The sequence below is a fragment of the Nycticebus coucang genome, chromosome 14 (assembly GCF_027406575.1).
Source record: "Nycticebus coucang isolate mNycCou1 chromosome 14, mNycCou1.pri, whole genome shotgun sequence".
NCBI classification, from domain to species: Eukaryota; Metazoa; Chordata; class Mammalia; order Primates; family Lorisidae; genus Nycticebus; species Nycticebus coucang.
Genome location: NC_069793.1, coordinates 63,766,521 through 63,838,609, shown reverse-complemented (window position 1 = coordinate 63,838,609; position 72,089 = coordinate 63,766,521). Strand labels below are relative to the sequence as shown.

At 40.7% G+C, this 72,089-nt stretch overlaps 3 protein-coding genes across 3 annotated transcripts; 2 read left to right on the top strand and 1 right to left on the bottom strand.

Annotated features, from left to right (window-relative positions):
• Nucleotides 1-34,748: 34,748 nt before the first annotated feature.
• LOC128564515 (olfactory receptor 52I1-like) lies at nt 34,749-35,838 on the top strand. Its single transcript, XM_053559971.1, has one exon. It carries the CDS (start codon nt 34,810-34,812, stop codon nt 35,836-35,838), a length of 1,029 nt encoding a protein of 342 aa, XP_053415946.1. The 5' UTR covers nt 34,749-34,809.
• A 17,434-nt stretch (nt 35,839-53,272) lies between these two features.
• Nucleotides 53,273-54,358, top strand: LOC128564514 (olfactory receptor 52I1-like). The gene has a single exon (XM_053559970.1). It carries the CDS (start codon nt 53,330-53,332, stop codon nt 54,356-54,358), a length of 1,029 nt encoding a protein of 342 aa, XP_053415945.1. The 5' UTR covers nt 53,273-53,329.
• Nucleotides 54,359-58,186: 3,828 nt separating this feature from the next.
• On the bottom strand, nt 58,187-65,126 carry LOC128565373 (E3 ubiquitin-protein ligase TRIM68-like). The gene is made up of 3 exons (XM_053561777.1): nt 65,074-65,126; nt 62,037-62,519; nt 58,187-60,313 (listed from the first exon to the last, which is right to left on the bottom strand). The coding sequence occupies exons 2-3, from the start codon at nt 62,460-62,462 to the stop codon at nt 60,233-60,235; spliced, it is 507 nt and encodes a 168-aa protein (XP_053417752.1). The 5' UTR covers nt 62,463-62,519; nt 65,074-65,126; the 3' UTR covers nt 58,187-60,232.
• Between the last annotated feature and the right edge of the window lie 6,963 nt (nt 65,127-72,089).

Here is a 72,089-nt window from a genome sequence, read left to right as displayed (position 1 = left end):
CATTTGATAAAATCCAGCATCCTTTTCTAATTAGAACACTGAAGAGTATAGGCATAGGTGGCACATTTCTAAAACTGATTGAAGCTATCTATGACAAACCCACATCCCATATTTTACTGAATGGAGTAAAACTGAAAGCTTTTCCTCTTAGAACTGGAACCAGACAAGGTTGTCCTCTGTCACCTTTACTATTCAATGTAGTGCTGGAAGTTCTAGCCAATACAATTAGGCAAAACAAGGAAATAAAGGGAATCCAAATGGGAGCAGAGGAGGTCAAACTCTCCCTCTTTGCTGACGACATGATCTTATACTTAGAGAACCCCAAAGACTCAACCACAAGACCCCTAGAAGTCATCAAAAAATACAGTAATGTTTCAGGATATAAAATCAATGTCCACAAGTCAGTAGCCTTTGTGTACACCAATAACAGTCAAGATGAGAAGCTAATTAAGGACACAACTCCCTTGACCATAGTTTCAAAGAAAATGAAATACCTAGGAATATACCTAATGAAGGAGGTGAAGGACCTGTTTAAAGAAAACTATGAAATCCTCAGAAAGGAAATAGCAGAGGATATTAACGAATGGAAGACCATACCATGCTCATGGATGGGAAGAATCAACATTGTTAAAATGTCTATACTTCCCAAAGCAATCTACCTATTGAATGCCATTCCTATCAAAATACCAACATCGTACTTTCAAGAGTTGGAAAAAATTATTCTGTGTTTTGTGTGGAACCGGAAAATACCCCGTATAGCTAAGGCAGTTGTCTGTAAGAAAAACAAAGCTGGGGGCATCAGCATACCAGATTTAGTCTGTACTACAAAGCCATAGTGCTCAAGACAGCATGGTACTGGCACAAAAACAGAGACATAGACATTTGGAATCGAATTGAAAACCACGAAATGAAACTAACATCTTCCAACCACCTAATCTTTGATAAACCAAACAAGAACATACCTTGGGGGAAAGACTCCCTATTCAGTAAACGGTGTTGGGAGAACTGGATGTCTACATGTAAGAGACTGAAACTGGACCCACACCTTTCCCCACTCAAAAAAATTGATTCAAGATGGATAAAGGACTTAAATTTAAGGCATGAAACAGTAAAAATCCTCAAAGAAAGCATAGGAAAAACACTGGAAGATATTGGCCTGGGGAAAGACTCATGAAGAAGACTGCCATGGCAATTGCAACAACAACAAAAATGAACAAATGGGACTTCATTAAACTGAAAAGCTTCTGTACAGCTAAGGAGATAATAACCAAAGCAGAGACAACCTACACAATGGGAAAGGATATTTGCATATTTTCAATCAGACTTAAGCTTGATAACTAGGATCTATAGAGAACTCAAATTAATCCACATGGAAAAAGCCAACAATCCCCTATATCAATGGGCAAGAGACATGAATAGAACCTTCTCTAAAGATGACAGATGAATGGCTAACAAACACATGAAAAAATGTTCATCATCTCTATATATTAGAGAAATGCAAATCAAAACAACCCTGAGATATCATCTAACCCCAGTGAGAATGGCCTACATCACAAAATCTCAAAACTGCAGATGCTGGCGTGGATGTGGAGAGAAGGGAATACTTTTACACTGCTGGTGGGACTGCAAACTAGTACAACCTTTTTGGAAGGAAGTCTGGAGAAACCTCAAAGCACTCAAGCTAGACCTCCCATTTGATCCTGCAATCCCATTACTGGGCATCGACCCAGAAGGAAAAAAATCCTTTTATCATAAGGACACTTGTACTAGACTGTTTATTGCAGCTCAATTTACAATCGCCAAAATGTGGAAACAGCCTAAATGCCCACCAACCCAGGAATGGATTAACAAGCTGTGGTATATGTACACCATGTAATACTATTCAGCCATTAAAGAAATGGAGACTTTACATCCTTCGTATTAACCTGGATGGAAGTGGAAGACATTATTCTTAGTAAAGCATCACAAGAATGGAGAAGCCTGAATCCTATGTACTCAATTTTGATATGAGGACAATTAATGACGATTAAGGTTATGGGGGGAGGAAAAGCAGAAAGATTGACGGCGGGAGGGGGTGGGGCTTTGGTGTGTGTCACGCTTTATGGGGGCAAGACATGATTGCAAGAGGGACTTTACCTAACAATTGTTATGAGTGTAACCTGGCTTATTGTACCCTCAATGTATCCCCCCCACCAAATAAAAAAAGAAAAAAAGAAGAAAAATATTTCCCTTTCTTGGTGAACTTATTTTATATATGCCGAGAGACTGAAGAAAACCAGAATATGTCACCTTGAAATATGGTTTTGGACAAAGTGACAATTTGGGGGAATGTTTGGCAAGCCCTTGAGAACACTGATACTAAAAACCTAGACACTGTGGCTTCCCTGTAAGAGTGGGGGCATAGGCAGCAAGGCAAGTGGTTCTCAGCTCATGCTGGAAAATGGGTGGCCAGTTCACAACAGGTCCTCTAGCTCTAAGATGCAGCTGGTGATCATTGTATTCCCACAAATGTATAGTCAGAATAAACCTGTTTACCCAGAATCTTGTCTTGTGAGCCAAGTGGGAAAGCCAAGTAGAAGCCTTTGGAACCTCCATGTTTCTGAACAAGACAGTAGAAAAAGTATCATGTATTAGAGGAAATGGAAGTGACACTTAGAATGACCAAGAACACAGAGGTGGTGGTCCCAGCATATCTCCATGTAACTCACCATTATGGCACCTAGAATGCCTGGAGAGAGACTGCATCAAGTCTGACCAAGTGTTCACTTCACTTGGTCTGTTCTGCCAGATGTAGTCCCTCTGCTAGATAAGCATCAGCTACATGGTGTGTAGCCATTAGTCTGGCAGATGTTATTTTTCTACAACCTCAGGAAAGGGACTTGAGCAGTTCTTGTCCACATTAAGGGAACATGTTATATGTTTATAGTTTTCTTTAGTGCTTAACTCACTTTGTCACAATATAGTATGAAGACCTGGAGTAATGCTAGGACAATGTTCTAAAGGAAATATTTTGTGACCTACAATATGTCAGTGGCAGTAGCCACAAGTGGCTATTAAAACACTTGATGTTGCATGTTGGTGACTTAAGGCTCATGATGCCAGAGAGTAAACACTAAGTACCTAGGTTTTGTTCACAGATGGATCTACTTGGGGTGCAAGCCAAAAAATGGGTGGCTGATGCACAACTCCATTCAAGGGCTTTTTTTTTTTTTTAAAGACAGACTCACTCACCATTGCCCTGAACTAGAGTGCCCTGGCTTCAGTCAGCCTATCTCACAGCAACTGCAAACTCCTTGGCTCAAGTGAACCTTCTGCCTTAGCCTCCCAAGTAACTGGGACTACACGTGCAGCACAACGTCCTGCTAATTATACCCCCATTTAAGAGACAGGGGTCTTCCTCAGGCTGGTCTGAGCTCAAAGGATCTACCCATCTCAGCTTCCCAGAGTGCTAAGATTATAGGCATGAGCCACTATGCCTCACATACGAGTATTCTTGAATAGCAATGAAGAGATGTCCTCCCAGCGGGCCTTAGTTCAAGCAGCATATGAGGTTGTTCATGTGAGCAGAGTCCTCCAGCTTGTGGACTTCTCTACTTCTATGAAATAATTACATATAATACTAATAGGCATTGCTAAGACTGCTGGTCAGTGGCCTTAAGGAGAAAAACTGAAGATATAACAAGCTGGTATGGAGCAGAGGCATATGGCCATGGGTGGGAGCAGAGCAACATATGCCCTTATAGTGCATGTTAGTACCCAGCAGAACACATCTGCCAGGAAAGAAGCACTAGAGTAAGTAGATACCATCTGAAGATAATAGCAATGTTTATCATTTAGCAGTTTTGAAATAGTCACTTCACCCCATAAAAAGTGGCCAGAAGGGGTAAGAGAACTACTTTTACTGTTGTGCTCATAAGGCCTGGGTTACTGGGGGTCTCTAGAAGACTCAGAGACCCACAGGGGTAAGAAATGCCCCATGTATATGAAAGACATGGCCCAATATGTGGTTCTGTCTAAATGAAAACCTACCATATTGACCAGAAAGAACCGATAAAGTCTAATCATATGGAAGATAGTCTTGCATTGTTCTCACAGAGCTGAAATCCAGGAAGTGGACTCCATAGCAAACATTCAGGAAGAGTAAGGACTAGAAAAATCCATGATTAAAAGAAAGCTTAGAGTTTCAGGAAAACTCATGAAAAGGCACAGGCTATGGAAATTCAAGCCATTGTTCAAGGAAACATCTTGGCTTCTTTGACTTCTGCTCATCTTGGTAGGTGTAAAGCTCTCAGGACACCTAACCTTGAGATCAGATTCGGAAGCTGCCTGCTGGAACTCATCCCCTTCAACTCAAGAACTCTGGAGGGGAGGATGCGGGGTGGGGGGGAAATCAGGTTTTGATGTCTTAAGTAGTGATGTGTCATGAAGAATATTACTTTCTATTTGCTGAGGAAATGTGAGACCTGTCAGTTGGCAGAACCCACATGAATGGGATTTGTGGCCTGATAAAAGAACCTCAGAATTCTTGCCTCTTCCACCATCTAAAGATACCAACTGTGGGCAAAAAGTCGCCTTCTATGAGCCAGAAATCAGGCCTTCAGACATGAAATCTGCTTTAATTTTAAACTTTCTGCCCTCCAGAACTGAGAAAAATGAACTGTCGTTTACAAGTTAGCCAGTGTGATATTGTTATGACAGTTTGAACACTACGATACGGGTCCATATGCCCACTATTACTGAAACACTGGGATTGTTTTCTGGTTTCCAACCCTCTCTCACCTTGTGAGTTCAGCTGTGAAGAGGTTCACCCACTGAGTTCAAGTACCCATAGTAGGACAGAGTCTTCCCAACAGTTATCCCTGTCCTGGAGCTTTATCCAACAGAGGCTTCTGCAATAAGAACACTGCCCCGGAAGTAGCTCAGTCCAAGCCTGAGAAGACACTGCTATCATTTCAGATATAGTCTCTACATGACAGAGAGTGAGTTCCCACAGTGCCTTTAGGCAGAAGCATAGGAACGGACAAGATTAGAATCGAATGACAGATGACCCAACTACTGGCAGAGGCAAGTCAGTGTCTTCTAGGGAGATAGGGCTATGAGGCAAATAGATCAGGGCACATCCTAAGGATGCTTATGTACTTATGTAATTCCAGGTTAGACGATAGCTCTGATCATTTGGATTAGAGTTTAGGATATCCTCAAATTATTCCCAGAAATATTATAATATGATCACTGAGTGTGCCCATTAAGAACAATGGCAACTTCTAAAGAACTGGAAGGTTTAAGCAAGTGAAAAATTGCCCCTGCTTTCCGGGATGAGATTCCAGAAGAGAATCTTCCTGGGATCAGACATCCTTCCTTAGGCCTATGCTGAATGGGCAGCCTCACTTCTCTAGGGTTCTCAGAGGGAACATGGAAAACAGGAGCCTGGAGACTTCTGTCGAGGCTTGAAGGAACTGACAGTTGGAGTAGTTTTGCCAGAGCTTAGTTTTCCTTTCATCGCTTCTCAGCTGCAGGTGCATTTTCTTTTTCTTTTTTTTTTTGTAGAGACAGAGTCTCACTGTACCGCCCTCGGGTAGAGTGCCGTGGTGTCACACGGCTCACAGCAACCTCTAACTCTTGGGCTTACGCGATTCTCTTGCCTCAGCCTCCCGAGCAGCTGGGACTACAGGTGTGCGCCACAATGCCTGGCTATTTTTCTGTTGTAGTTTGGCTGGGGCTGGGTCCGAACCCGCCACCCTCGGCATATGGGGCCGGCGCCCTACTCATTGAGCCACAGGCACCCCCCTGCAGGTGCATTTTCAAAGTTTGTCCTCCCCATCAAAGGTGCTTCTGCCTCATCTCCAGGATGTGAACATTGCTGGCCTTACTCCTCCCCTAGTGAGGCCAAGTGCCATTTCATTGGGCAGTAAAACTAATACTCTATTGTGATATGGTTGCTTGTGCTTGTTCAACTGTTAAAGACATCAGAAGGGAGGAAGTTGTTTGCTTGGGAGGGCTGATAACATCTGTTTCCACCTGTACATACAAGAGGAACTTTATATACACAGATATAACCTATCTGGGCAACTCTCTTGTTTAGTTATTTGACTGCACCGGGTTCTTTCAGTCTATGGGCACAGTGAACTTCTAGCTGCTTTGCTCCATTGTCATGTGGCAGGAAACCCAGTAAGAGTCAAGGCACAACCTGAAACTAAGCAGCTCATTTGTACAAGGACATCTAATCTTACTGGGTCAGTCATAAGTGATTAGAGACAACTGTCAACTTCTGTATTTAGTGACATTGGTTTTGGAATTTACTGGAAGATAGGCTTGTGAAAGTGTATTCTGAAAGTGAGTTTCTGGGTATAGCTCAGCCCTCAAACATTCAGAAAAGTTACACATATGCTGCAAGGGAAAAAGAACTCAAGTTGCTGGATCAGTTGTAAACATTAGATCAAGAGACCAGCTAAATACATAGTTAGGCTCTGTAACCACTTCATTCTTGATTCATTCATCCTATGAATTGTCACCTAATTGATTACATCTGCATCATTGTCTAAGATTTTGTTAGGTGGGCTGGCAGGCACTTCCACTTTGCCCCTGTTTGGGTCTGGCTTCCAGGGTAGAGGATTCTTGGGCATACAGGCTGTTTAATTTATATGTTTTTATTTTGGGTTAATATGAAGGTACGTGATTAGGTTACATAACTTGCATTTGAAAGGTGAAAGCCAAAGTGCAACTTGTAGTTGTGTCCTTTACCCAGTGTGGCATGTACACCTACATTGCATCCCATAGGTGGGAACTTACTGAGCCCCCTTCTTCACTCCCCTCCTTGAATTTGTATTTCTCTTGTGAGCCTTTAAATTGATCTACTAGTTTCAGATTAATATTGAGTACATGGGATACTTGCTTTTCTATGGAGTTACTTTGAGAATGGTCTCCAAAATCCATCCAGGTAAATGCAAAAGATGCAAAGTTCACATTTTTTTTTTTTTTTTCCCATTGATTGGAATGGCTTTTGATTGGCTGGTTCTTTGTATACCTGGTCACGAGCCCTTTGATTCCTAACATGTGACGATCTCCCCCATCCTGAAGGTTGTCTATTTGCTTTGTGTCCTTAGCAGCACAGAAGCTTTTTAAGTTGATCAGGTCCCATTTGTTTTTGTTGCTGCAGTTTGCCCATGAGGTCTGCATGAATTCTTTCCTAAGGCCATACCATTAAGAGTTTTTCCCTACACTTCTGTCTAGGGTTTATCATTTCATGTCTGAGACTTAAATCTTTTATCCAAGGTGAGTTAATTTCTGTAAGAGGTGAGGGCTAAGTTTGTCTTTTACGTGCAGCTTACTGGTTCTCCCTGGCACCACGATGACTGCACTATTGCATCCAGAAACTCCAAGGGACAAGGTGGCTGTCAGATGTTCCTTGACTCCAATCCTAACTCCACTCAGGGCTGCTGAATTATCTCAAAGATGGTTAGCATCATCTGAACTGATGACAGGGTCTAGGTTATTCCTCATCATTGGTCTGAGTCCTGCCTTGTTTGTTTTCACTCCCTTGAGGCATGTTCTGCTCAAGTTTTTGGGAACTGGTTGATACAGGATTTGCCCACTCAGGACTTGACAGGGATTCCCCCATTCTCTATGCCCAGGTGAGCCTAGAAATCCGACCCCCACCCCATTTCCAGGCACAAACAGGCTGCCTTTTATTTATTTATTTTTTTTGAGTCAGTCTCACTTTGCTGCCCCCAGTAGAGTGCCATGGCATCACTCTTCACAGCAATTTACAACTCTTGGGCTCAAGCGATTCTCTTGTCTGAGCCTCCCAAGTAGCTGGGACTACAGGTGTCCACCACAATGCCAGTTGTTTCTACAGACCACTTCTCCCTCTGGATCAGGCAATCTACCTGCCTCAGCCTCCTGGAGTACTAGGATTACAGGTGTGAGCCTCAGCACCCAGCCCAATCTGCCTGCCTTTTATAGGCCACACCCTCCGGGCTCTAACAAGATCATGAACAAAGCGGCCTGAATGGTTTTGGGTGGTTCCAACTTGAGGAGGGAACAACACCCTAATTCCTTCCTGAGGCAAAACCAGCAAAGACCTAATAGTATAAATGCTTCTAGACAAAGAACCCTTGTGGGAGACTTGCAACTTGGGTCTTCTTTGCCAGAAGCTCTGGTGCCTTTTATTCCTTCTATATTCCTTTCTGTCTAATAAAATCCTATCTTACCACTGTTCTGTGGTTGATGGGTTCATTTTTCAGATCCCTGAAACCAAGGACCTACTGAAGAAAGAAATTTCAGTAACAAAGAGAGATGAAAGAATGGATTGTGTTCTGTGCAGTGTAGTCAATAACTAGAAGTTAGTCCTTACTGCACGCCTCTCTGTGGAAAAGCTTTGAATGTAGCACTTAAGTGCTCCAAGTCAAGACTGCCCTATTCCCAGGGGATCACTTTCTATTTAGAGTTACTCAAGGGTTTCATGAACACCTACATAAGATACCCAAACCCTGAAGCCCCAGGTGGAGGCTTAGGATCCTCAGTGACAATGCAACAAGGGGAAATGAGGATGCAGTTACTGTGTCATGCCCTCTTGCCAGAGCAACAGTTATCCCTGCTCTGACCTGGACAAACCAAGAAGCATGAGTGTAAGATTGCATGCTTAATTAAGCCCAGCTCAGGAGTCATTATGCAGAACCGTTAGGACTCCCAGGTGGTCTAAAAAGTCTTCATCTGAAGATGCAGATTGGGGAGTAAGTCTGAACCACCAACCTTCAGTTCCTCTGGGATAAATAATGTCAAACAGGGCCACAGCAATGTCATTAGTAAGGTAGGAAGACCTCCACTGGTATTTAGTGTTTTTTTGAGGCACAGTTTCACTTTGTCACTCTCTGTAAAGTGCTGTGACATCATAGCTCACAGAACCTCAAACTCTTGGACTCAGGGGACTCTCTTGCCTCAGCCTTCTGGAGTAGCTGGGACTAAAGGTGCCTGTTGGGCCTTCTCGCGTGGGCAAGGCCTACTTGAGGCCTAAAGGCACTTTCTAAGCCTGAGTTGAGTTGGTGCTGTCCGCACACTTCCTCATAGGAGTGACTCAGCAAGACTGGATCTGAAACAGCCTCTGCCTGGATACAGGTGACAAGGTTAGATTTTATTGGCTTGAAGCCTGTCACCTCATTTTCAGTACCCCCTCCTTCCTGCTTCTGCCTTTTGCCCCCTAGCCAAAGTGTGTAAATATTGCAGCGTGTTACAATAAAGGTGAGATCCTGCTTCAACAGCCTCCCTGCTCTGTGTGGTTTTCTTTGAGCCACCGACACTCGCCATCCTGCTCAGCCCCTGAGACAATGTCGGGCTGGCCCCGATCCTCCCTCAACTGCAACTGCCAGAGGACCCAGCAGGTGCCCAGCACAATGCCTGGCTATTTCTAGAAATGAGCAAGGTCTTGCTCTTGTTTGGGCTGGTCTCAACCCTGTGAGCTCAGGCAATCCACCCACCTCGGCCTCCCACAGTGCAAAGATTACAGGCATGGGCCACTTTGTCTGGCCCTGTGTTTAGTGCTATATCTAGATACCAGCTGCTGAAATACCTGACAGGTCAGGTAGCACCTCTTACCTCCCAAGGCATGTTCCCTTCCCCCTAAGCACATGTTTGAGGCCATAGATACCAGGGGCAACCTCCCATCCTTCTTTCTTGGTTTCCCCTATTCATCTTTCCTACTGAAAACTTATGTGAGTCAGTGTCTTACTACCTTCTACCAACAAGTGGCAGTTGCCACTTTTTACCATACTAGTTGGCATTGGTATTGGGTAGTTGGTCTTGTGTATGGCATCCTCATCTAAAGGCTCTACAAACATTTTAGGATGTTTGGTATCAGGAGTCATAATCTGAAACAAGACTTCTACACAGGGCCAATTTAAGCTCTCCAAGGGCAGGCAGCCACAGGTGAGGGTGTCTAACCTTAACAGTTTCATAAGTGATGAAAGGCACCTGTGAAGGGTTGTATTAGCGACAGATGAGCCCTCAGGCAGACGGAACACCCTGAGGAAGGTGCTTTGAAATCCTTTTAAGGAACCAAGTGATTTTGATAAGAACATTTAGATTTGACTTGTGAAGAACCTCAATGCATTTCACAGCTTCTTCTAGCCTGTATTAGAATTCTTATACTCCTTTATAGGTATGTGAGGTTGAAGAATGTCTAGGATCAGTGTCATAATCCTAGTGGTTCAATTCTATCCCTCAGTCAATATACATAGGGGTCTTCTTGCTGGAAATGAACATTATGAATACCTCAACTGTCTAGACTAGGAAGAAAGCAAAGATCCATATCAGAAAGTGAGTTCTGATAAACGAGTATCACATGTATTCAATACTAGTTTGAAACTAGGAGGTTATCAGACCCACATAAGATACCAAATGCAGGAAGAGGGAGAGGAGTTCAGGAGATTCATACCCAATGCATGGATATATAGCACCCTCCTTGGCTGTAGGGCACGAGCCTGACTAACCTTTCATGTGTAAGGTATATAAGCTAATGGTTTGTACCCTATTAATTTGAAATAGGGAAGTGAGTTCTGAAGTAGAAGTTTTTGGAGACATTTTCTTGCCCTCAATAAAGTGCTGTGGTGTCCTATAGATCACAGCAGACTCAAACTTTTGGGCTCAAATGATTCTCTTGCTTCAGCCTCAAATAGTTGGACAATAGGCATCTAAAACAATGCCTGGCTAGTTTTTAGAGAGGTCTCACTCTTGTTCAGGTTGGTCTGGAATTTGCGATCTTAAGCAATCGACCTCCCTTGGCTTACCAGAGTTCTAGTCTTACAGGCATGAGCCACTACACCTGGGCCCCTGAGGTAGCACTCTTGACTGCAAGAACTTCTGTCAGTTACATGCAGCATGGAAAGGAACTTTGAGTCTAGGGTCTCAAGAAAGTTATTGTTTGGAGTTTCAAAGGTAAAGGCTGCATTAATTCTAGTGTAGAATTTCATGCCCATAAGATAGCAAAAAAAAAAAAAAAAAAAAAAAATCAGACCAAGCCACAATCAGGAGTAATCTCAAGGGGTGAAATGGGGGCCTAAAGAAAATGCACGATTAACAAACACATACACTTCTGTGAGGGGAAAAAAAGAAAACCCCACAAACTTGAAAGGCCAAGAAAAGAGGAAACAATGGAGAATGGCCATTAGGGATAACATTCCATCCCCTGCTGAAGGTCATCCCTTAGTCTTGGGGTCTCCCAAATTTCAGAAATACAAGTGGAATCAGAACCTAAGTGAACACTGAAGGGTCTTCCAGGTTTTAAGCCACCAGAAAGAAGCTGATGAAGAGGAAGATGGAATCAGGAAAGTTAAATAGACTTTGTTATGAAGAAGTCTTGTTTGGAAAAAAAGTACTATGGAGTAAAATGGACATTGAGTCCTTCCTGAGAGAACACTCTCATCGCTTTGGGACAGAAGGTAGTTGAAGACAAGGGGACGTGAGTTATGTAAGTGGTTTTCCCCTGATGGGGGATGTCAACTTAGGATACAGAATAGCGAAGCTAGTTCTTAGAGGTTATACTTCAGTTAGAGTGAAGCATGAGCCAGCCAGGAGTCCTTGTAGCCTTCTGTTGTGAGGGGCACTTGATGTATGAACTAGAAACCTCCTTCCTAGTGAAAGCAAGGTTAATATTCCTATTTCAGCCCCTTAGTAAAAGCTGTCTATAGGAACTATTACCATGCAGGGGTCCTCAAACTGTGGCCTGCGAGCCACATGAGGCGGTGTGATTATATTTGTTCCCGTTTTGTTCTTTTGCTTCAAAATAAGATATGTGCAGTGTGTATAGGAATTTGTTCATATATATTTTTTTTAAACTATAGTCTGGCCCTCCAATGGTCTGAAGGACAGTGAATTGGCCCCCTGTTTAAAAAGTTTGAGGATGCCTGAGGGTTTTCCTGGAGCCCCCCCAATAACTAAGGGAAGGAAGTGAGGGCAGGAGGAATGAACTTCACCTGAAATAAGTTCTTAATATTTGGTCAGCTCAAAGCATTGTTCTCAGTATAGTACTGAGTTTTACTTTTTCATTGGTAAGAAGAAAGAATGTTGAGTTTCTTGGGTAAGTCCTGACTTTCAGGGCATTTATATGTCTATAAGAGAGGAGAAAGGAAACAAATCGAGGGGTCTTATTCATTGGGCCTGCCTTTCTCACAGCCAAGCAGCAGGGAATTCCTTCTCCCAGAGGAGGCAGAAACAGAAAAGGAGAGAAAAAGAAAAGTCACCCAGACATGCCGCCCAGCCTCTACCCAGACTCCAGGAGCCCACCTCCCCATTGCTTCAGGCTTCAGTTAGCGGCTCGTAAAACGTCCAGGCTCTTGAAGTCTGACTTAAGTAGAAAGTGAGAGAGCGTGATTGGTCAGAGTTGAGGCCTGGGTTGGCTGCAGCCCATTAAACCAGAGCCCATTAAACCAGAAGCAAAATGGCATTTGAGGATGGTGCTGATTATTAAAATTGGGAAACCACTGAGTTCACCTATAACTATAGCACAATAATTCACCTTCCAATGTTTATAATCAGGATTCACAAGAAAAAATGGTGCAAATGCCAGAAATACACTCAAATATTACATTTAATAGTAAACAAAATGAACTGTGTAAACTGTGAAATATACACCACTGCAAATGACAAACAGTTCCTTCCTTAAACGGTATAAAGAAAGACTCAAGTCATATCACTTTCTGTGTGAGCAGAAACCAGTGATGACTGACTCCCTTGTGTTGTCTCTCCCTACTGATGCTAACCTAACCCTCTCTCTAGAACCATGTGCAAGACAAGACAGTGTAATTAGTGGTACTCAGTCACTGCAGGGTCAGAGATGTCTCCCTAGTTGGCTGCATGTGATAATCAAAGCCCTCTTGTCATACTTACAGAATTTTTCTTCTCAATCTGTCTTTGCTCTCAGCTTTGAGCTTGGGAAAATGCGTAAAATCTCTAATGATGAAAACTGGAGGGTAATTATTTTTTCCCCTTGATAAAACCATCTTAGTAGAAGAGTGCTTGTGATGCCAGGAGAATATGAATCTTCCCTCTAGCAGCTATAGCAGCAGCATCACTTAAGATGTGACAGAAACACAAATTCTTGGGTTCCACCAAAGACCTGAATCATACACTTACAGGATGAGGCTCAGCAGTCTGTGTTTAACAACTCTCCTTGTGATTCTAATACATGCTAAAGATGGCAAACCACTGCTCTGTGCCAATTAAGTCAGAATCTTTGGGGTTGTGCTGCTTTTGTAATTGTCAGGTATTGCTTTTGTAAAGCTTTGGGTAATTTGTGCAGTCAGATTGGTAACCACTGATTCATAGATTCGGTTATCATCTCTGTGCAAAGTGAAAGTGATACTAACATCTTTAATCTAGACCTCCTTTATCACCCTCAGGCCAATATAGCCCAGAGTCAATATTTATGGATAACTAATTACTATGCAGTGTAATTAGGTGCTAAATGATAATTACAATTACCAGCTCATTTAATCCCTCTGAGGTAGCAGTTTTCATATTCCTTTTATAGATAAAGAACTGAGGAATTTAAACATTAAAGAACTTGCTTGCCTGGAATAAGTATTGGAATATTTAGAGGTAAAGTATCCTGTGTGTATCATGTGCATGGATAGTGTCTTATACAAAGTATTTTACACATGCACATACACATATACTCATGTATATATCCATGTGTATATTTAAAACAAATATGGCAAATTTAATCATTTAATCTAGGTGGTGGGTATACAGGTACTTAGTATGTACTACTTCAGTTTTTCTGCATAACACTTTTCATAGAGTTGAAAACATTTTCCTGTCAACTTTGTTTTCATGCTTGTTTGTCTGAGCATGAATGACACTATCTTTAGAAATAGGTATGATTGAAGTCAATTTGTAAGGAAATCTGATAACATGACACTGTTATCCTATCCTTGAAGCCTTGTGCTTTATATATAGGTTCCAAACAAAATTCTTCACTAGGTTTTGGACAGACCCATGTATGCTGGCCAGGGGATAATATATTGTAGGAAGTATTAACCCTCTGTGTTAGTTATCTACTGCTTCATAACAGATTATCCTGTTTAAGTTTAGTGGCTTAAAAACAAACATATTAGGTTAGTTTCTGTGATCAGAAATCTGGTCATGGCTGAATTGTACACCTCCAGCCCAGGGTCCCAGACAAAGCTGTGATTAAGTGTTTCCCAGGGTTGCAGTCATCTCAAGGCCCAAATGAGGTGTGACCAACCTCCAAACTCACTCACATGGCTGGAGGGATGTTCATTGGAGAAATCAGTTCCTTGTTACAGAGCTTCTCACAACATGTAACTATGTCTTGATTCTCTAAGACAGAAGGCTTTCAGAGGGAGAAAGTAAGAAAGGGTGAGAAAGAGGGAAATCATAGACATTTTATGTAATCTCATCAAAGAAATGACATCCCATTCTTTTTACACATTCTATTTGTTAGAAAGAAGTCACTAAGTCCTACCCACCCTCCAGGGGAAATAATTATACAAAGACAAGAGGGAGGGATCATGGTGGGCTACACAGAATCTGCCAACAACACGGTCCTAGTTCTCCCTCCTACCTAAACCCTAATACTATGATCAGATCTTGCACCAGCTCAGAATGAAGACCAATGTTAGTTGCTAGTGAACTTTTCTTAGCTCTCAGAAAGTGTCTTTCAATCTAGCAAAATAAGAAGAAAAGAGAAGCATATTGGCCTAGCATGGTAAGGACTCTGCTACTTTCCAGGACAACTTAGACACACAGTCTTTCAGGTCCTCATTTCCAGCCTGCCAGCTTATGATTACAGTTGAGAGTCTACTTCCTACGGCCATTCTGCTAGCAACTGTTTTAAGTTGGACTCCAAGACACAGACTCTGAGACCTTTTTATGCAGAAAATTTATTATTATTTTTTTTTTCATTGTTGAGGATTCATTGAGGGTACAATAAGCCAGATTACACTAATTGCATTTGTTAGGTAAAGTCCCTTTTGCAATCGTGTCTTGCCCCCAAAAGGTGTAGCACACACCAAGGCCCCACCCCCCTCCCTCCTTCCCTCTCTCTGCTCTTCCTATCCCCACCCCCATCCTTCTTTCTCTCTCTGCTCTCCCCTTCCCCCACCCCCACCGTGACCTTAATTGTCATTAACTGTACTCATATCAAAATTGAGTACATAGGATTCAGGCTTCTCCATTCTTGTGATGCTTTACTAAGAATAACGTCTTCCACTTCCATCCAGGTTAATACGAAGAATGTAAAGTCTCCATTTGTTTTAATGGCTGAATAGTATTCCATGGTATACATATACCACAGCTTGTTAATCCATTCCTGGGTTGGTGGGCATTTAGGCTGTTTCCACATTTTGGCGATTGTAAATTGAACTGCAATAAACAGTCTAGTACAAGTGTCCTTATGATAAAAGGATTTTTTTCCTTCTGGGTAGGTGCCCAGTAATGGGATTGCAGGATCAAATGGAAGGTCTAGCGTGAGTGCTTTGAGGTTTCTCCATACTTCTTTCCAGAAAGGTTGTACTAGTTTGCAGTCCCACCAGCAGTGTAAAAGTGTTCTCTTCTCTCCACATGCACACCAGCATCTGCAGTTTTGAGATTTTGTGATGTGGGCCATTCTCTTTTTTTTTTTTTTTGTAGAGACAGAGTTTCACTTTATTGCCCTCGGTAGAGTGTCGTGGCATCACACAGCTCACAGCAACCTCCAACTCCTGGGCTTAGGCGATTCTCCTGCCTCAGCCTCCCGAGTAGCTGGGACTACAGGCGCCCACCACAACGCCCGGCTATTTTTTTGTTGCAGTTTGGCTGGGGCTGGGTTTGAACCCACCACCCTTCGGCATATGGGGCCGGCGCCCTGCTCACTGAGCCACAGGCACCGCCCTGATGTGGGCCATTCTCACTGGGGTTAGATGGTATCTCAGGGTGGTTTTGATTTGCATTTCTCTAATAGATAGGGATGATGAACATTTTTTCATATGTTTGTTAGCCATTCGTCTGTTAGCCATGAATAGAGAAGGTTCTATTCATGTCTCTTGCCCATTGATATATGGGATTGTTGGCTTTTTTCATGTGGATTAATTTGAGTTCTCTATAGATCCTAGTTATCAAGCTTTTGTCTGATTGAAAATATGCAAATATCCTTTCCCATTGTGTAGGTTGTCTATTTGCTTTGGTTGTTGTCTCCTTAGCTGTACAGAAGCTTTTCAGTTTAATGAAGTCCCATTTGTTTATTTTTGTTGTTGTTGCAATTGCCATGGCAGTCTTCTTCATGAGTCTTTCCCCAGGCCAATATCTTCCAGTGTTTCTCCTATGCTTTCTTTGAGGATTTTTATTGTTTCATGCCTTAAATTTAAGTCCTTTTCCATTTTGAATGAATTTTTGTGAGGGGGGAAAGCTGTGGGTCCAGTTTCAGTCTTTTACATGTGGATATCTAGTTCTCCCAACACCATTTATTGAATAGGGAGTCTTTCCCCCAAGGTATGTTCTTGTTTGGTTTATCAAAGATTAGGTGGTTGTAAGATGTTAGTTTCATTTCCTGGTTTTCTGTTCGATTCCAAGTGTCTATGTCTCTATTTTTGTGCCAGTACCATGCTGTCTTGACCACTATTCAAGGTCAAGACAGCATGGTACTGGCACAAAAAGACACTATTCAAGTCTTTGTAGTAGTAGTGTAGTGTAGTGTAGTCAAGACATTATTCAAGGCTTTGTAGTACAGCCTAAAATCTGGTATGGTGATGCCTCCAGCTTTATTTTTATTACTAAGAACTGCCTTAGCTATATGAGGTTTTTTCTGGTTCCATACAAATTGCAGAATCATTTTTTCCAAATCTTGAAAGTACGATGTTGGTATTTTAATAGGAATGGCATTGAATAGGTAGATTGCTTTGGGAAGTATAGACATTTTAACAATGTTGATTCTTCTATCCATGAGCATGGTATGTTCTTCCATTTGTTAATATCCTCTGCTGTTTCCTTTCTGAGGATTTCATAATTTTCTTTATAGAGGTCCTTCACCTCCTTCATTAGGTATATTCCTAGGTATTTCATTTTTTTTTTTTTTTTGTAGAGACAGAGTCTCACTTTATTGCCCTCAGTAGAGTGCCATGGCATCACACAGCTCACAGCAACCTCCAGCTCCCAGGCTTAAGCCATTCTCTTGCCTCAGCCTCCTGAGTAGCTGGGACTACAGGCACCCGCCACAATGCCCAACTATTTTTTGGTTGCAGTTCAGCCGGGTCGGGTTTGAACCCGCCACCCTCGGTATATGGGGCCAGCGCCTTACCGACTGAGCCACAGGCGCCGCCCGGTATTCATTTTCTTTTAAACTATGGTGAAGAGAGTTGTGTTCATGCAGAAAATTTATTAGCATATATGCTTAGGAACAACATCCCAACATGTGTGAAGGAAGCAGTACTGTGCATAGGGAGGTGAGTTAAAATGTTGTTTAATCAAAATTCCCAGATGATCCTGGAATTCAGGAATTGGAATTGTCCTACACACTTGTCCTGACTTGAGCAAGGCAGTCAGGCCTTTAAACTCTGCACCAACCAGTCACTAGATAGGGTCATTACACTTGGAGGGTTCCTTATTCAGGGTAATACAGCTCCCTCCCTATGGCTGAAGGTAATTCCTGGAAAGGAACATAGGGATGAGCCCTTAGCAGCAAACACTGCCAGGTTATGAGTGAATGAGTGTCTCAACCCTGAAGCAAGATCTGTGTGGTGCTATGCAGGCTACTATGCAGGGGGGAGTTCATAACTGATTAGCTTTCTGAGAGGACTTGCATGTGGGCAAAGAGAATAAATACTTGAACTTTTCCTGGCTATTGAATGTACTCTCTCATTGTTTCTTTCATGCTTATTGTCAGTTTCTTTTCGTTAAGAAATTTTGAAACAAATATGTATAATAAAGTGGAATATAATTTAAAAATATTATCAGGGCTAAAAATAAACAAAAATCAATGATATACAGGCTAAACAGACATAAAATATAGTCAATTTCTTAATTTTGATTTTTTTTTATTTAGGCATGAAATTGTAAACACAAAACTATTAGAACTAAGATATGAGAAACATAAATTTGGAAAATAATTGAATTAACACTTAAAACACTTAAAATGTGTTTGTATTTGTTGGTCAATTTTCTAGAAATGGAAACCTTGGGGAAGGGTGCATGTAGGGAACTGAAAGTAAGAAATTATCTTGGCAGAAGGCCAAGATGTGCCTTAATCTGAACCCCAAACTCAAGAGACTCATTATGTGGATTCAATTCTAAGGAGAATTATTCTGCTATCTGGAAAGTTCTGCTTCATGTTCTATAATAAAGAGTTACTTTTGTGAAGAAGTAACTAGAATCTTCTAGAATTTTTTTTATCAGGTGATTATGGCTGGCTCTTGATGGCATAAAATGAAATTCTTCCCTTGGAAACTATGACAGTGTTCTAGAGAAAATTAGCCAAAGAACGAAGGGCTGCAGTATTGAAATGGGATTTGTGTATCAATACTTGTATGCATACATGTCTGCACACACAAAACACCTACAAACACAAGCCTAACACTTGCCTTTATGCCTAGGTGGTATATCCAAACAAAGCTTTGGCCCATGAATCATAGATTTTGTCACTACATCCTACCAGCTTAACTTCTGAGGTTGCAATGTCTAAGATCCATTCACTTACTGACTAAATCATCTCTTCCTTTCATGCTATACTTTCTTGAGCTGGTCAATGCATGCTGTAGGTTATGCAGATAACTTTAGGTTAGTGGTAGATTTCTGTTATAAAAGGACTTAAAGTTGATCCAAAAGGTTACAGTCAAGAGTTACTCAATATAGAACTATTTATGCCACAATATCAGCTAATGTTTCTGCCTCTAAATTCCTTTTTCAGTTTTTTTTTTTTTTTTTTTTTTCTGGCTGGGGTCGGGTTTAAACCTGCCACCTCCGGTATATGGGGCCAGTGCCCTACTCCTTTGAGCCATAGGCACTGCCCTCTGCCTCTAAATTCTTTTTATTGGTCCTCTTTGATGTTTAATGACATACCCTTGATGCCAGCAGCAGTAATTTTAAAAGAAGAGACTTCTTAAATGTTAATATGTGCACATCACCTGGGAGGTGCTCTTAAAATGGACTGATTAAAGGGGTCTGGAGTAGAAAACAAACTGTTGCATATTAAGAAACTCCAAGGTGATACTTACATTACTTGTCTGAAGATGGTACTTTGAGAAGAAGGAGTTTAAAAGACCCTGATAATTTCCTAAACTCAGCTGAAATCTTACCTTAAACAACTACATAGAATATTCCACTTATAATTTATATCATTTTGATTAATAACATATCAATAAATATTTATTAAGCAGTTAACTTTTTGCCAGACAATATGGTAAAATTTGCACATGTACTAATTTCTTTTCTTTTCTTTCTTTCTTTTTTTTTTAGGTAGGACCTCAGTCTTGACCAACTTTATTTAAGTAAGCAATTAAATCAAATGTCAAAAAATTTAAAAAGTTTAATTTGATAAATTCAAACATCTTATAGATAATATTTTCATTTTTACATTTCTGAAAGGTGTCCTCTGAGCCTATTGCAAAGATAAAGATTAATAAGTCAGCAAATATCACTATTATTACCCACCACAGCAGTGATAATGTATTTTATCTTTTTTTTTTTTTTTGGTTTGTTTTTTCCTTCTGAAGGTTTTATAATACATTGCTATCATTAACCAGTCTTTTCTTTTTTTTTTTTTTTTATTAAATCATAGCTGTGTACATTAATGCGATCATGGGGCACCATACACTGGTTTTATAGACCGTTTGACACATTTTCATCACACTGGTTAAAATAGTCTTCCTGGCATTTTCTTAGTAAATGTAGACTATAAATGTCTTAACACAATAACTAAGTTTCACATATACCCTTGTAAGATGCACCGCAGGTGTAATCCCACCAATCAACCTCCCTCCGCCTATCCTCCGCCCTCCCTCTCCTCCCTCTCCTCCTCTCCATATTCTTAGGTTATAACTGGATTATAGCTTTCGTATAAAAGCCATAAATTAGTTTCATAGTAGGGCTGAGTACATTGGATACTTTTTCTTCCATTGAGATACTTTACTAAGAAGAATATGTTCCAGCTCCATCCATGTAAACATGAAAGAGGTAAAGTCTCCATATTTCTTTAAGGCTACATAATATTCCACAATTTATTTATTTATTTTATTTTTTATTTTTTTATTTTTGTAGAGACAGAGTCTCATTCTATCGCCCTGGGTAAGGTGCCATGGCATCATACAGCTCACAGCAACCTCCAACTCCTGGGCTGAAGCGATTCTCCTGCCTCAGCCTCCCGAGTAGCTGGGACTACAGGCGCCCGCCACAACGCCCGGCCATTTTTTGGTTTGCAGTTCAGCTGGGGCCGGGTTTGAACCCGCCACCCTCGGTATATGGGGCCGGTGCCCTACCGACTGAGCCACAGGCGCCGCCCCAATATTCCACAATTTATTAATCCATTCATGAATCTATGGGCACTTGGGCTTTTTCCATGACTTAGCAATTATGAATTGGGCTGCAATAAACATTCTGGTACAAATATCTTTGTTACAATGTGATTTTTGGTCTTCTGGGTATATACCTAGTAGAGGAATTATAGGATTGAATGGCAGATCTATTTTTAGATCTCTAAGTATTCTCCAAACATCTTTCCAAAAGGAATGTATTAATTTGCATTCCCACCAGCAGTGTAGAAGTGTTCCCTTTTCTCCACATCCATGCCAACATCTCTGGTCTTGGGATTTTGTGATATGGGCTAATCTTACTGGAGTTAGATGATATCTCAAAGAAGTTTTGATTTGCATTTCTCTGATAATTAAGGATGATAAGCATTTTTTCATATGTCTGTAGGCCATGTGCATATCTTCTTCAGAGAAGTTTCTCTTCAAGTCCTTTGCCCAGCCTGCGATGGGATCACTTGTTCTTTTCTTGCTTATACGTTTGAGTTCTCTGTGGATTCTGGTTATTAAACCTTTGTCGGAGACATAAACTGCAAATATCTTCTCCCATTCTGAGGGTTGTCTGTTTGCTTTACTTACTGTGTTCTTGGCTGTGCAGAAGCTTTTTAGTTTGATCAGGTCCCAGTAGTGTACCATGCTGTATTGATCACTATCGATTTATAGTATAGTCTGAGGTCTGGTAGCATGATTCCTCCTGCTTTGTTTTTGTTTCTTTTTTTTTTTTATTTCTGAGTAATGTCTTGGCTATTCGAGGCTTTTTCTGATTCCATATAAAATGAAGTATTATTTTTTACAGATCTTTAAAATATGACAGTGGAGCTTTAATAGGGATTGCATTAAAATTGGATATTGCTTTGGGTAGTATGGACATTTTAACAATGTTGATTCTTCCCAGCCATGAGCATGGTGTGTTTTTCCATTTGTTAACATTTTCAGCTATTTCTTTTCTTAGAGTTTCATAGTTCTCTTTATAGAGATCTTTCACGTCCTTTGTTAGATAAACTCCCAAATATTTCATCTTCTTTGGCACTACTGTGAATGAGACAGAGTCCTTAACTGTTTTTTTAGCTTGACTATTGTTGGTATATATAAAGGCTACCGATTTATGAATGTTGATTTTGTAACCTGAGATGCTGCTGTATTCCTTGATCACTTCTAAGAGTTTTGTAGTAGAATCCCTGGTGCTTTCCAGATACACAATCATATCATCTGTGAAGAGTGAAAGTTTGATCTCTTCTAATCCTATATGTATACCCTTGATCGCCTTTTCTTCCCTAATTGTGATGGCTAAAACTTCCATTACAATGTTAAAGAGCAGTGGAGACAATGGGCAGCCTTGTCTGGTTCCTGATCTGAGTGGAAATGATTTCAGTTTAACTCCATTCAATACGATATTGGCTGTGAGTTTGCTGTGGATGGCCTCTATCAGTTTAAGCAATGTCCCTTCTATACCAATTTTCTTAAGCATTCTGATCATGAAGGGATGCTGGATATTATCAAAAGCTTTTTCTGCATCGATTGAGAGAATCATATGGTCTTTGTTTTTTAATTTGTTTATGTGCTGAATTATACTTATAGATTTATGTATATTGAACCAGCCTTGAGACTCTGGGATAAAACCAACATGGTCATGATATATAATTTGTTTGATGTGTTGCTGGATTCTGTTTGTTAGGATCTTGTTGAATATTTTTGCATCTATATTCATTAGTGATATTGGTCTATATTTTTCTTTTCTTGTTGGGTCTTTTCCTGGTTTGGGGTTCAGGGTGAAGTTTGCTTCATAGAACATGTTGGGTAGTCTTCCTTCTTTTTCTGTATTTTGGAATAGGTTGAGTAATATAGGTACTAGTTCTTCTTTAAAGGTTTGGTAGAATTCTGACGTGAAGCCATCTGGTCCTGGGCTTTTCTTTTCAGAAAGATTTCGTATGGTTGATGCTATTTCAGTACTTGATATTGGCCTGTTCAACATTTCCACTTGATTCTGGCTAAGTCTTGGAAGGTGACATGCTTCCAGGTATTGGTCGATTTCCTTCAGATTTTCATATTTCTGAGACTAAAGTTTCTTGTAATATTCATTAAGGATTTTTTGAATTTCTGAGGAGTTTGTTGTTATTTTGTCACTGTCGTTTCTGATTGATGAGATTAGAGATTTTACTCTTTTTTTCCTGATTAGGTTAGCCAAAGGTTTATCTATTTTATTGACCTTTTCAAAAACCATCTTTTGGATTTATTGATCTGTTGTATTATTCGTTTGTTTTCAATTTCATTTAATTCTGCTCTAATTTTTGTGATTTCTTTTCTTCTACTGGGTTTGGAGTTGGAATGTTCTTCCTTTTCCAGTTGCTTGAGATGTCTCATTAAGTTGTTAATTTCCCTCTTTCTGTTCTCTCAAGGAAGGCTTGCAGTGCTATAAATTTCCCTCTTAGGACTGCCTTTGCAGTATCCCAGAGGTTCTGGTAATTCGTGTCTTGATTGTTGTTTTGTTCCAAAAATATGCTTTTTTCTGGTTACCATTGGCCTGAAATATGGATGACCATCCTTTCACTCTGAATCTATATGTATCTTTTAAGGTAAGATATGACTCTTCTATGCAGCACATATTTGGCCTGAGTTTTTGTGTCCAGTCATCAAACCTGTGTCTCTTTAGAGGACATTTTAAGCCGTTCACATTAATGGAGAATATTGATAAGTCTGTTAAAATTTTGGGTATCGCGTTTTTCAAAAGTCCAGTGGACATTTTAATCCTTTTGCCACTGTAGAAGTTGGAGTTTGATCAAAAGTTTCTGAGTGAGTTTACTTTTGTGGTAGAGGATTGGACTGGTCATTATGGAAGACAGGTCTGAGAATATACTGAAGAGCTGGTTTGGTTATGGCAAATTTCTTAAACATGTGAATATCATTAAAGTATTTAATTTCTCCGTCATAAATGAAACTCAGTTTAGCTGTATACATTATCTGGGGTTGAAAGTTATTTTGTTTTAGGAGATTAAAAGTTGATGACCACCCTCTTCTGTCTTTAAAAGTTTCAGCAGAGAGATTTGCAGTTATTCTAATATTCTTCCCTTTGTAGGTAATGGATTTCTTATGTCTGCCTGCTTTCAGAATTTTTTCCTTCATATTAACTTTAGTGAAATTAATTATGATATGCCTGGGGGATGTCTTATTGGGGTTGAGTCATGCTGGGGTTCTGAAGCTATCTGCTATCTGAATTTCAGGTTCTCTAGGCATGTCTGGAAAATTCTCTTTCATAATTTCATGCAGAAGGGCCTCTGCACCCAGTAAGGCCACTTCATCTGTTTCAGGAATTCCTATGAGTCGGATATTTGCCTTCTTCAAGTTATCCCAGAGGTCTCTGAGAGAGTGATCCATTTTGCTCTCCATTTCTCTTCCTCTTTGAGAGTTTGGGAATGTTCAAAGGCTTTATCTTCAATGTCAGAGATCCTTTCTTCTGCTTGTTCCATTTTGTTGCTAAGGGATTCTACTGTATTTTTCATATCTTTGAGGGCTGCAAATTCTTGCTTCAGTGTGTCTAAGTCTTTGGTGGTTTTGTCTTTAAATTCATTAAATTCTTGAGACAGCTTTTGAATTTCTCCACGAATTCCTAGTTTCATTTTGTTAATCTTGTTTGCCATCCAAATTCTGAATTCGATTTCTGACATCTCAGCCAGTTGTTTGTGAATGGGATCTTCAATTACATCTGCCATATCTTTCCTTGGGGGGGTTGATATATTCTGGTTATTCATGTTACCAGAATTTTTCTGCTGATTCCGCCCCATGATTGTTTTACTCCCTTTGATTTCTCCCCTGGTGTTTTGTCAAGGACCCGTACAGTGCTGTGGCCTGAGAAACTGAGGCCCTGTTTGGTGTAGAGGGGCTAAATGGTTCTGTCTTGTTTTCAGCTGGTTTCTATTTGACCCTAGTGAAACAGATTCTCTGTGTTGAAGTCTCAGCTGTGGAGAAATACCAGCAATTAAGTCACCCCACCCACCACAGGCAACAAATGGAAAGGGAAAATCAAACCTTCCTACAACCACACACCCAGGGCACCACCTGGATAGTCCCCAGGTGAGTGGCTCAGTTTAAAATGTCCAAATCAATTGTCTCAGTCAGCAGCTGCCTCAGGTGGGAGAGTTCAAGAGGTCCCTGGGAACTGGATCACAGGCGTCTGGTGACTGCTCTAATATGGCTTGCTCCAGTGCTGCGTGGAGTCAGGAAGAAACACCCAGTAAATAGACCAGTCTGGGAAGATTGATGCCTCCTTCCCCACCTTTAGCTCTGTCACACCCAGTCGCTGCTATCCCCACAGGGCTTTGACCCAGTCAGTTGTCTGCAGTAAGCAGATACTCCAGGGGTTTGCACCTGCCTAAGTCACAGGGTAGTCTGTGTCTGCTCGACTAGGCCGCTATTCTCTGTCTTTATCCAGCAGGGGGTGGTGTGGCCTGTCAACCTCGGGCACTTGATGGAGGCTGGAGGTGTTCACTCAGTTCCAGCCCCACCCTTAGTTTATGTTACTGGGTGAATGGAACAACCCTGTGGGAATTTGTTTCTGACCCTGCTAGATTCTTCTGCAGAGGAGAGGCTGATTTGAGTTCCCAGAACCTGTGCCTCAGGCCCTGTCTTTAGTCCTGTGGGTTTGTATTCGCAGCATGATCAGCTGTCAGCTGTAGCCTCTTGGCCTCCTTTGTCTATAGGCTGGTGATCCCCTGAGGGCCAGGTGCATCTTAGGCTCAGTAAAGCTGTCCTCTGGATCAGCCCCACCCTGGGAGTTTCCTGGCTCTGCGGGTGTGTTTTCTAGTCCCCGTGTTCCACCCAGGTCAGTGCCGCCTCAGGCAAACCCTTTACTCACGGGGCCTGTGTTTCAGTCCCAGGTCTGTTCCATGGTGGTTGCCATCTGAGAAGATGCTCAGCCTCATCTGGTTGCCCAGGAAGACAGGACGAGAGGGTATGGGATATCTGGGGGTGGGCCTTGTTATTGCTGAAGACGGCTGTTTCTCTGCACCTCGGGTAACCACCGCTCCAGTGTAATTCCCTTTTAGCCGACCGTCATCTTCTCACTCCTTTGCTACAGAGTCAGCACTGGCCAGCTGTAGTCCAGGTCCTGTCTGCACCTCTCAAGAGTTCACCCAAGAATCTGGACTCCTGAGGGGGCAGGTCTCCGGATCACGGAGTGAGAGTGGAAGGGAGAGTTAGGAGCTCAGAGTTGCAGGTCGTAACACCAAGCTCATTGAGACCAAATGAACAAACAAACAGATACAAAGGTTACCAGGCACACGGGCCCATAGATACAGAGACAGACGGAAACACATAGACATACAGGTAACAGCCATGACAACAGCAATATAAGAACAACTGCAATAAAAATAGTGATAATCGTAAAATAATTGAAAGAAAGGAAAAAAAAAAGAGAAAAAAGTGGTGTTAGTAGGAATGTTAAATGAGGAGAAAGAAGAAATTAAAATTAGAGCACATAGAAATAAAAAATATATATGTATATAAAAAGTAATAATAAAAAATTATCGAAATCTCCTCTAAGGAAATGGTGAGGAAAAAACAGACAAAAACAAAACAAACAAAAAAACCCATGAAAACCAAAAAAAAAAAAAAAAAAAACAACAAAAAAGGCACCAACTACAAAAATATTCTTGCATGTAGAAATATACCTATATATATCTATATGTCTGCTGTAGGGATCAACTTTCATAGGAATATATTCATACTGCAATATACTTTCTGGACACCAGGTGGCGCTGTGAGTGGTTCAGAGCCTTGTACCTGATTTACAGTTTATACTATTATCATGGTAACACCCTTCCATGGCCAATTGTCATTCTGGAATTTGTGTAAAAGTTTGTCGCCTAAGAATTGTGTAACCTCGGCTGTTCTTTTCCAGACAGCACTTGCGACCGAACTTCCCACTCAGTGCAGGTGTCCACACTTCTTAAGTCTTTCCACTCTTTTACCAGGTTCTCCTGCAAACTGGCGACTGCAATCGGCGTAGGGGGTGTGGTGCTGAGTTTGCGCGGTTGTTGGTGGGCTTGCGGTTTTATCTGCTGTAGCTGGCTCCCGGGGCTGAAGCCAAGTTCGCGGCTTTAGGAGCCAAAGCTGGGTCCGCGGCTTCAAGCCTGTTCCCATGGTTGGAGCATTTGGGGGACTTATTCTGGGTTTTATGGTTCAGAGTTTCCCTTTTGGATCGGCGCCCACCAGCTCGCCAGGCAGCCTGAACTGCCAGCCCCCTCCAACACCTGGGGGAAAGGTGCCCGCCCTTTTGGGTAGTTCAAAATGTTTGTTTCCCAGGCAGGATCCCTTCCTTTCAATTGTGCAACAGTTTGCCCAGCTCCCTATGGTTTTGAGTGGCTCTCCTTTCGGATGCCTCCCTCAGTTCAGGAATAATTATTTGTCAATTGGGTTTTGTCAGCATTTATAAGCTGCTGACCTCCGTAGGGGAGGGGCCTGCTGGCCAGAACGGCTGAGCAGGGAAGAATCTCTACAACAGTGTCTGTGATTTTAAATTACCCCTCATATACAGCAATCCGCCAGTTCACTGGGTGTCTCCAGCTGTCTGTCCACTCCAATAATCCACACACAGGAAAGGTCCAGACCGCCTTTCCTCTCACCTGATGGCTTGGGAGAGGTGGGCTACATGTCCATCCTGTCCGCCATCATGCTCCGCCCCCAGTTTTGTCTTTAAATTCGTTAAATTCTTGAGACAACTTTTGAGTTTTTCCTCAAATTTCTAATTCCAAAATTTCCTCCATTCTATTAATCTTGTTTGCAATCCAAATTCTGACTTTGATTTCTGACATCTCGGCGAGCTGTTTATGAATGGAATCTTCAGCTACATCTGCCATATCTTTCCTTGATATGGCATTGATCTATTCTGGTTATTCATGTTAACAGAGTTTTTCTGCTGATTCCGCCCCATGATTATGTTACACCATTTATCTTTTCCCCTGGAGCTTTGTCGAGGACCCGTACAGTGCTACAGCCTGTGAAACTGGGGACCTGTTTGGTGTGGTGGGGCTAAGTGGTTCTGTCTTGTTTTCAGCTGGTCTCTGTCCGACCCTAGTGAAATAGTTACTCTGGGTTGAAGTCTCAGCTGCGGAGAAATACCAGCAGTTAAGTCACCCCACCCCCAACAGGTAACAATTGGAAAAGAAAAATCAAACCTTCCTACAACCACACACCCAGGGCACCACTTGGATAGTCCTTGGGCAATTGACTCAGTTCAAAAGGTCCAAATCAATTGTCTCAGTCAGCACCTGTCTCAGGTGGGAGAGTTTAAACGGTCTCTGGCAACTAGACCGTAGGGGTCTGCTGACAACTCAAGTATGACTTGCTTAGGTGCTCCGTGAAGTCAGGAGGACCCACCCTGCAAATAGTTTAGTCTGGAAAGGTTGATGCCTCCTTCCCCACCTTGCACCTCTGTCCCACCCAGTCACTGATAACCCCGCAGGGCTTTGACCTAGTTGCCTCCAATGAGCAGATACTCCAGGGGATTGAACCTGCCTGAATCACAAGGAAATCTATATCTGTTCAGCCAGGCCACTGCTCTCTGCCTCTATCCAGCAGGGGGAGGTGAGGCCTGACAACCACAGGTGCTTGATGGAGGGTGGGGTTGTTCACTCAGTTCCAGCCCCGCCCCTGATTGATGTTACTGACCGAACTGAACAACTTTGCGGAATTTGTTTCTGTCCCAGCTAAATTTGCCTGCAGAAGAGAAGCTGTTTTGAGTTCGCAGAACCTGCACCCCAGTCCCTGTCTTTGCTGCTGCAAAGGTTTGTATTCGCAGCTCAGTTAGCTGTCAGTTCTAGCCTCCTGCACTCCTTTGTCTAGGCTGACAATCCCCTGAGGTCTGGGTGCGTCTTAGGCTAATTAAAGCAGTCCTCTGGGTCAGCCCCACCCTGGGAGTCAGCCGGCACTGCGTGTATGTTTTCTAGTCCCTGTGCTCCACCTAGGCTGTTACCTCCTCAGGCAAACCATTTACTCATGGGGCCTGCGTTTCTGTCCCAGATCTGTTCCATGGTGGTTGTCACCTGAGAAGATGCCTGGCCTCCTCTGTTTGCCCAGAGAGACAGGGGGTGTGGCTTCGGAATATCCAGGGGTGAGCCCTATTGTTGCCAAAAATGGCTGCTGCTCTGTGCCTCTGGGCACCTCCGCTCTGGTGTGGTTCCCTCTCAGCCGACCATCCTTTCCTCACTCCTGTGCTGCAGAATCAGCACTAGACCAGCTTCAGTCCAGGGCCTGTCCACACCCTTCGAGAAATCACCCAAGAATCTGGACTCCTGGGGGACAGGTCTCCAGACCTCAGACTGAGAGTGGATGGAAGTGCTGGGAGCTCAGAATTGCAGGTAGAGAATATATACAGTTTTATACAGTTTTATGCCTGACAGGAGAACACCATGGCAACCTAATAGGAGAGGTAGATCCAGTTTTTGGAGGGTGTCTCCCATGGAGTGTAGTGGGAGGACCTTTGAACTCTGCTCGTTTGTTTGTGGGGCACTCTGAGCTGTTCTCATGGGGGAGGGGACTCCTGTCCACTTGGTGATGGATTTTGTACCTTTTGTTTGTATCCTTGGGGTTGCAGCTTGCCTTAGCTGCATTCTTCAACCTTCTGTCTTGGTTTAGCTGTAATCCACCAGGTTACTTGCTAAATTTCTGTCCTTTAACTCTCCTTTTGGACGGGAGCCTCTGTGGAAAGCTGGCTTCAGTCAGCCATCTTGTCTCTGCCCCCACTAATTTATTTCTTTTTTTTTCTTTTTTATTAAATCATAGCTGCGTACATTGATATGATCCACTAATTTATTTCTTAAAATCATGTGGCAAATGATGTGTTATTCATGATCTACAATTTACAAATGAAAGAATTGACAGAAAAATTAAATGATCTGGTGAAAAGGTAATGAATCCTGTTGTTTATTTATTAATTATTTATTTTTTTGAGATTTTATAACCCTCAGTAGACAACTGAGGTTGTCATGGTGTCAGAGCTCACAGCAACCTCAAAGTCTTGGGATCAAGCAATCCTTGTCACTCAGCCTCCCAAGTAGCTGGAATAACACGCACCCACCATAACACCCAGCTAGTTTTTTTAGAGATGGGGTCTCATTCTGGCTTAGGCTGGTCTCAAACTCCTGAGCTCAAACAATCCACCCACCTTGGCTTCCCAAAGTGCTAGGATTATAGGTGTGAGCCAATGTGCCCAGCCGCAAATCCTATTGTTTAAATGACAAGTTGTTAAGCTTTACTTTGCAAAAACTCGGTAAGGGTATGTCATTTACTGTGTTTGGCAAATGGTTGAATAGGCCAAATGCTCAGTCTGGAAACCAAGTCAACAGCAGCCTGGCTATCCTGGCTATTATTAGAAATGGAAGCACTTCAATTGGGCATTAAACAGATATGCATGTGTTTATATATAAGTATATACATGTGTATATATGATGTATTGTGTAAACACATAGACATATGTATGTATGCACTGAATATATACAATTTAAGTAACCTTATGTTTTCTGAAATTTTATTAAGACCCAGAAATTAAGAAGACTGATACTCAATTTTTCAAATCAAAATACCTAAGAGCAAAGGACTTTTCCCCTCCTTTGTTTGGTGTTTCTGTTATTCAGTATACTACATGTCACCTGACACAATCACTGGTAAAATCTAACAGAATCAGCTCTAATATGGGAGGGGCTAACACCTGGTTGTCAATATTTTTCTGTTTTCCATAAGACTATACCTTTGAATCAGAAAACGTTAAATGTAAAATCCCTAAGTTCATAAAACAATCAGAAAAATGATATGATAAGACCATTTGTGTGACATACTCAAGCTAATTCACTGCCAGCTGTTTTTCAACTGAACATGAATGCCTTCTAGAGAGACAGAAGCAACTTAGAACTTTAGATTGATTTAAAAATTCTTGCCTGCCTTATCCTGGACTTGTGTCAGGCAGTTAGTGCTTTGTTCCCCACCAGTCAACTATAACATCAATGGCTGAACCTGACAAAGATTGTACAAAAAAGAAAAAACCTAAAGGATAATCTCCTTATAAATGCTGACCCCCAAATACTAAACATAATATTGGAAAACAAAATCTACACACACTGAGAAAACAATTTAGCCAGACCAAGTGGGATTTATTTTATGAATGTCAGTGTTGATCAATATCAGAAATTCTTTAAATCGCCATCTTATTAGATCTAAGGAAAAAGAAATATACTTTCTTCAGAAATGTTATAAAGGCCCTTTGGCAAATATTGCTTATAAAGCACTCAAAATGAAAATTGAATAAAATTGATATGATTACTTCATTCCTAAAACCAACCTCTTACTTAAGCAGTAAAGAATTCTTACTAAGATTAGAAATAAGCCTAGAATACCCACTGCCTTATCTTAAAATATAAAATTTTATATTTTTAGAAGCAGATCCTAAGTCAAGAATTTGAATGGAAGTAGGTTACTTGAGAAGTCACTGCAGGAAAAACTGGTAGGATAGTAGAGAGTGATGTAAGAAAAGATGTGAGGCCAATACAGGGTATGAAATGAGGTTTCTCTGTGGCTAACTGGAGAGGGGTGATCATTCTGCTGAAGACCTTTGAGAGAAGGTAGAGAACCTGCCTTGGAGATGTTCCCCAGGAATGGTGAGAAATGTGGAGTAATATATTTCTAAATTAGTATATGAAGATTCTCATACCCTCATCAATTCATGGCTTTATCCGACTTTCTATTTTTGCCAAACATATGGACAAATATTATCATTGTACTTTTCTCATTATTAGTGAGTTTGAACACCTTGACATCACTTATAAGCCATTAAGGCTACCCTCTGTATAATTTGCCCTGTTTTCTTTAAGAATAATAGAATAATATTTCATACTATTTTTTTATTTTCTCTTTTACTTATATTTTTCCAGAAGTTCTCTGAATGTTCAATTAATCCCTTATGAGGTTTTGCCATTGCAACTATCTTCCACATATCAGGTTTTGGCATTGCAACTATCTTCCACATAGCATTGGGCATGTGGGGGACCTGGTTAGACAATCTAGAAGTGGTGTTCTTGATTCTAAGTTTTCTTTACCCTCATTATCTTGAGCACAACAAGGCAATGCTAGGTTCATGCAAAGTCAAACATTTCTGTTCAGTTTAGGAGACTATGATATGCAACACTTCTATATTTTGTTTTTTTTCTATTCCTTTACATGATGTAGTGGCTTTGCTCAATGATTGGTTTTATATAATCCTAGGTATTCTTCCATATTATGTAGACTATAAAGTTGTGAAGCAAGGACTATGAGCAAATAATGACAAAGGTTGGGAGAATCAAGGATGTTGAAAGCTCTGGCTTCCACGTAGAATACCTTCTCACTGTGTCATGATTCTAGTATCTGGGGTCTTCGGCCTTTTTGGAGTGCTGCTTCTTCTTCTTGGAAACTTTTCTCCATGGGACTGTGTATGGGAGTTTAAGGCAAGCTGCTGTTTGTGAGGATCCACTACTGCTCTGAATTCCTCAGTAGGAGCCAGGTTGAATTCTAGGAGACAGTGGTCCATGTGTCACAGTTTAGGGGTGTCATCTTATTCTCTGGCTCTTTAGGGAGCATCCTAATTACCTTTTGAATTTTGTCACTCACTTTTCCTATCAATATTGTTTTTATGTGTATGTTCTGGCATGTTGTCTGAATTATCCTATAGGCAACAAATGTCCACAGGTTTTGGAGTTTAAATGTCTAAGCATGGAAAGTTGGTGGGAATAGTCTTCTTGCAAGCTTGCAGACTGGGCATTCTAATAGATACTAAGTTGAACTGCAGTTCACTTGGTCTTTAAGAATATACCAGGATAGGAAGAAACCAAAAAGCCTTAACCCATCCCTTAAAAAGCCTTCACCTCCCTTAACCCATGTCACCCCTCAAAAAAACCACCATTTCTATCCTGAATAACTATGTCACAGCTGAGGATGCATGTCATAGTGAGGATGTGAGAAACTGGGAGTGTGACACATTGTCTCCTGATTTCTCACATTTCTTAATATCCTTATATTTGTTGCATTATAAAAATAAAAGAAACCTTATATGTTCTGTCTGTTAGTTTCTTTCTCTCAACTTTATTCCTGTCCTATCATGATGGCCAGGCAGTATGCATGACATTTAAAATACCGTCTATGCACCTCTCTAGCCTCTTCATTCTCTTTAAGTGCCCTACCCTCTACCGCCTCTGGAAAATTATTTGAAGAACAGTGTGCCTTTTCATACCTTTGTGCCATGTTATATTATTTCCCCAATTTGAAAAGCTTATCTTCTTTGGTTGCTCTTCCTTCCTATTTCTTTTTCCTGTTCTAACAGGGCATTATAACACAGTGTCATAAGAAATAATTAACCAGTTAAACCTACCTTTTGACCTAAGGGAGAATTCAAGAACAGCAAAATGGATGTCAAGATAGTAAGTACATTATTTTTGTGAATAGTTCTGCAACAAAGTGAGATAATTATGATTGTTCAGATTTAATTCCTGGCTCTCTGGTTTTCTATATTTGTCACTGTCTATATCAGTGATTTTCAATTGGTGTGCTGTGGCAAACTGGTGTGCCATGAGAGAATCTTAGGTGTGCTGTAAAAAAATTTTTAAAGATCATTAGTTAAATTATTTTTGAAAGAAGTTCAAAGTGCAGCAAATATATTCTTTTTCTTACTCTTTTTTTTTTTTTTGATCAACATAATTTAAGTGTACCATGGAAGTTTAACTATAGGTTCAAGTGTGCTGTGAGATAAAAAAGGTTGAAAAACACTGCTCTATATATTTCGTTTTCATCTTTTTTTATTTTGTGAGACAGAGTCTCACTTTGTCACCCTTGATAGAGTGCTGTGACATCATAGCTTACAGCAACCTCTTGGGCTCAAGTGATTCTCTTGCCTCAGCCTCCTGAGTAGCTGGGACTACAGGCATCTGCCACAACGCCTGGCTTTTTTTTTGTTTTAGAGATGAGGTTTCCCTCTGGTTCAGGCTGGTTTTGAACTCCTGAGCTCAGGCAATCCACCTGCCTTGGCCTCCCAGAGTGCTGGGATTATAGGCATGAACCACCACACCTGGCTTTCATCTACTGAATGTAGATATAATGATGGCAGCTACTTTAGAAAGTTGTGAAAATCAAATGATGTAATCTTTGAAAACCAATTACTAGGTGCCTGACACATAGCAGACTTTCACAAGTCCTACCAATTGTGGGTATTTTGTTTTCCCTTTAGGATGTATTATATTGCTAGTCTAACTTTTAGATGTCCTCTGATGACCTGAAGAAATGAAGACTCGTTATCCATTAAGCATCTGCCTCCTCCTGCAATCTGGAATGTCTCAGGGGCCAGAACACAAAGAGAAACCAGTCTCTGGAGGACTTGCAGTGTTTGGCTGCTGGACAGAGGCCAAGGGAAGGTAAAGTGTCCAGGGAGAAGGCAGGATCATAGGGTATTTACAGGGAAGAGAGGGCTTCTGTTTGGTGGCCTGGGCAAAAGCAACACTCATTACCTTGATGCTGTATTTTTCCTCTTTGTGTCATTATTCCCACTCCTTCAGACATGTACATAAATCCCTTGTTTTCCGAGTGAAAAAAAAAAAATACCACCAGGCATTTGGCACATCAGAGAAAGATAAACAGAAAATTCCCAGTAAGTGAGTAATAGACTTGGATATTGGGGTGATGGAGTTGCAAAGCCAGAGTTATCCCAGAAAGGAGGAAACAAGTCCTTAATTCTACACTAAATGGCTGGACAGGTCTGGAGGGTGCTGCTGATATCAAGACCTTATGGAAATGATGTAAGAATGGGGCAAGTGGGAGATGGAATAGAAACATGGTTATTTTGGATCAGTGCTGAGAGAGGAAGGGGTAAATCCAACACTGGGCTGACAGACAGATTTTAGGGACTAGAGAAACTTATGAAAAGTTAACCAAGAAGTAGAGCTAATTGGGAATGTGTTTGGCTATAGAGGGGAGGTATTTAGGTAGGGGCACGGGTTACTATAAATAGAAAGAATCAATTTAAATGAGTTATATATTAGTAGTTTTTCATTTGAGAACAAAATGTTCCAAAGGAGTTAACACATGAGCTGGTCCTGGAACCATGGATAGCAATCAGTAAGGCAAAGAACACTCAGGATGAAAGATAAAGCAGGCAGTTTTCTGATCCTGAAAATACCACAAAATAAGAATATCCCCAGGCTTTCTGAACACCACAGATGGAAACACATCTTACAAAATTGCAACCTTCTCACACATCACTTTATTCATTAATAGGAAAAGAGTCTCACGTGTGATGCTTGGGCCACTCTACAACCACACAATGGACACCCCTGCCATGTTCCTCCTCGCAGGAATTCCAGGATTGCAGTCTTCACATCTCTGGCTGGCTATCTCACTGGGTGCCATGTACACCATAGCCCTGATAGGAAACACCCTCGTCATGACTGTAATCTGGATGGATTCCACTCTACAAGAGCCCATGTATTGCTTCCTATGTGTTCTGGCTGCCGTGGACATCATTATGGTCTCGTCTGTGGTACCCAAGATGGTGAGCATCTTCTACTCAGGAGATAGCTCCATAAGCTTTAATGCTTGTTTCATTCAGATGTATTTTGTCCATACAGCCACAGCTGTGGAGACGGGGATGCTGCTTGCCATGGCTTTTGACCGCTATGTTGCCATCTGCAAACCCCTACATTATAAGAGAATTCTCACACCCCAAGTGATGCTGGCAATGAGTATAACCATTTCTATAAGAGCAGTGACATTCATGACACCGCTGAGTTGGATGGTGAGTCATCTACCTTTCTGTGGCTCCAATGTGGTTCTCCACTCCTACTGTGAGCACATAGCTGTGGCCAAGTTAGCGTGTGTTGACTCCATGCCCAGCAGTCTCTACAGTTTGGTTGGTTCCTCCATCATTGTGGGCTCTGACATGGTCTTCATTGCTGCCTCCTACATCTTGATTCTCAAGGCAGTATTTGGTCTTTCCTCAAAGAATTCTCAGTTGAAGGCATTAAGCACATGTGGCTCCCACGTGGGAGTCATGGCTCTGTACTATCTGCCTGGCATGGCATCCATCTATGTAGCCTGGTTTGGGAAGGACGCAGTGCCCTTGCACACACAGGTGCTATTAGCTGACTTGTACCTGGTCATCCCACCCACTTTAAATCCCATCATCTATGGCATGAGGACCACACAAGTGCGGGAGAGAACATGGGGCTTGCTGACACGCTGGCTCTTTGGCTGCTCCATCCTGGGTTCATGCACACAATCTCTGTCCAAACCTGGATCATTCTTGCCAACTTCCAAGATGCCTTAGAAATCTGTGGAGCTGCAGTGGTTTACCTGGTACGTTAGGAATTCTGAGGTCAGTTGGTAATGGGTAGCCTTGAATAGGCTTTCCATTTTTAGCAGAATGTGAAAGAAATGTTTCTGATATACTGAGAACCTTTTCCATGGTTTCAGTGATCCAGTACCTGAATCAGAGATAAGTTTGGACAGAGAATACAGATTTGGGATTTTTCTTTCATTAGCTTCTGACCCATATTTCCAACCCAATGCTGTATAACCATTTACAGCTGGAGAAATCAACTGTTTTGTATCCCTGCACTCACCTGGCTGGTATTCTCAGAACTGTTCCTCCCCTCATGTGATTACATGAACACTCTCCACTGGTCCAGTGATGAATCCATGCAGTTTGGGTTATATGCTCACAGATATTTAAAGGTCTTTCTCTGGGCAAAATGTATTCTGGGTTAGGGAGACATTAACTTAAGATCAATGATTGTGTTCATTTTACAACACATGGATTAAGAAAGAGGAAATTGTACCACTGCAAGAGAAGTAAGTTAACATGATGCATTGGAGAGAGTAAGTCTGTTCTTATCTCATTCTCCAGGTGCATCTGTTAAGTTTCATGATATACTTCCAGCTCTTTATAATACATATTTTAATGCTAAGTGAGTTAGTGTACCAATTATCAGATTTTTGTCATTTAAGCAACATTAACTATGTCCATGAGTGTTTAGTTTTGGAAATCTAATTATTTTTTGTTTGTTTCCAAGTCTTTCTCTGTGTAATTCATCTTCAGATATAGAAGAGGGATTGAATACAACACTAGTCTTTCTTCTTCTGGACACTTTGAGGAGTCATACTCTAGCATTAACAACTTAATAGAGAACAAATAAAGAAATTGAAATGTCACTGCTCTTCTTCAGGTCACTGGATACTTACATAATTTTTGTGTTTGTTTACCCTTTCAGAAATTCAGTATATGTAAAACAAAAAATTTCATATGTAAAAGATAAATATATATGACTGTGGTAAATTTAAAATTTTAATGACAAGACAATTTCCCAATTGGGTTAATCTTCAAAGTGAAAGAAGAAACAGTGTTGATAACAAAGTTGTTGTATTTGAGTCTTAACATTTCCCTCTAATGATATGGAATACAATATTAATTAATGAAGGAATTGAAGATTAAATAAATAAAAATGATAGGCACATAAAACCTCTGATATGTTGTATGTACTTAAAGATACACCCAATATATTTCTTTTTCTTTTTCTTTTTTTGAGACAGAATCTCACTATGTTGCCCTTGGTAAAGTGCCATGCCATCACAACTCACGACAACCTAAAACTCTTGGGCTTAAGTGATTCTCTTGCCTCAGCCTCCCAAGTAGCTGGGACTACAGGCACCTGCCACAATGCCTGGCTACTTTTTTTGTTGTTGTTGCAGTTGTTTAGCTGGCCCAGGCTGGGTTCGGACCCGCCACCCCTGGTGTAGGTAGCTGACACCATAACCATTGTGCTATGGGAGCTGAGCCCACCCAATACATTTCTAATTCCAAAATATTAAGAGGAAATTCTAGGAATTACTCAAACTGTAGTTCTATATGATATGTAGTCATATGATACCATTTTAAAATAGATTAGTTACTTAACAAATTAGCATCCATATATTTTGCTAATATTGTATTTACCTACCGAGAATGTATTCTATTTCTGGAGGATAGCAGAGTAGGAATCATTCTCCTAAAAATGTGATAATGATGCACTGAGTTCCCAAAGAACAACAAAAAGAAACTCTCTTTCCCTTATAAGCCCTTACATACAAACAGAACAAGATCATAAGGTTGTTAAACATATATGATAAAATATTCATTTAAAAAAGTCACACTATTCTTTCTCCATAATCAACATAGTGAATTGACAATGTCCATTAAATCAATGAATATTAGCTGCCTTAAAGAGCCTGATGTGTAGTCCTACCTGCAACAAAACCAGAAATTTCTTCCTAGCATTTCCAGCTGGAAGCCTGTCCGACCAGCTTTGTGTTTTATTTTCAGAAGAATTCCCTGAAATTAGATGGGACCCACTGTTAGTACTCAAATACTGAACTACATACTTCCCAAAGTATCCTGGTTCCTGGCTAAACAGAAAATACTATGATTCTCACAAGACAATCAGATACAGCCCCGGCCCTATCACATGAAGAAGCAAATGTATTCATTCACTAAAGGCCTGGCACCCACAGTAAACACTTAGTGTGGACATGGTAAAACATTACAATCAATCTTGTTGAAAGGCAGATTCCATAGGGAGTTTTGATCCCACAGGTTTGTCTTTCTGTTTCTTCTTTTTGCAAGACTCAACACTTGTACCCTTTTAGGTGCCTTCTCCCTTAAAGCTCAAATGTAGTTGCTCTTGGGTAGTAAAGCAAGGACAGGAAAAGGTCTTCCCTGCATTATTTGAATGAATGTACCATGTTGGGGATGCCACCCTGGCATTATAGGGAGCAGTGCAGGTGTAGCTACCTGCCTCCTGCCGTTCTGCCCATGTTTGAAAGTCATAGTAGAAGAAATGATCCATTAAATTCATATTTGAACAGGAGGATAATTATCATCTAGTTTGTACTACCCCTTTAAAGGCATGAAGAGCTTATTTTTTTGTCTTTTTTTTATTGTTAACACATAGCTGTGTACATTAGTGCAATCAAGGGGTACAATGTGCTGGTTTCATACACAATCTGAAATATTCTCATCAAACTGTTCAACGTAGCCTTCATGGCATTTTCTTAGTTATTGCATGTAGACATTTGTGTTCTGCCTTTAGTAAGTTTCGCCTGTACCCATTCCAAGATGCACCGTAGTGTGGCCGCCCCCATTAACCTCCCTCCACCCTAACCTCCCCCCTCTTTTGGCCCTTTCCTCATAGTCTTGTGCTACAGTTGGGTTATAGCCTTCGTGTGAAAGCTATAATTTAGCTTCATAGTAGGGCTGAGTACATTGGATACTTTTTCTTCCATTCCTGAGATACTTTGCTAAGAAGAATATGTTCCAGCTCCATCCATGTAAAAATGAAAGAGGTAAAGTCTCCATCTTTCTTTAAGGCTGCATAATATTCCATGGTATACATGAACCACAATTTGCTAGTCCATTTGTGGGTCGATGGGCACTTGGGCTTCTTCCATGACTTAGCAATTATGAATTGGGCTGCAATAAACATTCTGGTACAGATGTCTTTGTTATATTGTGATTTTTGGTCTTCTGGGTATAAACCTAGCAAAGGAATTATAGGATTGAATGTCAGGTCTATTAGGTCTCCAAGTATTCTCCAAACATCCTTTCAGAAGGAACGTATTAGTGTGCATTCCCACCAGCACTGTAGAAGTGTGCCCTTTTCTCCACATCCATGCCAACATCTCTGGTTTTGGGATTTTGTTATGTGGGCTACTCTTACTAGGATTAGGTGATATCTCAAAGTGGTTTTGATTTGCATTTCTCTGATGATTAAGGATGATGAGCTTTTTTTCATGTGTTTGTAGATCGTGCGTCTGTCTTCTTTAGAGAAGTTTCTCTTCAAGTCCCTTGCCTACCCTGAGATGGGATCACGTGTTATTTTCTTGCTAATATGTTTGAGTTCTCTGTGGATTCTGGTTATTAGACTTTTATCGGAGGTATAACCTGTCTGCTTGCTTTACTTACTATGTTCTTGGCTGTGCAGAAGCTTTTTAGTTTGATCAGGTCCCAGTAGTGTATTTTTGATACTGCTTCAATTGCCTGGGGAGTCCTCCTCATAAAATATTATCATCTAGTTTGAATCACCCAGGCTGATTCCTTCAAGAGTTTTCCCTGCACTTTCTTTAAGTATTTTTATAGTTTCATGTCTTAAGTTTAAATCTTTTATCCAGTGAGAGTCTATCTTAGTTAATGGTGAAAGGTGTGGGTCCAGTTTCAATCTTCTACAGGTTGACAGCTTTTTACCCAGCACCATTTTTTTTTCCATTTTTATTTTTTTATTGTTGGGGATTCATTGAGGGTACAATAAGCCAGGTTACACTGATTGCATTTGTTAGGTAAAGTCCCTCTTGCAATCATGTCTTGCCCCCAGAGGGTGTGGCACACACCAAGGCCCCACCCCTCTCCCTCCTTCCCTCTCTCTGCTTTTCCTTCCCCCACCATGACCTTAATTGTCTTTAATTGTCCTCATATCAAAATTGAGTACATAGGATTCATGCTTCTCTATTCTTGTGACGCTTTACTAAGAATAATGTCTTCCACTTCCATCCAGGTTAATACGAATACCCAGCACCATTTGTTAAATAGGGAATCTTTTCCCCACTGAACGTTTTTAATTGTCTTGTCAAAGATCAAATAATGGTAAGTAGATGGATTCAACTCTTGATTCTCTATTCTGTTCCAGACATCTACTTCTCTGTTTTTGTGCCAATATCATGCTGTTTTGATCACTATTGATTTATAGTACAGTCTCAGGTCTGGTAGCATGATTCCTCCTGCTGTGTTTTTATTGCTGAGTAATGTTTTGGCTATTCGAGATTTTTCATGATTCCATATAAAACGAAGTATTATTTTTTCAAGATCTTTAAAATACGACAATGGAGCTTTAATAGGAATTGCATTGAAATTATATATTGCTTTGGATAGTATAGACATTTTAACAATGTTGATTCTTCTCAGCCATGAGCATGGTATGTTTTTCCATTTGTTAACATCTTCAGCTATTTCTTTTCTTAAAGTTTCATAGTTCTCTTTGTAGAGATCTTTCATGTCCTTTGTTAGGTATACTCCCAAATATTTCATCTTCTTTGGCACTACTGTGAAAGGAATAATGTCCTTGACGGTTTTTTCAGCTTGGTTATTGTTGGTATGTATAAAGGCTACAGATTTATGTTGATTTTGTAGCCTGAGACATTGCTGTATTCCTTGATCACTTCTAAAAGTTTTGTAGTAGAATCTCTAGTGTTTTCCAGATATATGATCATATTATCTGCGAAGAGTGAAAGTTTGATCTCTTCTGACCCTATGTGGATACCCTTAATCACCTTTTCTTCCCTTATTGCAATGGCTAAAACTTCCATTACAATGTTAAAGAGCAATGGAGACACTGGGCAACCTGGCCTGGTTCCTGATCTAAGTGGAAATGATTTCAATTTAACAGCATTCAATACAACATTGGCTGTGGGTTTGCTGTAGATGGCCTCTATCAGTTTAAGACATGTCCCTTCTATACCAATTTTCTTAAGTGTTCTGATCATGAAGGAAAGGATGCTGGATATTATCAAAAGCTATTTCTGCATCAATTGAAAAATCATATGGTCCTTATTTTTTAGTTTGTTTATGTGCTGAATTACATTTATAGATTTACGTATATTGAACCAGCCTTGAGACCCTGGGATAAATCCCACTTGGTCGTGGTGTAAAAAATAATTTTTTTGATGTGTTGTTGGATTCTGTGGGTTAGGATCTTATTGAGTATTTTAGCATCAATATTCATTAGTGATATTGGTCTATAATTTTCTTTTCTTGTTGGGTCTTTCCCTGGTTTGGGGATGAAGGTGATGTTTGCTTTGTAGAATGTGTTAGGTAATATTCCTTCTTTATCTATATTTTGGAAGAGGTTTAGTAATATAGGTACTAGTTCTTCTTTAAAGGTTTGGTAGAATTCTGACATAAAGCCATCTGGTCCTGGGCTTTTCTTTTTAGGGAGATTTTGTATAGTTGATGATGCTATTTCAGAACTTGATATAGGCCTGTTCAACATTTCCACTTCATTCTGGCTAAGTCTTAGTAGGTGGCATACTTCCAGGTATTGGTTGATTTCTTTCAGATTTTCATGTTTCTGAGAGTAGAGTTTCTTGTAGTATTCATTAAGGATTTTTTGAATTTCTGGGGGGTCTGTTGTTATTTCATTGTTACCATTTTTGATTGATGAAATTAGAGATTTTACTCTTTTTTTCCTGGTTAGGTTGGCCAAAGGTTTATCTATTTTATTGATCTGTTGTATAATTCTTTTGTTTTCAATTTCATTTAATTCTGCTCTGATTTTGGTTATTTCTTCTCTTCTTCTGGGTTTGGGGTTGGAGTGTTCTTCCTTTTCCAGTTGCTTGAGATGTCCCATTAAGTTATTAACTTCCTTTCTTTCCATTGTCTTGAGGAAGGCTTGCAGTGCTATAAATTTCCCTCTTAGGACTGCCTTTGCAGTATCCCAGAGGTTCTGATAATTCTTGTCTTGATTGTTGTTTTGTTCCAAAAATTTGGTGATTTCCTTCCTAATCTTGTCTATAATCCATCTATTCTTCAGCATAAGGTTGTTTAGCTTCTATGTTTTTGTATGGGTATGCAGTATACTGTTGTTATTGAGTTCAACTTTTATTCCATGATGGTCTGAGAAGATGCAAGGAATAAGTTCTATTTTTTAAAAATTTGCTGAAGTTAAATTTGTGGCCTATGATGTGGTTGATTTTGGAGTATGTTCAGTGGGCTGATGAGAAGAACGTGTATTCAGTTTTGTTGGGATTAAATGTTCTGCAGATGTCTGTTAAGTCCAGATTTTGAATGGTTAAGTTTAAATCTAAGATTTCTTTGCTTAGCTTCTTTTTGAAGGATCTATCCAGCACTGCTAAAGGGGTGTTAAAATCTCCAACTACTACACAACTGGAGGAAATCAAGTTGCTCATGTCTGTTAGAGTTTCTCTTATAAAATGAGGTGCGTTCTGGTTGGGTGAATAAATATTAATAATTAAAATCTCATCATATTGAGTATTACCTTTAAGAAATATGAAGTGTCCATCCTTATCCTTCCTTAGTTCAGTTGGTTTAAAGCCTATTGCATCTGTGAATAGGATTGCAATGCCTGCTTTTTTCTGCTTTCCATTTGCCTGGAGTATAGATGACCATCCCTTCACCATGAGTCTAAATTTGTCTTTTAATGTAAGATGAGATTCTTGTATGCAGCAGATATCTGGCTTGAGTTTTGTATCCAGTCAGCCAACCTGTTCCTCTTTAGAGGACAATTTAAGCCATTCACATTAATTGAGAATATTGCTAAGCCTTGAGAGTCCGGTAGACATTTTTAATCCTTTTGCGACTGTGGAAGTCGGAATTTGATCAAAATTTTCTGGGTGGGTTTACTTTTGTGGTGAGGATTACACTGGTCTTTATGAAGGATAGGTCTGAGAATATCCTGGAGAACTGGTTTAGTTATGGCAAATTTCTTCAACATGTGAATGTCATTGAAGTATTTAATTTCTCTGTCATGAATGAAACTCAGTTTAGCTGGGTACAAGATTCTGGTTTGAAAGTTATTTTGTTTTAGGAAATTAAAAGTTGACGATGACCATCCTCTTGTATCTTGAAAGGTTCAAGCAGAGAAATCTGCAGTTATTCTAATATTCTTCCCCTTGTAGGTGATGGTTTTCTTTCATCTGGCTGCTTTCCGAATTTTCTCCTTCATATTAACTTAGTGAAATTGATTATGATGTGTCTGGGGGATGTCTTATTTGGGTTGAGTCGTGCTGGAGTTGTGAAACTGTCTGCTAGCTGAATTTCAGAATCTCTTGGCATGTCTGGAAAGGTCTTCTTTATAATTTTATAGAGAAGAGACTCTGTGCCTTGTGAAGCACCTTCATCGCTTTCAGGGATCCCTATAAGAAGAATATTGGTTTTCTTCGAATTATCCCAGAGCTCTCTGAGAGAGTGATCTGTTTTTGCCCTCCATTTCTCTTCCTCTTTGAAAGTTTGGGAGCGTTTGAAAGCTTTGTCTTCAATGTCAGAAATCCTTTCTTCTGCTTGCTCCATTCTGTGATGAGGGATTCTACTGTGTTTCTCAGATCTTTGAGGGCTGCAACTTCTTGTCTCAGTGTGCCAAAATCTTTGGTCATTTGGTCTTTGAATTTGTTGAATTGTTGAGATACTTTTGGGTTACTGCTTGGAATTCTAATTTGATCTTATTTGCTATCCAGATTCTGAATTCGATTTCTGACATCTCAGCTATTTGTTTGTGCGTGGGATCTTGTGCTGTGTCTGCCCCATTGATCCTTGGGGGAGTTGATCTACTCTGATTATTTGTATTGCCAGAGGTTTTCTGTTGATTTCGCCTCATGATTATTTTTCACTGTTGTCTCTGGCCATCCACAGAGTTGGGGAGGTGTCTCTCATAGATTAGACCCCAGTGGGATCACTCTATTGTTGCTGGATCTTTGTAGGGATTGACCCTTTGTAGTTCCTCTGGGGTGCCCCTCAGGGAGTTCTTGTTGTGGAAGCAGCTCTGGAGTGTGACACACCCGGATCCAGCAACAGGGCGGGAAGTGGTGCGCACAGTGACTTTGGCACAGAGTGCCTGGCACCCAGTGACTTTGGCACAAGACAGCCCAAGGCTCCAGCAGTCTCTGGCCAGGAGAAGAGCTCTGTGCAGAGGCAGGGAGGGCTCCAGAGGGCACATGGCTACCAAAGTCCCTGGCTAGACAAGCAGGCCCGTGTGGAGGCAGGGAGGGTACAGGAGGTAGAACGCAGGATTGCATGGCTCCCTCAGTTCCTGGTCAGGGCATGCGGAGGCCTGGCAGGTGTGGGTCGTGGGTCACGGTGCAGCTCTTATGGAGGTCTGGGTGGCACCAAGCCCAGGAGTTTGAGGTTGCTATGAGCTGTGACACCACGGTACTCTACACAGGGCAACAGCCTGAGGCTCCAGTCTGCCAAAACTGGTCTCACTCTGTCCCTGAGGGTTAAGGCTGTAAGGCAGCTCAGCCCCCACTTTTAGGCTGCTCAGTCACTAGGTTACTAGCTCCCGCCCGATCCTTGCTCTGCGACCCTTAGGGCAGAGCTTGCCAGGACAGTTGTCTCACAATGGCTCCCTGCCGCCCACAGCCGAACACTATTAGCTCCGTCTGGCTCAGTGGCTCAGTCGGGGGCCCTAGACAATGCCCAAAATTCTTTGCACTTGTGCTCAAGCTCTCCCCAAGGCAGTTCAACTGAGTGCCAAGTCCAAAAACACCAAAACAGTTCACAGGTAAGGCCTTTCCGGTTTGCCGTCTCACTGCTGCTTGTACTTATGGCTGCTGGTGGATTAGGTTGATCAAACACTTGCCAGTTTTCCATTGTTTTTGTCCTCCTCCTGGGGTCCAGAAGTCCCTTGCTGACTCCCTGTATCCTCAAAGGGATGATTATAGGCAGATCCCACCAGCCAGAGATGCCTGGTGTCTCATTTCCCCAGACTCACCATGCCCAGTTGCAGGGAAGCTGTTACTTGGCCACCATCTTGTTCCACCTCAACACTGAATACTTCTGAATCTTCATCTCCCTAACAGTGACCTGCAGAGTTTTGAAGCTGGGTGTGGTGGTGTGCTCCTACAGTCCCAGCTACTCAGGAGGCTGAGGCAGGGGGATTGCTTGAGCTCAGAAGTTTGAGGTTGCTGTGAGCTACGCTGGGCCCAACTCTAGCTCCAAATTTGTCAAACTAAGCATTCTACTCTGTGCTCTCTTCCACATGGTAGTGCTGCCAGATACTTTATGTTGCTCCTGCCCATCTGAGTCTCCTGTGGGTCAAAGCAATCTTCAGTCGTTTAGGTTGATGGTTCTGAAACTCAGGAATGCATCTTATGTTTGTCTTGATTCTAGACACAGTGATGAATGTTCCCTCACTTAAATATTTAGCATGTGCATGTGCATGTGAATGTGTGCACACACGTACACACACACACACACACACACACACACACACACACACACACACACACAATACTATTCCTGGGAGTCAATGGTGAACCAGAAAAATAAGGTCCTTTTCTTCTTGCAGTTCTTAGAACAGAATATAAGCAACTTCCCTGTGGAAAATCATTTTCATGCACTTAAAAGGTCCAATCTTCATGCCTGGTCTTAAAAATCAGACAATGTGAAATAATGTGACATCATTTATCCTTGTAATTGTTCTAACAAGTAATCATAGCATATCAGGATTGCAAATGATCAACATATAAATGAAAAGAGTAAACAAACCCAAAATACTGCATTATGAATGAATCCCTTATTACTTAGATCATTCTTGGTTTGAATAAATTTAATATCTAACAATCCTTATTTTCTAAGGATCCTTCAAATATTTGTTCTATTAGGACCATCCTAAAACAACATTGATTTCTCACCAACTCTCTTCTAAGTGTCCACGGACATAACTGGAAGTGCTTCCTGATAACCTTTTTTCTCAACTCATCCCCAAGGGATTCCCCCAGAAGACACATGGTCCTTCTAACGTAGGAAGGTGCCACCCTTTGCAAGGAACAGGTGGCTCATCAGCTCATTCCTCACCAAGCATCTCAGAAACATTTTTCTTTCTACTGTGAATTCTCATGGATCAATGTTTGGAACTCATTCAATAAGATCAGTTATCTTAATAGATTAAGAGGGAAAGGTCATATACTCTCTCCAGAGATGTTGCAAAGGCCCTTTGATATGTATTGCTCATGAAAAAACTCAAAGAAATAAAAATTGATTACAGTGGATATGTATACTTCATTCCTTTTTTTATTAAGTCATAAACACATAGATCATGTATACATTGATGCCTTTATGGGGTACAATGTGCTGATTTTATATACAATTAGGAACACTTACATCAAACTAGTTAATATAGTCTTCACCTCATTTATTTAATTATTGTGTGAAGACATGTATACTCTATACTTAATAGATTTGACATGTCTCCTCGCAATATGAACCTTAGGAAATGTTCCACTGTTTACCCTCCTTCCATCGAATCTCCCCATTCCCCTCCCATCCTCCTCATCTTCCCTCCTTCATCTTGGGGCTATAGTTGTGATTTATCTTTATCATGAAAGTGTGAGTGATTATCAATTGGTTTCATAGAAGCCCAAGTTCCCACTGACCCATGAATGGATTAATAAATTGTATATGTATACCATGGAATATTACGCAGCCTTAAAAAAGATGGAGACTTTACCTCTTTTATGTTTACATGGATGAAGCTGGAACATATTATTCTTAGTAAGTTTTCTCAAGAATGGAAGAAATAGCAGGGCGTCGTGGCAGGTGCCTGTAGTCCCAGCTACTAGGGAGGCTGAGGCAAGAGAATCACCTAAGGCCAAGAGCTTGGAGGTTAGTGTGAGCTGTGACACCATAGCACTCTATCGAGGGCAACAGAGTGAGACTCTGTATCAAAGAAAAAAAAAAGAATGGAAGAAAAATTATCCAATGTACTCAGTACTGTATACTTCATTCCCAAAGTCAGCATCCTACTTAAGGTAGAAACAGTAAAGTACCCTCTAAGATTAGGTACATAGCAAGAATACCGATTGCCTTAGATTGCATTTTTTCAGAGCAGATCCTGGGTCAACAAATTGAATACAAGTAGAGAAGTAATCATAAAGCACTAGGAGGATAGTAGAGAGTGATACAGGAAGAGAATTTAGGCCAATACAGGATATGTAATGAGTAGGTTTCCCTGTGGCCAACTGGAGAGGGGCTGGTCTAGCCTGCAGGAGACCTGTGAGAGACTGTGTCGAACCTGCCTCAAATCACTATTTCTCAGTTTTCTTTAGTCTCATTATCTTGAGTGCAATAAGGCAATACTAGGTACTTGCAAAGTCAAACATTTCTGTTCAATTTTTGAGAAATACTATATGCAACATATGCCATTTTTTGTTGTTTTTATAGTCATTTACATGATGTAGTGGCTTTGCTCAGTGATTGGTTTTATGTAATCCTGGATGTTCTTCCAGATGTGGACTATAAAGTCATGGAGCAAGGACTTTGAGCAAACAATGACAAATGGTGGGAGTATCAAGGATGTTGAAAGCTTTTGCTTCCACTTAGAATACCTTCTTGCGGCATCACGATTCTGGGGTCTTTGGCCTTTTTGGAGGGCTGCTTCTTCCTCTTGGAGCTCTGTCTCCATGGGACTGCATGTGGCAGAGAGAGTTTCAGGTGACTTGCTGTTTGTGAGCATCCACTACTGCTCTAAGTTCTTAAGTAGTAGCCAGGTTGAATCACTGAGACAGTGGTCCATCTGTCACAGTTTAGCTGTGTCAAATAGCATTTGGATGCTATTTAAGAAGCATCCAAAGTTTTCATTTGATTGTTTACTTTTCCTACCAATATTAGATATTATTGTTATGTGTATACTCTGGCATGTTGTCTGAATTATCATATAGGCAACAGGCACCCATAGGTATTAGAGTTTAAGCTTCTAAGCACAGCAGTTGGTGGGAGTAGTCTTCATTCAGGCTTGAACACTGGGTCTTGCAATAGATGCTATGTTGAACTTAAACCTAACTAGTGTTTAAGAATGTATGAGGTTGGACTAAAGAAACCAAAAATCCTGTGCTCTGACCCCCTAACCATCCTAACAAAAGATAGCAGAAAGCCTTTCTCTGCTCCCATCATGAATAACTATGTTTCCACTGAGGAACTGGAGAACTGAAAGTATAACGAATTGTCTCCTGATTTTTCATATTTCTAAACATTCCTCTATTTTTTGTCATTAAAAAAATAAAACAAACTTTTCATCTGTGCCTATTGGCTTCTTTCTCTCAACTGTATTACTGTCCCATGATGATGCATAGTAGTCACAACCTTAAATTATGTCCCATGCCATCCTCTGGCCTTCTTTCCTTCTCTTTCAAGTGCCTGCCCTCCACTTTCTCTGGATAATTCTCCATTTTGAGAATATTGTACCTTTTCATACCTTCGTGTTGAGGTCTATGTACTTCCCCCAGATTGAAAAGCTTATTCTCCTGGGTCTTTCCTACATCCTCCTTCCCTTCTTGTTCAAACAGGACTTTATTATATAGTGTCAGAACAAATATTGAACCAGCAATACCTACCATGAATCCTCAGGGAGAAGTGAGGAACAGTGAAATGGATGTCCAGATGCTAAGTACATTATTAGTGTGAATAGTCCTACAACAAAGTGAACTGAATTATGATTACTAAAAGTTAAATCCTGACACTGACGCTTATATACCTTACTTTCATCTATTCAATGTAGTTGTAATGATGGGAGCTACTTTAGAAAGTTGTGAAAATCAAATGATGTAATCTTTGAAAACCAGTTACCAGGTGCCTGACACATAGTGGACTTTCACAAATCTTACCAATCCTGGGTCTTTTGTTTTATTATATTGCTAGTTTGACTTTTAGATGTCCTCTGATGACTTGAAGAAACAAAGACTTGTTATCCATTAAGCATCTGCCTCCTCCTGCAATCTGGAATGTCTCAGGGGACAGAACACAAAGAGAAACCTGTCTCTGGAGGACTTACTGAAGTGTTTGGCTGCTGGACAGAGGCCAAGGCAAGGTGGCATGTCCAGGGAGAAGGCAGGATCATAGGGTATCTACAGGGAAGAGAGGGCTCCTGATTGGTGGTCCTGGAGAAAACAGTACTCATTACCATGATGCTATATTTTTCCTCTTTGATTTTGCATCATTCTTTCCACTCCTTCAGAAGTGTCATACACAAATCTCTTGTCTTTTGAGTAAAAGAAATGTGGACTACCAGCATCAACCCACAGAGAACCTTAAATAGAAAAATCTCCAGGGAAGTGGGTAACTCACCTGGGTATTTATTTTTGGGCTAATGCAGTCTCAAGGCCAGGGGCACTCCAGAACGGAGGAGATAAGCCCTCAATTCTACACTAAAGGGCTGCATAGGTCTGGTGGGCAATACGGATATCAAGACCTTGGGAAATGATATGAGGATTAGGCAAGTGGGAGAAAGATTGGAAACATATGATTGCTTTGGAGTAAAGCTAAGATCAAAGGTAAGTCTAAATTCTGGATGATAAACAGACAAAGGGACCAAAGTATTTATGCAAAAGAAACCAAGCAGTAGGGCTAACTGGCAGCATGTTTTGTTGAAGAGGGGAGGTGCACAGGGTTATTATAAACAGAAATAACCAATTCAAATGAATGTTATGCAGTAGTGCTTTTCTATTTAGGAAAATAATTTGAGTTAGGTATTCCCCCTCCTTTTAAGAAGAATGAACATATCACCACATTATGAATTAGTTACTATGTTGATTTGTCTAAATTGGCTTTCAGGGATTGATCCTCCAGGTTGTTGTGTGAATGTCTCTACAGGTTAAAGGTAGAAGGAAGAGCAGAGATGGAAACATGTCACAGGTCATCTTGGCATAGATTACTGAAAAGACTAAACCTCGACAACAAAGAAGCAATTTTCTCTCTATCTTGGTCTCGGTAGTGGATATGTGGGTGTATTCATTTTTTTCACATCATAAAAATTTATTGAGGCTTGCACCTGAGATTTATGCATTTTACTGGAACTATGTAGCATTTTAAAGGATTAGCCAAAATATGAGGAACCTGCAGCAAAGTTAAATGTTTTGGAGAGGTTAAATAAAACAAAAAATTAAAGGAATTCACTGGATTAGGAACAGATACTTGATGAAGATCACTGGTGATCTTAGCAAAAAACATTCAGTATCAATAAGTTGAGGTGAACAAAAATTTAAAAAACCAAAGGGGAACCAAAGAAAATGTCCAGTTTTTGAAAGACTGATAACGTATGTAAATCAAAGCAATGCTAATCAAGAAACTTAAATGAAGATTTAAAAAAAAAAAAAAAACCTCTTAAATTCATGAAAAGTATGTCTGGTTAGAGTTCCCAGGGCTGGAGAGAAGAGGTGTGGGCCAGAGCACCAGCTGAGGCTGCCCACATAAGGAAGGTGGGTGGATGCAGGGCAGCCAGGGAGAAGAAGGATTAGAAGTGGTGGGGACTAGGCCTTCTGGCTTCTGGGCTTTTCCTTAGCCCTTTAAGCAGTAATCCTCAATGCTCCATCAAGAACGCACACAACAGTCTTATGAATATGCTGAATTTTTTTCAGTCTTCACCATCATTCATATGCTGAATTTCTTTTTTCCGTCTTCACCATCATTCTACTTTCAAAAGCTTTCCCTTTTCCTCTGGGATTTGTCACTGAAGATGTCTCACCCAGTGACTATACACTGGGTGTATAGGTTCCTATAATCTGATGGTGCTGTGAATATCACTACTTTATTCAATCTTTTGTAGCATATAGTATTTCTTGAATTTAGGGTTTCAATTTTATTGTTGGTTTGTTTCAGTATCACACTTGGCAATCCTGTCACAAATACTTGGCTCATCAAATAGGGCCGAGTGAAGGCCCTAACATTTTTTTTTACTATCAGTATACATGGTTGTTTTCTTGACTAGTAATCTTGGGCTGTATAGATACCTGGGAGCTGCAGCTGGAATGCCTTGGACTTAACCTTAAAGTTACTACATACTTGCTAGGTGATCTTGAATAAAATATTTATTTTTTAAATTAAATAATATCTGTGTAAAATAATGCAACTACGGGGTACAATGTGTTGGTTTTATATACAATTTGAAATACTTTCATCAAACTGGTTGACATAGCCTTCATCTCATTTTCTTAGTTATTGTGTTAAGACATTTATATTCTACACTTAGCAGATTTAACATGTACCCTTGTAAAATGCACCATAGGTGTGGTCCCACCAATTACTCTCCCTCCACCTATCCTCTCCCTTCACCTCCTCTCGTCCTCCTCTTTCCTCTTCATCTTGGGCTGTAGTTGGGTTATAGCTTTCATATGGGAGTGTGGGTGTTTATAAATTGGTTTCATATTAGGGCTGAGTACTGAATGCAAACTAATAAGTTCCTTTTGGAAAGAAGTTTGGAGATCACTTTGGGATCTAAAAATAGACCTGCCATTTGATCCTGCAATTCTTCTACTAGGTATATATCCAGAAGACTAAAAATCACTTTATAACAAAGATATTTGCACCAGAATGTTTACTGCGGCCCAATTAATAATTGCCAAGTCATGGAAGAAGCCCAAGTGCCCATCAACCCACAAATGGATTAATAAATTGTGGTATATGTACACAATGGAATATTATGCAGCCTTAAAAAATATGGAGATTTTACCTCTTTTATGTTTACATGGATGGAGCTAGAACATATTCTTCTTAGCAAATTACCTCAAGAATGGAAGAAAAAGTATCCAATGGATAAAATATTTAATCTAAGTTATAACACTGCCTTGTGGAATAAATGTTAGTCATATTTTATAAATATATATATTCAGATTATGAATAACATGCATTTTTAACATAGTGTTGGTGCATACTATGTTCATTAAAAAGTGCTTTACTTGGCTTGGTGCTTGTAATTCAGTGGCTAGGGTGCCAGCCACGTATACCAGGGCTGGTGGGTTCGAACCCAGCCCATGGCCTGTGAAACAATGACAACTACAACAAAAAAATAGCCAGGCATTGTGGGGGGCACCTATAGTCCCAGCTACTTGGTAGGCTGAGGTAAGAGAATGGCTTAAGACCAGGACTTTGAGGTTGCTGTGAGCTGTGACATTATAGTACTCTACTGAGAGTGACATAGTGAGACTCTGCCTCGGAAAACAAAAAAAAAGGGTGGGCTTTACTTGCTAAAGGATAAAACTTCCTTGTTTTCTGTAATGTCCTAGTAGTTTATCATGAAGAGGGAGTTAGCTGTATTGGTCAATTATAAAATTTAAAATTTATGAGGTGGGTTCATGTATAAGGTAGTCCTAATTATTTACAGGTATCTAATTTAAAATTGAACCTAGCTCAATAAGAATTACAGGCTGATGTCGGAGGTGGCGGGTTCAAGCTCAGGCCTGGCCAAAAACTGCAAAAAATAAAAATAAATCTTTTTAAAAAAGAAAAAAAAAAAGAATTACAGGCTGAAACTCAGATAATGTGCAGGTAATAAATATTTCCCTACAATTTATGATCTCCTGTGGGAAGTGGCAATGTTCTCAAATGGCCTTATTTTTCTGAGCTCATTAATACATTTCTTCAACCACAAGGATGCTGCATCAATTTTTACCTAGGATGTACCCATTTTTGAGATGTAAAATGTCATGTTGTTTGACCTAAACAAATTCCTGTTTCATCCTGAAATCTTAAGCATTAGCTACTAAGTATACAGAGAAAAGCATATTCTTATTCTTTCATGGAGCTGTTTACTATAATAGACATGTCTTTTTTTTTTTTAAGAACATGTGCATCATAGCTATGGAACACATACTTGGTACCAAGGTCAAGAACAAGAGACATACACTTCAATGCATACAATAAAGTCATGGGTAGGTATTAAAATTGTTACTTTAGCCTTTCAGAAATCATTATGGGAGATTCCATGGAAGCTCAGAAGATACCTAACCTAGACTTGGCATGGATGGGAGAGGAAAGGGCAGTGAAGACTTCCTAAAGGAAGTAATTCAAGAGCTGATACATACATGATGAATAGAAATTAGTAACTGTCAATAATTTTGTGGAGGAAGGAAGATGAAGCATGATAACATTATCAGATATCTATTTTATGATTCCAAGTTGAGGACCAATGTGAGAATGCCCTTGGTTTGTCCAACACCTCAGTTGAGAACACATCTTATAGGACTGCATCCTTCTCTTACATCACTTTGTGTATTAACAGGTTATCTCATTTGAGATGCTGGGGCCACTCTACAACCACACAAAGGACACCCCTGCCATGTTCCTCCTCGCAGGAATTCCAGGATTGCAGTCTTCACATCTCTGGCTGGCTATCTCACTGGGTGCCATGTACACCATAGCCCTGATAGGAAACACCCTCATCATGACTGTAATCTGGATGGATTCCACTCTACAAGAGCCCATGTATTGCTTTCTATGTGTTCTGGCTGCCGTGGACATCATTATGGCCTCGTCTGTGATACCCAAGATGTTGAGCATCTTCTTCTCAGGAGACAGTTCCATCAGCTTTAATGCTTGTTTCACTCAGATGTATTTTGTCCATGTAGCCACAGCCGTGGAGTCAGGGCTGCTGCTTGCCATGGCTTCTGACCGCTATGTTGCCATTTGCAAACCCCTACACTACAAAAGAATTCTCACACCCCAAGTAACACTGGCAATGAGTGTAACTGTCATCATCAGAGCTATGACAGCCATGACACCACTGAGTTGGATGGTGAGTCATCTACCTTTCTGTGGCTCCAATGTGGTTCTCCACTCCTACTGTGAGCACATAGCTGTGGCCAAGTTAGCATGTGCTGACCCCATGCCCAGCAGTCTCTACAGTTTGGTTGGTTCCTCCATCATTGTGGGCTCTGACATGGTCTTCATTGCTGCCTCCTACATCTTGATTCTCAAGGCAGTATTTGGTCTTTCTTCAAAGAATGCTCAGTTGAAAGCATTAAGCACATGTGGCTCCCATGTGGGAGTCATGGCTCTGTACTATCTGCCTGGCATGGCATCCATCTATGTAGCCTGGTTTGGGAAGGACGCAGTGCCCTTGCACACGCAGGTGCTATTAGCGGACTTGTACCTGGTCATCCCACCCACCTTAAATCCCATCATCTATGGCATGAGGACCACACAAGTGCGGGAGAGAACATGGGGCTTGCTGACACGCTGGCTCTTTGGCTGCTCCATCCTGGGTTCATGCACGCAACCTCTGTCCAGACCTGGATCATTCTTGCCAACTTCAAAGATGCCTTAGAAATCTGTGGAGCTGCAGTGGTTTACCTGGTACGTTAGGAATTCTGAGGTCAGTTGGTAATGGGTAGCCTTGAATAGGCTTTCCATTTTTAGCAGAATGTGAAAGAAATGTTTTTGATATACTGAGAACCTTTTCAATGGTTTCAGTGATCCAGTACCTGAATCAGAGATAAGTTTGGACAGAGAATACAGATTTGGGATTTTTCTTTCATTAGCTTCTGACCCATATTTCCAACCCAATGCCCTACCAGTCCCTCTGCTTAAGAAATCAACTGTTTTGTATCCCTGCACTCACCTGGCTGGTTTTCTCAAAACTGTTCCTCCCTTCATGTGATTATATGAAATAAGTATTGGAATATGACTCTGGCTCAGTGGTGAACCTATTCAACTTGGGTCATGTGCTCATATGCCTAGACCAAATACTTCTCCATCCAACATGTATTCCAGTTATGGGGGAGACACACACTCAGGATTAGTGATGGTGGTTATTTTATAACATGAATTTGGAAAGAGGAAACTGGCTCACAGCAAGAGAAGATAATTAGCAAGATGGGATGAAAAGAGTGAACTGTTGTTCTGATTCCAGTTCACTTTTGGCACCCAGGTACATCCATTTAAGTCCTATAAAATACCTCTTTATCTTACTAATCTGTCCTTTGTTGTTAAACTAGCCAGAGTTACTGTACCCTTGAGCACCTTTTTGTTTTTAAGCAACAAATGAAGCTAAGTCCATGTGAGTTTGGTTTTGGAAGTCTTTGGCATTACTAGTCCTATTGTGTTTACCTTAAGGCACAGAAGAGGATTGAGTATAAAACTGGCCTTTCTTCTTGCAGGCACCTTTTAGGGGGTGTGCTCTGAGAAGAAAAGTCCAACACAGAAAAATATAAATGTCATTACTCTTTGCCAGTCAGTCAATACTTACATGATTCCGCCCCCCCCCCACGCCCCAAGTTTAGGAAGTTTTTTTTTTTTAGAGACAGAGTTTCACTTTGTCACCCTCCGTAGGGTGCCATGACATTACAGCTCACAGCAACCTCCAGTTCTTGGACTTAGGCTATTCTCTTTGCCTCAGCCTCCTGAGTAGCTGGGACTACAGGTGCCCACCACAAAGCTCGGCTATTTTTGTTGCAGTTTGGCCGGGGCCAGGTTCGAACCCGCCACCCTCAGTATATGGGACCGGCACCCTACTCACTGAGCCACGGGCACCGCCTAGGAAGTCTTAAAGTACTTAAGTCTTCAATATACATTGACAGAAAAAGATCTCATACATAAGGGGTACTTACATTTGACTCTGATACATTGACATTTATTTTTCTGTTTTTTTGAGACAGTGTCTCAGTTTGTCACCCCCGCACCCCTCCTGCCCGCCTGGTGGAGTGCTGTGGCATCACAGCTCACAGCAACCTCAAACTCTTGGGCTCAAGCAATTCTCTTGTCTCAGCCCCCAAGGAGCTGGGACTACAGGCACCCGCCACAATGCCCGGCCATTTTTTAGAGACAGGGTCTTGCTCTTGCTCGGGCTGGTCTCAAACTAGTGAGCTCAGGCAATCCACCCACCTTGGCCTCCCAGAGTGCTAGGATTACAGGTGTGAGCCACTGTGTCCAGCCTCCACTGACAATTATTAAAAAGAAAACTTCTTATAGTGTTAATCTTCAAAGTACAAGAAGAAACTAAATCAGGATCAAGTTATTGTATCTGAGTCTAAACATTCTCTGTCAATAGGGGATACAACATTAACTCATAGAGGGTATAGCAGGTCAAGTAATAATAAATGTAAAGCATATAACACAACCTCTGACATATATACCTAAAGATACACCCAGTACATTTCTAATTCCATGATATTAAGGGTAATTCTACATATTAATCAAAATGTAGTCCTCTATGGGTCCATAGTCATATGATAACCCTTTCAAATAGACTGGTTGCTTAACAATAATATCCATTTCTTTGGCTAATATTGGATTTGCTTACCTATAAGAATGTATTCTATTTCTGGAGAATAGCGGAGTAGGAATCATCCTCCTAAAAATGTGATAATGATGAACTGAAGTCCCAAAGAACAGTGAAAAGAAACTTTCCCTAGTAAGCTCTTACATACAAACAAATATGTTGTTAAACATATTTGATAAGATTTCAATTTTGAAAAGTCACACTATTCTTTCTCCATAATCGATGTAATGAATTGACTATGTCCATGAAATCAATGACTATTAGTTGCATTCAAGTGTCTGATATAAAGCAACAAGGGTATAGTCCTGCCTATACATAAAACAGAAATTTCTTCCCAGCATTTCCATCTGGAAGCCTGCCTAACCAGCTCTATCTTTCATTCTTAGAGGAATTCCCTGAAATTAGATGGGACCAACTGTTAATATTTAAAATATCTACTCAACTATACATTTCCTACCCTTTAATAGAAAATCCTGTGATTCTCACAAGATAATCAGATATGGCCCCTGGTCTATCACATGTGTGTTCATTTACATAGGGCCTGGCACCCACAGTAGACCCTTAATGTTTATATTTTAAGAGATTACAATCTTGATGAAAGGAAGATTAGATTTCCTATGGGATTTGTCCATCTGTTTCCTTTTTAAAAAATGTTTTTTGAAATTTCAGATTATAGGGGTACACACATTTTGGTTACATAATTTGCTTTTGTACATTTTAAGTCAACCTTCTAGGTGTGCCCTTCACTCAGAATATGTGCATGACACCAGTTAGGTGTGAATTTGCCCTCTGTCTCCTCCCCCTTCCTAACTACTTGGTTTCCTTTGAGTTTTATTTTCATATGTGCAAGTAAGTATTTATTTCTGTTCTTCCTTTTGAAAGAGTCTCACTTTGTCACCCACTTTTTACCCTTTTAGCTGCCTTTCCTCTTAAAGTACAGGTGTAGCAGGCCTCATTCCTTGGGTAGTAAAATGAGGGCAGGAAAAGCTCATCCCTGCCATATATGAATAAGTGTATCATGTTGGGGATGCCACCCTGTGCATTACAGGGAGCTTTGTAGGCACTGCACCTCAGCATGGCTACCTGTCTCCTGCCCTTCTGAGCAGATTTGAAAGTCACAGTAGAAGAAATAATCCATCAAACTTGTATTTGAATAGAGTAATTATCAACTAGTTTTTACTGTCCCCTTAAGGAAGAAAGAGCTTATTTAACAAAGGATGTTCCTTTACTAAAATATAAAATATTATACACACATACACACACATACAGAGTACCATTCCTGGAATACAACGGTGAACCAAAAAGTCAAAGTCCTTTTCTTCATGTAGTTCTTAGAAAGGGGAATAAGGAACTACCCTGTAGAAGCAACCTTCTTGCTTGGTCTTAATTACAAATCAGACAATGTGAAATAATATGGCATCCTTTAACTTTGCAATTTTTCTAAAAAGTAATGATAGCATCCAAATCAGTGTATAAATGTAAAAAATAAAATAAATAATAAATTTAATAAATAAAATGTAACAAATATAATAAATGTAATAAAATAAATAAATGAATCTATTTATTCCCTAATTCATTCTAGGTTTGAATGAATTTAATATCTAATAATCCCCCTTTTCTTGGAACCTTCCAAAATTTGCTCTAATAGGACCATAGTAAAAGAACAACAATGATTTATATCAACCCTCTTCTAAGTGTCTAGGGACATAACATAGTAAAAGAACAACAATGATTTATCTCAACTCTCTTCTAAACACCTAGGGTCAGTAGTGCTTTCTAATGACCTCTTCCTCAACTCTATTGCCCAACGGATCGCCCCACAGAAAGTCACATAGTCCCTCTAATGTAAGAAGGCGCCATCCTTTGCTGGGATCATGTCTGTGGCTCATCATATCACTGCACCAAGCAATTGATAGAAACTTCTCTCCTTCTACTGCTAATGCTGCAGGAGCAACTTGGAAGCTTGGTGGTTAGAATGAGTTCATTTCTCCATTTTGGCCTGTTTCACCTTCTTTATACACGAACAGCCAATACAATTAAAGTAGAAACACAATTTTTAATATTCCTTATCATAGTCTATTGAAGTTACTTTGCTTCTGCTTGTAGCTAACCTTAGATGTATTGTGTTGCTCCATCCTAACCCAACAAGCACTATCTTCAAGCTTGTACTACATCACAGCTTGTTACATAATTATGACATAACTATGTTATGTCACTATGGTGACAACACATGTCATCATAATGTTGCCCCTCTCAATAAACAGAGCCAATAATTCTCATATGCTTGCCTCATAGTTTATTTCCAGCCATGATCACTTCCACATCACACACACCCTCAAGACTTTTAATGAATTGTTTTGGTACAATCTTCCCTTCCACACGTAATAATCATTCTAAGGTTAATTGTCCAGGTAGAAAGTCTCAATTCCCTTTCATTATGTAATAATATAGGGTTCCCAAACTAGTTTTTTTTTTTTTTTTGGGGGCCCAGACCCATTCTTTCTCCCCACACTTTCTCTTCCATTCCTCCTTCTGGCATAGATTCAGAGAACAGAAAGGCAGGGTGAATATTTTATAGTTTCCAGAACCAGGAAGATTCTCCTGGTACCATCAAAAGATCCAATTTTAGCCTAACTTAGTGCATGAGCCTTTCTACCTGTTCACTTGTTTTACCTTTTTTTTTTTCCTTTTTTTTATCCCCATCTACTACTCTGAGATCATAGTTGTGTTCTAATCCAAAACCAAACTCATGTAATCCAATGGATAATATTCTACTGAGGCCGACAGAGTGCTGCTGGCATGGGCACCTTTCTGTCTACAGGGCTGTAGACTGCCAGGAGAGGCCCTAAGAGACAAAGGCACTGTCGTAAAGATGCTGGGCATAACACAGTATGATAGGTAGGTTACCACAGGCAAAACCCATGGCCTGCCTTCCTGTATCCCTGAGAAAGGAAGAAAAGCATGGGATAAGATCTCGGATCTGTACAACAATCCTATGTGGTAGAATATGTGGTTTTATGCTGAATTACACCCTTTTTTGCAAAGAGAACACGTAAAACATTTTGAACATGTGAGATGTTTCAGACCCCAATGAATAAATGATGTGAAGACACGTGACCTGAGAAGGGAGTTTGTCAATCTAATTTCATTTGAATGTGAAAAACAATTTATAATTTTTATAATCTTGTCTTCAACAGCCTTGTAAGAAACAACTTGCTTCATTAAAGCCATTTGTTTCCTCATCCATAAAGTGAAAATAAAAAAATAAGGTTCTCAGGTTTTCTGATCCTTCCAATTACAGAAAAGGGTAGGACTAGGACACTGGCCTCTTTAAGAGCCTGAAAGATGGTGACCTTCCCAGCTCATGCTCGGAGAGGGGATGACAATGGGGTGGTCTAGGCAGGTCCTGTATTCTCCGCCACACTGTATTTCTCTAGTCAAGGAGTCAGACAGCAAGGGTCATATATAGGTTGCTCAGTTGCAGCAAACCTCGGGGAAGCATTCCTGAGTGGTCTCAGCAGAGCACTCAGCTTTGGATATGAGTAGTGTTCTTTTGGTTTGATTTTCCCATATTTTATTAACTGAACTCTTAGCAAATATGCTTTAAGTGGAGAAAGTGAAACAGAAATTCTGCTTTATTAAGCATATAAGTCATGCTACTGTGAGCTAACACATACATGAGACATGTACTTTTCCTTTCAGACATATGAAGACACAGATCAGAAAAAATCAAAAAACTGGAATTGAGAGGTTATGTGGCCTGCCTAAGGTCACACATCTAGTGAAGGGAAAGCTGGTGTTGGAACCCTGGGCCCCACATCTGCCTCACAGAGATGAGGAAGCTATCAGGGGCCAGATCCAACACCATACAGGGACGACAGACTCCTTTCCCCAGGAGGCACCTGCCTTCCAGTTGTCCGTTCATTTCCTCTCACAAACTTCCAGCTTCCAGGCCTCTTCTTGCTCTTTCCTAAGATGTTCAAGAGCCTCATGGAGTTTCCACTGCAAGAGATAAAAACCTCATGAAGCTACCTCAGGCAACTTGGGCTTCCTGGCAGTGGTAGATTATGGGAAAACCAGTACTCCTCAGGCAGTGGGACAGAATGAAGACCACAGAGGGGACAGAATGAAGACCACAGAGGGAGCAGACTCTGCCTACGTGACATCCAAGGTGGGCCTCTGAGCTGAGAATTATTTTAACTACCACAGTCTCTTACTGCCTGTAAGATGGAAGAAAGGTCCATTCCTAACCTTTTGAGAAAACCACCTTAAACTTTCTTATTCATGCCTATCTTTATCCTTACCTACCATGTTATCTTCCAGTTTTCTAGAACTTGGTTCTTCAGAGTATGGTACGAGTCAGCAGCAAAAGCATCACCTGGGAGCTTGTCAGAAATGCAGAATCTTGGGCCTCAGTGAATGAGAATCTGAATTTTAGCCAGATCCCTAGTGGTTCGTATGCACATTAAAGGTAAAAAGCACTTTCTGAAGATAGTAATGCATGAGATTTCTGCTGGAAAGTATAAAATATTCAGATAACACCTTTAATTCTGTTAATAGCAATCATTTTTAAAAAATTTACTAAGTGCCTTGGCTTAAACACTACACATGCATTTAATACTTGCAGTCTCCTGAGATTGCTATTATCCCTATTTTAGAGGCAAAAAACATGAGGTTTACAGTGACTTACCCAAAGTCATTCAGCTAGCAAATGGCTGGGTTGGGATTTAACCTAGCCCTTAACCCCTATGTTATGTTAGCTCCTGGTTTTACTACTCTCAAAACAAAATGATTTAGTAAATACTTTTAATATTTTAGACATTCTTCCTGCATAGGGGAAAAAGAGAAAAAAACTAGTTTGGAGATTTGTCTTACACTATTACCTTCTAATCTCAACTCTAAGAAAGAGAATCAAGGCCAGTACTGGATCACAGGATCACTGGGACAATGGTTCTGATAAAGACACGTCAGCATGCGAGCCTGAGGAAAGAGCAACAAGAAGCCCACGTGCTGGAAGCTGACGAGATTAACAATAAAAAAGGAGTAGCAGGTGTGTCAGACAAGATTTGTCTAAAAAAATAAAAACACAACTTGGGAAAGGAGACAGGAAACTGGGTAAAGAGGAAGATGACCTGAATCACAGTTTCTGATTTTCCCTTACCTCAAGTCAGACGGACCTGAGAATATTACAGTAGAAAGCCTCACTCAGTCCTATGTGACTATAGTTTCTTCCAGCTCTAAAATCAATTGCCACGATCTCAAATTTTTAAGCCGCAGTTCTGCCTATAAATGAAGGAATGAAAATGGCTCACCCAATGTCAAATGACTATTTAAGGCACTGCGGGGAGGGATTTGCAAGTTAAGTACAGTCTTTACTACCTAGATAACAGCCTCATACTCAACTCATAAAAGGCATCCAGAACTCCAGTTAAAACCAAACTGGTCTCCTTCAAATTCTCAGCACTGACATCACCTTTGAGTTAGGCATTAAGCCACGTTGAAATCTAGGCTAGAGTATAAAAGAAGTAGGATGGAAGGAAATTAAAGAAAGTCATGAATACAGGGAAAAGTGTAGTTCCCTGTATTAGATCTCAGGGTTCTGGAGGAGTTAGGAGCCAAAGGAATCAGCTCGTAGTCTCTGAGGCTGGTGGTGAAGCCCTTAATCTCTGGAGATGATCAAGTGAGGGGCAGGGAAAGACTGGAGTGGCCAGCCTCCATCTCCCACCTTATACTCCCAGGCAACATCCTGCACAGGCACGATACTGTGGGCCTCATGCTCTGGGGATTGGCTGCAGGCCTCACACATCACCAGGCCATCCTCTTTGCAGAACACCTTTAGCTGTTGCTCATGGTGTTCACACACATCACTCTTCAGCCACATTCCTGGATGTAGCCTTAATAGACGGACTTTTTCTATCATATTGGCCAGTTGCCAATTAGGCCTCAGGTTCATTGGCTGGACAGGAGCTCGACAGAGGGGACAGGTGTAAGCCCAGTTCTTGGATTCTCCCAGGACCTCCCAGAGTCTGGAGAGACAGCTGTGGCAGAAGCTGTGGTCACAGTCGATGCTCACAGGGTCCCTCAGGAAGGTCACGCAGATAGGATAGACTACTTCTTCCACAACAGCTTCCACCAACGCTGTAGGATCCATAGTTCCTTTGCACACCCTTCTCAGAACATGAATATAACAAAAGAGAAGTAGCAAAGGCTGAGAAGAAAAGAAAAAGAGATCAGTAAATAGAGGTCAATTAGTGATTGAAAAACAAAACAAAACAACCACCCCCACCACCCCCAAAAAACCCCAAAGCTGCTTTCTTCTGACTTTTTTCAACTTTGTTTAATAAGCATTGGTATTCCCACTGAAGTTCTGACTTGGCTACATTACTCACACCACAGAAGGGACACATGGAGATGCATAAACAAGTGGATGTTCGGAATCCTCAGTTTTTACTTATTTGACTAGGATTCTCCTCTGGACCATTCCCACTCCAGTCATGCTCCACTAATCAGCATTATTTCTCCTGTACTTGTGTATGTTCACATAAAATGTGGTGTTTCAGAATCCAAAACAAGGCCACAAACACCTCCAGCTACATTCTCCGGTATGTTTACACTTATATTTATATACTTCAAGGTACAGAAAAGTAATATGCCAGAAGCCCCTTGTAATCAGATGCTTAATTTGTTTTCTTGTGTTGCATACTAAAATGTAACGTATAGAAACAGCAGTTCTTTCTCTGGGCGCTGTAACCCCTATCCACTTCTCCAGCACTAACATATTTATTATTTACCAAGATGCCAAGGCTCTCCTCAGCTTTTAGTGGAATATTAGAAGGCGAGAAGAGATGAAAGAAAACCCCCTTTGGAAGATACAACCAAATATCATTTGATGACAATCAAACCCATATTGATGGTTACTACTCCAGAAAGAAAACAGATTTTGGCAAGGCTACATTATTGATATGGAACTTGAATAGTGGGTGGCAAGCTCCTGGCTCAGTTGGCAGTATCTATTTATTCATTTTGCAAGTTTGTGTTACCACTTACAGTCTGTGAAAGGAAGAGCCATGTTGGTCTTATTTACTGTTGAATCCTCAGCACCTAAACAGGGCCCTACAGTGAAGATATTGCTGAAAAAAATATTAGTTGAATGAATAAATCAGCTAGGCATAGATAATAGTTCCTAAACCCAAAGTGCTTTTATAATTTGGTAGGTAACCAAGAGCACACTACACAGCAATAATAATAGCAAGCACTCCTTGAGCACTTACGTTACCTGCCAGGTGCTATTCTGAGTACTTTTCGTAGATAAACTTGATTTATTTCACAAACATAGGTAGAAACCATTATTGTTCTCATTTTACACGTGCTTGGCTAGGGGTTCTACTATTCCACCTTGGGCAAATTACTTAATCTCTTTAAAGGTACAATAGAAATTCAGGAAAGAGAGAAATCACTGTGGTTTAAAGTAGTCCAGTGGGGCTTCCTATAGAAAGCAGGGCAGTACATCTTATAGGACTTTGTTACAGGCCAATGGCAGGGCATATCTATCTTGCCACTGGGTTCCCTGCCCCACTTTTCTTCCTTCCACTATCACTACCAAACTGTGGGATCCAGTATTCAGAAATCCACTTTTGTTAAATCACTAACCTACTCATGATCTTATCCTGGTTTGCCAACAGGAAGCTCTCTCCCTTCATTCTTCCAACAGCATCTGTACCCAGCCAAGCAAAGGGATAAACTTACACACTTTCCTGCAAACCTCATGACCATTCTGCTTGTTCTCCCAGTTGTAAATTACTTCTCTATGACCCTGCTCTTGACATCATTTGCTATGTATTTGTTTATTGACTTACTTCCCAAAATAAAAGTTTCTTGTGGATAGGGACATTGTCTGTTTTGTTCACGTCTATTATCCCATCACCAGTAAGAGTGCATCAAATATTTGTTGAATATGAGAGAATTATATGTAAATGTTCAGGTCCAGCTGATGGTAGATTGAAAGTAGAGGAAATGCTAACATCCTCATCTAAGCTTAAAGTTGACAGAACAATAATTAAAGTTTGATACTATTATTAGGCGATACAAAGATCAACAGAAGAACTAAAGTATTAATACTCATGGCAATCGAAAATTGAGAAGATTGTGGCAATAAGATAAGCCAGTCAAAGAAATATCAAAAGGACATATCAGGAAACGCAGTGGAAGCATATCATACTGATTTAGGGTCACAGAAATATTTAATACACGGAAAAGTTATAAGTGGTGTCCTCAGCAGAGAATTTGGAGATGAGTGACAACTGCTTTTCAAAATAAGACCTGTTTCAATGTTTTAATTTTTATTACACATAAATTACTTTAAGAAACCTCAGTTAAATAAACGGTTATTTATGTCCGTGCCTTTGGCGGGAAGGGGCGGAGGGAGAGAGCCGGTCAGGGAAGGACATTGCGGGAAAGCAGCGGAGCCTGGGAAGGACTCCTGAGGAAGGAGCCAAGTGGGAAGGAGGTGCAGTGGGGGAGGCAGTCATCTCCGAGAGCAACAGGGATGGTAACCCCCTGGACCGGCTGGAGGGCGCTGGGCATGGGCGCCTGGGGGCAGAGTAAGGTGAGCTCACAGCACCAGATTTCAGAAGAGGCCGGACGGTCGACCCTCCTCCCTCCTCGGCCGGGACTGCAGTTTCCCAGCGGAAACTGAAAGTGGAGGCGTGTGGTTCCACAGCGTCCAGGGGCCCAGTGTTCACAGTGTAAGAAGCGGTACTCACCCGCCGGTCCCACGCGGGAAACCAAGTGCCTGAAGCCGGGGCAGCCACTAACTCTTCCGCTACTCCTTCTGAGCTCCAGGACCCGCCCTCAGGGCCGGAGCCAATGGGCGGCGGGCAGGGGCCAGGCTCAGTCTCCGCCACCTGGTGTGTTTGCCAGAGCCAATCACCGATAAGTATCAAAATAACCCTAGTCAATCAGAGAAGGGGACGGGAAGTGCTCTTCTTAGGCAGATTTTTTTCTGCTTCCTAAAGTTTTCTTGCCTTTTCCCCACTCAGATCCTCTTAAACTGTAAAGGAGTTAGTTCCAGGATAAATCATAGGATTGAGGTTCCGGAATGGTAGCTCAGCCATGCATTAAAAGAGACGCCACATTTCCTTGCCAAACTCAGTTGGATCTGGTTGTGTGACTTACCTTAACTCAGTGGTGGGCACACATATACAGTGCATTCTGCAATCCCCTGAGAGATTTGCGACCTCTTATGGATCCAGGTTGCACATAGTGAGTTCTCATTAATAAACCTTGGAGTTTTCCTGGCAAACTGTTATCTATACTTCAGGACTCATCTGGCAGCTTCCTCGTCACGATTGCCAGAACCCACCTTTTGAGTTAGAAAGAGACACTGGGAAATGATGGGAGGAAGTGGAATCCCTAATCATAAACTGTATTAAACATAAAAAACCCCAGCAACAACCCTCTCTCACCCAAACACACAGGCACAAGAATGTGCAAACACAACTCTTAGTAAGACAGAGATTTGGATTTTTCTTTGTATTCTCAGGGCCCTTTCCTTTTCCTCATACTGAGGTCTTCATTGAATAAGCAAATGAAGGCACATTTTACCTGCACAGAGAAATACCCAGGAAATCCTCCAATTGAAGCTCCTTTCCAAATAGCATCTTCATTGTTAGAACTGATACTCTATGTATCCCCAGGCCAATGTCACAGCCCAAGCCACTGTTTAAATATTGAAGGGAGAGAGCCAGAAAATTCCTGAAACAAATGGAAGTAAAGGAAAAAAAAAAATGAAAAAAGAAAGAAAGAAAAAGAAAAAAAGAAAGAAATCGGTGGTAATGGAGGGCTGAGTTGGACCCTCTGCCTGAATTGGATCTGGAAAAATGGTTGCCCTAATAAAATAGTGAATGAATTAATTAAAAAAAGCCATTTGAAATATTTATTGAATATCAATTTTCGGGTAGTACTATACTGGATGCTGGGATTACCACTACGGGTCAAACAATCTCTGCCTTTTAAGAAGTTTAAGATCGAATTGGTTGTACTTCTCTGGAATTTCTGTGAAGTTGAAACAATGGAGAAATCTTTCTCATGTGTAACTTTCAATTGTGACTATGACTCAATCTTGAGAGCCCTGGCAACAGGACACCTTAGTGTTTCCACCTCCTCTTTGTCCCTTATATTCTAAGCAACTCAAGGCAGCATTGAGAGTCTGTTTTGTCGGGGGATATAACATCTACATTCTTTTGAGCAGTGTCTTAGTTTATTTGTATTGTTATAACAAAATACCTGAGCCTATGTAATTTATAAAGAACAGAAATCTGGTGGCATCCATAGCTCAGTGGGTAGGGCGCTGGCCACATACACCTAGGTTGACGGGTTTGAACCCAGGCCTGGCCAGCTAAAAACAATGACAATTGCAACAACAACAACAAAATAGCCAGGTGTTGTGGTGGGCACCTGTAGTCCCAGCTACTTGGGAGCCTGAGGTAAGAGAACCGCTTAAGCTCAAGAGTTGGAGGTTGCTGTGAGCTGTGAGATGGCACTCTAGAGAGGGCGACAGCTTGAGAATCTGTCAAAAAAAAAAAAAAAAGAACAGAAATCTATTTCTCACAGTTTTGGAGGCTGGGAAGTCCAAGATTGAGGCACTGGCAAGTTCAGTGTCTGCTTAGGGCCCAGTCTCTGTTTCCAAGATGGTGCATTGAGTACCATATCCTCTGAAGGGGATGAATGCTGTGTCCTCACCTTATAGAAAGGTGGAAGGGCAGAAGAGCCTAATTAATTACCTTCTGTTCTTTCATAAGGTTGTTAATCTCAGCTAGAACCCTCATGATTTAATTATTATTATTATTATTTTTTTATAGAGACAGAGTCTCACTTTACCGCCTTCAGTAGGGTGGCATGATGTCACAGGACTCACAGCAACCCCTAGCTCTTGGGCTTCCGCGATTCTCCTGCCTCAGCCTCCCCAGCAGCTGGGATTACAGGTGCCTGCCACAACGCCCGGCTATTTTTTGGTTGCAGTTCAGCCAGGGCTGGGTTTGAACCCGCCACCCTCCGTATATGGGGCCGGCGCCCTACTCACCAAGCCACAGGCGCCACCCGATTTAATTATTTTTTAAAGGCCCCATCTTTTAATACTATCAAACTAGGAGTTAAGTTCCAGTATATGAATTTTGGAGGGACACATAAATTAAAACCACAGCATGTATGATGCAGTATAATCAACGAAAACAATTTTAAACAAAGTTCAGGGCCCATTTTCCATAGTTCTTATTACCTGATATTTTCTTTGTATTTAACTGCATCTGCCACAGGTTTCCAAAGACTCTTTAGCTCTTTGCCAAAGTGGCTATCATGGCCACTTATTACACTGGAATTCCTTACATCTGTATGTCTAGAGTTCCAGGGGTGGTCTCTTTTTGCTTGGTGCATTCATGAGAGTTGTAAAATTACAATCAACTGATTCTTAAACCTGACCTTCCTTTTTTTTTTTTTTTTTTTTTTATTGTTGGGGATTCATTGAGGGTACAATAAGCCAGTTACACTGATTGCAATTGTTAGGTAAAGTCCCTCTTGCAATCATGTCTTGCCCCCATAAAGTGTGACACACACCAAGGCCCCACACCCTTCCCTCCTTCCCTCTTTCTCTTTCCCCCCCATAACCATAATTATCATTAATTGTCCTCATATAAAAATTGAGTACATAGGATTCATGCTTCTCCATTCTTGTGATGCTTTACTAAGAATAATGTCTTCCATGTCCATCCAGGTTAATACGTAGGATGTAAAGTCTCCATTTTTTTTAATGGCTGAATAGTATTCCATGGTATACATATACCACAGCTTGTTAATCCATTCCTGGGTTGGTGGGCATTTAGGCTGTTTCCACATTTTGGCGATTGTAAATTGAGCTGCAATAAAGAGTCTAGTACAAGTGTCCTTATGATAAAAGGATTTTTTTCCTTCTGGATAGATGCCCAGTAATGGGATTGCAGGATCAAATGGGAGGTCTAGCTTGAGTGCTTTGAGGTTTCTCCATACTTCCTTCCAGAAAGGTTGTACTAGTTTGCAGTCCTACCAGCAGTGTAAAAGTGTTCCCTTCTCTCCACATCCATGCCAGCATCTGCAGTTTTGAGATTTTGTGATGTGGGCCATTCTCACTGGGGTTAGATCATATCTCAGGGATGTTTTGATTTGCATTTCTTTAATATATAGAGATGATGAACATTTTTTCATGTGTTTGTTAGCCATTCGTCTGTCGTCTTTAGAGAAAGTTCTATTCATGTCTCTTGCCCATTGATATACGGGATTGTTGGTTTTTTTCATGTGGATTAATTTGAGTTCTCTATAGATCCTGGTTATCAAGCTTTTGTCTGATTGAAAATATGCAAATATCCTTTCCCATTGTGTGGGTTGTCTCTTTGCTTTGGTTATTGTCTCCTTAGCTGTACAGAAGCTTTTCAGTTTAATGAAGTCCCATTTGTTTACTTTTGTTGTTGTTGCAATTGCCATGGCAGTCTTCTTCATGAAGTCTTTCCCCAGGCCAATATCTTCCAGTGTTTTTCCTATGCTTTCTTGGAGGATTTTTATTGTTTCATGCCTTAAATTTAAGTCCTTTATCCATCTTGAGTCAATTTTTGTGAGTGGGGAAAGGTGTGGGTCCAGTTTCAGTCTTTTACATGTAGACATCCAGTTCTCCCAACACCATTTATTGAATAGGGAGTCTTTCCCGCAAGGTAAGTTCTTGTTTGGTTTATCAAAGATTAGGTGGTTGTAAGATGTTAGTTTCATTTCTTGGTGTTCAATTCGATTCCAAGTGTCTATGTCTCTGTTTTTGTGCCAGTACCATGCTGTCTTGAGCACTATGGCTTTGTAGTACAGACTAAAATCTGGTATGCTGATGCCCCCAGCTTTATTTTTGTTACAGAGAACTGCCTTAGCTATACGGGATTTTTTTCCGGTTCCATACAAAATGCAGAATCATTTTTTCCAAATCTTGAAAGTATGATGTAGGTACTTTGATAGGAATGGCATTGAATAGGTAGATTGCTTTGGGAAGTATAGACATTTTAACAATGTTGATTCTTCCCATCCATGAGCATGGTATGTTCTTCCATTTGTTAATATCCTCTGCTATTTCCTTTCTGAGGAGTTCATAGTTTTCTTTATAGAGGTCCTTCACCTCCTTCGTTAGGTATATTCCTAGGTATTTCATTTTCTTTGAAACTATGGTGAAGGGAGTTGTGTCCTTAATTAGCTTCTCATCTTGACTGTTATTGGTGTATACAAAGGCTACTGACTTGTGGACATTGATTTTATATCCTGAAACATTACTGTATTTTTTTTTCTTTTTTTTTTTTTTTTGGTTTTTGGCCGGGGCTGGGTTTGAACCCACCACCTCCGGCATATGGGACCGGCGCCCTACTCCTTGAGCCACAGGCGCCACCCACATTACTGTATTTTTTGATGACTTCTAGGAGTCTTGTGGTTGAGTCTTTGGGGTTCTCTAAGTATAAGATCATGTCATCAGCAAAGAGGGAGAGTTTGACCTCCTCTGCTCCCATTTGGATTCCCTTTATTTCCTTGTCTTGCCTAATTGTATTGGCTAGAACTTCCAGCACTATGTTGAATAGTAAAGGTGACAGAGGACAACCTTGTCTGGTTCCAGTTCTAAGAGGAAAAGCTTTCAGTTTTACTCCATTCAGTAAAATATTGGCTGTGGGTTTGTCATAGATAGCTTCAATCAGTTTTAGAAATGTGCCACCTATGCCTATACCCTTCAGTGTTCTAATTAGAAAAGGATGCTGGATTTTATCAAATGCTTTTTCTGCATCTATTGAGAGGATCATGTGATCTTTATTTTTGCCTCTGTTAATATGGTGGATAACGTTTACAGACTTGCCTATGTTAAACCAGCCTTGCATCCCTGGGATGAAGCCTACTTGATCATGATGAATGACTTTTTTGATGATAAGCTGTAATCTATTGGCTAGGATTTTGTTGAGAATTTTTGCATCTATATTCATGAGTGAGATTGGTCTGAAATTCTCCTTTTTGTTTGGGTCTTTTCCTGGTTTTGGTATCAGGTTGATGTTTGCTTCAGAGAATGTGTTGGGGAAGATTCCTTCTTCCTCAATTTTTTGGAATAATTTCTACAGTGCAGGAATAAGCTCTTCCTTGAAGGTTGATAGAGTTCTGGAGTGAAGCCATCTGGACCAGGGCATTTTTTTGGTTGGAAGATTTTTTATTGTTTCTTTGATCTCAGTGCTTGAAATTGGTCTGTTCAGGAGCTCTATTTCTTCTTGGCTGAGTCTAGGGAGAGGGTGTGATTCCAAATATTGATCCATTCCTTCACATTGTCAAATTTCTGGGCATAGAGTTTCTGGTAGTATTCAGAGATGATCTCTTGTATCTCTGTGGGATCTGTTGTTATTTCCCCTTTATCATTTCTGATTGAGGTTACTAGAGATTTTACTTTTCTATTCCTCGTTAGTCTGGCCAATGGTTTATCTATTTTATTTATTTTTTCAAAAAAACAACTCCTTGTTTCATGAATTTTCTGAATGATTCTTTTGTTTTCAATTTCATTGATCTCTGATTTGATTTTGGATATTTCTTTTCTTCTACTGAGTTTAGGCTTAGATTGTTCTTCTTTTTCCAATTCCATAAGATCTCTTGTGAGATTGTTGATGTGCTCTCCTTCTGTTTTTCGAATGGAGGCATCTAAAGCGATGAATTTTCCTCTCAAAACTGCTTTTGCAGTATCCCACAGGTTTTGGTAGCTTGTGTCTTCATTGTTGTTATGCTCAAGGAAGTTAATGATTTCCTGTTTTATTTCTTCCTGCACCCGTCTGTTATTCAACAGAAGATTGAATAATTTCCATGCCTAATATTCAAAGAAGATTGTTTAATTTCCATGCCTTTGGGTGGGTTCGAGCATTTTTGTTAGAGTTGAGTTCCACCTTTAGTGCCTTATGGTCTGAGAAGATACAAGGTAAAATTTCAATTCTTTTGATTCTGTTGATATTTGTTTTGTGTCCCAGGATATGATCAATTTTGGAGAATGCTCCATGGGGTGATGAGATTAATGTATATTCTTTATCTTTGGGGTGGAGTGTTCTATATGCGTCTATCAAGCACAGTTGTTCTAGGGTCTCATTTAAATCTCTTATATCTTTGTTTAATTTCTGTTTAGAGGATCTGTCCAGCTCTGTAAGAGGAGTGTTAAAGTCCCCTGTTATTATGGTATTATCAGATATCATATTACTCAGACTGAGTAAGGTCTGTTTCTAGAATCTGGGAGCATTTAAATTGGGTGCATAAATATTTAGAATTGAAACGTCTTCTTGTTGTATTTTTCCCTTGACCAATATGAAGTGACCATCTTTGTCTTTTTTGACTTTAGTTGCTTTAAATCCACATGTATCTGAAAATAAGATTGCAACTCCTCTTTTCTTCTGAATTCCATTTGCCTGAAAAATTGTCTTCCAACCCTTGACTCAGAGCTTGAATTTGTCTTTTGAAGCCAGGTGTGTTTCCTGCAGACAGCAAATGGATGGCTTGTGTTTTTTAATCCAGTCAACCAATCTATGTCTCTTCAGTGGGGGAATTTAAGCCATTAACATTTGTTGAGATAATTGATAAGTGTGGTAGTATTCTATTTGTTTTATTTTGTGAGAGTCCATTGCTTAGTTTTATTTTTTGCATCAGTGTGGAGGTTATTTTCTGTTCTTTTATTTCTGAGTTCTTACTTTGCTGCTGATCCATTGTGGTGGTCAGT

Excerpts from the sequence above, each read along its gene's own strand:
- LOC128564515 (XM_053559971.1), top strand. The coding sequence starts at position 34,810 with ATGCTTGGGCCACTCTACAACCACACAATGGACACCCCTGCCATGTTC.
- LOC128564514 (XM_053559970.1), top strand. The coding sequence starts at position 53,330 with ATGCTGGGGCCACTCTACAACCACACAAAGGACACCCCTGCCATGTTC.
- LOC128565373 (XM_053561777.1), bottom strand. The coding sequence starts at position 62,462 with ATGGATCCTACAGCGTTGGTGGAAGCTGTTGTGGAAGAAGTAGTCTAT. Across the intron at positions 60,314-62,036 it reads ATGTTGCCTGGGAGTATAAG|TGGAAACTCCATGAGGCTCT; the intron begins GTGGGAGATGGA and ends TATCTCTTGCAG.